At 44.1% G+C, this 67,596-nt stretch overlaps 4 protein-coding genes and 1 non-coding gene across 5 annotated transcripts; 3 read left to right on the plus strand and 2 right to left on the minus strand.

The window, feature by feature from the left end:
- The first annotated feature begins 16,400 nt into the window (after nucleotides 1-16,400).
- LOC124689344 (protein Abitram-like) lies at nucleotides 16,401-19,188 on the plus strand. The gene is made up of 7 exons (XM_047222893.1): nucleotides 16,401-16,572; nucleotides 17,021-17,069; nucleotides 17,395-17,521; nucleotides 17,599-17,669; nucleotides 17,757-17,829; nucleotides 18,518-18,640; nucleotides 18,742-19,188. The coding sequence occupies exons 1-6, from the start codon at nucleotides 16,401-16,403 to the stop codon at nucleotides 18,629-18,631; spliced, it is 606 nt and encodes a 201-aa protein (XP_047078849.1). The 3' UTR covers nucleotides 18,632-18,640; nucleotides 18,742-19,188.
- A 9,267-nt stretch (nucleotides 19,189-28,455) lies between these two features.
- Nucleotides 28,456-28,956, plus strand: LOC124689345 (probable ADP-ribosylation factor GTPase-activating protein AGD6). Its single transcript, XM_047222894.1, has one exon. It carries the CDS (start codon nucleotides 28,456-28,458, stop codon nucleotides 28,954-28,956), a length of 501 nt encoding a protein of 166 aa, XP_047078850.1.
- Nucleotides 28,957-34,601: 5,645 nt separating this feature from the next.
- On the minus strand, nucleotides 34,602-47,356 carry LOC124689346 (probable histidine kinase 2). The gene is made up of 8 exons (XM_047222895.1): nucleotides 47,216-47,356; nucleotides 41,673-41,888; nucleotides 40,590-40,705; nucleotides 37,887-38,260; nucleotides 36,740-37,320; nucleotides 35,257-36,063; nucleotides 34,912-35,205; nucleotides 34,602-34,817 (listed from the first exon to the last, which is right to left on the minus strand). The coding sequence occupies exons 1-8, from the start codon at nucleotides 47,354-47,356 to the stop codon at nucleotides 34,602-34,604; spliced, it is 2,745 nt and encodes a 914-aa protein (XP_047078851.1).
- Nucleotides 47,357-52,354: 4,998 nt separating this feature from the next.
- On the minus strand, nucleotides 52,355-54,172 carry LOC124686085 (probable methyltransferase-like protein 23). The gene is made up of 8 exons (XM_047220087.1): nucleotides 54,066-54,172; nucleotides 53,664-53,768; nucleotides 53,342-53,428; nucleotides 53,179-53,229; nucleotides 53,002-53,095; nucleotides 52,824-52,908; nucleotides 52,556-52,719; nucleotides 52,355-52,463 (listed from the first exon to the last, which is right to left on the minus strand). Exons 1-7 carry the CDS (start codon nucleotides 54,141-54,143, stop codon nucleotides 52,563-52,565), a joined length of 657 nt encoding a protein of 218 aa, XP_047076043.1. The 5' UTR covers nucleotides 54,144-54,172; the 3' UTR covers nucleotides 52,355-52,463; nucleotides 52,556-52,562.
- Nucleotides 54,173-54,315: 143 nt separating this feature from the next.
- Nucleotides 54,316-54,388, plus strand: TRNAA-AGC. Its single transcript has one exon. It is a non-coding gene; the product is annotated as a tRNA-Ala (tRNA).
- Nucleotides 54,389-67,596: the final 13,208 nt, after the last annotated feature.

Below are 67,596 nucleotides of genomic sequence, written 5' to 3' on the forward strand. Positions count from 1 at the left end.
GAGGGGGATAACGACCGCCGGAGCACCGGAACCCCACCAAACCTTGCATGTGGACCTATGATATGTGTCAAAGTGTGGTGCAAGGTCTAATGGTGCAAAAGTAGCTCCCCTAAACCCTAAACCCTAAGCTCGGGGAGTCTTCGAGCCCTAAACCCCTCTAAATCCCTAAACCACGGCCGTGGAGCTGCAGAACCATGCATCATAAACCCTAACCCTAACCCTAAACCCTAAACCTATACCTAACCATAAATACTTACCCTTTAACCTAAACCCTAGCCCTAGCCCCTAAACCCTAGCCCTAACCCTACACCTAACCCTAACCAGTAGATCAGGCACACCGTCGATCGTGTGATAATGGCTCTAGCTGCGGGTATATGTTCCAAAGGGTGCCACACATGGTTTTCCATGTGTATATGGACTAAACAAACCTAAACCTATGAAAAGTTACATTGGTGCACCCTCGCGCGGAGAAATCTAGGGGGGTAGACCCGCCGGGGCACGCGTTCCGCTGTTTTGGGGGAGGAGGGGGATAACGACCGCCGGAGCACCGGAACCCCACCAAACCTTGCATGTGGACCTATGATATGTGTCAAAGTGTGGTGCAAGGTCTAATGGTGCAAAAGTAGCTCCCCTAAACCCTAAACCCTAAACTCGGGGAGGCTTGAGCCCTAAACCCCTCTAAATCCCTAAACCACGACGCGGAGTCGCAGAACCATGCATCATAAACCCTAACCCTAACCCTAAACCCTAAACCTATACCTAACCATGAATACTTACCTTTAAACTAAACCCTAGCCCTAGCCCCTAAACCCTAGCCCTAACCCTACACCTAACCCTAACCAGTAGATCAGGCACACCGTCGATCGTGTGATAATGGCTCTAGGCTGCGGGTATATGTGCCAAAGGGTCCCAATCTTGGTTCTCCATGTGTATATGTACTAAACAAACCTAAAAGAATGAAAAGTTACATTGGTGCACCCTGCGCGGAGAAATCTAGGGGGGTAGACCCGCCGGGGCACACGTTCCGCTGTTTTGGGGGGGAGGAGGGGGAGAACGACCGCCGGAGCACCGGAACCCCACCAAACCTTGCATGTGGACCTATGATATGTGTCAAAGTGTGGTGCAAGGTGTAATGGTGCAAAAGTAGCTCCCCTAAACCCTAAACCCTAAGCTCGGGAGGCTTGAGCCCTAAACCCCTCTAAATCCCTAAACCACGACGCGGAGCTGCAGAACCATGCATCATAAACCCTAACCCTAACCCTAAACCCTAAACCTATACCTAACCATGAATACTTACCCTTTAAACTAAACCCTAGCCCTAGCCCCTAAACCCTAGCCCTAACCCTACACCTAACCCTAACCGATAGATCGAGCACACCGTCGATCGTGTGATAATGGCTCTAGCTGCGGGTATATGTGCCAAAGGGTCCCAATCTTGGTTCTCCATGTGTATATGTACTAAACAAACCTAAAAGAATGAAAAGTTACATTGGTGCACCCTCGCGCGGAGAAATCTAGGGGGGTAGACCCGCCGGGGCACGCGTTCCGCTGTTTTGGGGAGGAGGAGGGGAGAACGACCGCCGGAGCACCGGAACCCCACCAAACCTTGCATGTGGACCTATGATATGTGTCAAAGTGTGGTGCAAGGTGTAATGGTGCAAAGTAGCTCCTAAACCCTAAACCCTAAACGGGAGGCTTCGAGCCCTAAACCCCCTGAAATCCCTAAACCACGACGCGAGTCGTGAACCATGCATCATAAACCCTAACCCTAACCCTAAACCTAAACCTATACCTAACCATAAATACTTACCCTTTAACCTAAACCCTAGCCCTAGCCCTAAACCCTAGCCCTAACCCTACACCTAACCTAACCGAGTAGATCACCGCACCGTCGATCGTGTGATAATGGCTCTAGCTGCGGGTATATGTGCCAAAGGGTGCCACATCTTTGGTTCTCCATGTGTATATGGACTAAACAAACCTAAAAGAATGAAAAGTTACATTGGTGCAACCTGCGCGGAGAAATCTAGGGGGTAGACCCGCGGGCACGCGTTCCGCTGTTTTGGGGGAGGAGGGGAGAACGACCGCCGAGCACCGAACCCCACCAAACCTTGCATGTGGACCTATGATATGTGTCAAAGTGTGATGCAAGGTGTGATTCACCAAATGGTGCATGGCATGGATCCCGTCGACATACCACCTTCGGGCGATAACACTAATGATTCCCGGACGTGTACGCTGAAGTGTCCCGCCGCGGGTATATCGGGGGCTGACTGTGCCAAGGGTGCCACACATGGTTTTCCATATGTCCATGGACTAAACAAACCTAAACCTATGAAAAGGTATATTGTGAACCTCGCGCGAGAAATCTAGGGAGTAGACCATCGGGGCCCACGACACCGTTTTAGGGGGAATGACCCCGGAGCACCGAAATGCAACCAAAACTTGCAACTGGACCTAAAACCTACCCTAACAAACCTAAGAGAATGAAAAAGTACATTGTGCACCCTCGCGCGAGAAATCAACGGGGTAGACCCGCCGTCCCGCCGTTTTGGGGGAAGGAGGGGGACGGTCCCGGAGCACCGGAACCCTGATATTTGTGGGGGATGAGCATGGAGACTAATTTTGTATTGCACATTGTCATAAGTAACACTAATAAATAGTCATCAAAAAGTAAAACTAATAAAAAAATATAAGTATTAGATGAAATAAAATAGAAAACAAATAAAATGAATGACGGCGCACGGCAAAGAAGAAATCGCACGGCAAAGGAGGCTTTGCCGTGCACTTTTGCCCGGCCTCACGGCAAAGGGAGGCCCACGGCAACGTCCCAGCCCCTTTGCCGACCAGGTTTTCTTTGCCGTGAGGCTCTTATGCTCTTTGCCGTGCTTGCTTCTTTGCCGTGGGCTTTCGAGGGACTTTGCCGTGCGATGATACTTTGCCGTGCGGCGCTGCTGACTTTGCCGTGAACCGAATCTTTGCCGTGCGCCGCGCTAAGACTTTGCCGTGCGTTTTTTCTTTGCCGTGGGTACAACTCGCGGCGCACGGCAAAGATTTCTTTGCCGTGCAGCACCTCACGGCAATGATGTGCTGCACGGCAACGCCTGTTTTTCCTGTAGTGCCCCCCTCCACTGCGCACAAAAGGTGTTCGATCGTTTGTCTGGTAGGCGACACCGGTCGCTGTTTGTTGCCTCCATTGCTACCGATGATTTCTAATCCTTTTTTTTTTTGCCTCTAGACATGGATAGCGATAAGGAAATGATCCAACAAATCATGGACGACGATGCAGCCTACGTTGACGACGTTCGGGAGCAGTTCGTGATCATCACTTGCCTTCAAAAAATGTTTGATGACGCCGAGGATAAGAAGAAGAGGTCGCACCATGGAGGTTCAAGGCCGGGAAGAAGTAAGTCGAAGCTCCGACAGAGGTTGGAGGGTCATATGATGTTGTACTACGACTACTTCTCTGATACTGCAACACACGCCAACAGTTTTTTGCGGCGATGTAGGATGAGCGAGGGCTTGCTCATGGAAATCCTTCATGGCGTGAGAGAGTTCAACCCCTGCTTCCGGCTGAAGCACGATTGCTGGTTTTTGAGATTCCTCCTTCAGCGGTGGGGCAGATGTTGATGGTGTTTTAGGAATAATGGTTTTTCAGTCCATGCCCCTACTTGGCGGAGGTGTTGCTGATCCCGACGAGAGCCTTGTGGAGTCCAAGCTATTGGAATGACTTCGATCTAACGTTGTATCGTGGCGTGGCAGCAGAGACGGGTTGTTCTTGCAGTGCGGCGGTCTTGACTATTGCGTGTCTGAGAATAATGGTGAGGATCCGGCCGCCTGAAGGGCGGGGTGGCGCTGGCCATGGATCCGGTGCCGAAGAGGCTCGGGGGCTCCTTCGGTCGATGTTCCTTATCGGGCTAGATCCAGTCTTACGGGACTGGTGGCTATCGCGGCTCATTAACACATTATGGCTAGGGGTTTGTTCAACGTCAATGAATGTACCAACTGTTGGTGCTCTTCTTCTCCGGCGACAGAGAAGGATGTGTGTGCTTGGTAGTTGTGGCGATGGTCGTTTGCAGCAGCACAACCGTTTGTATTTTCCTTGTGTTTTGTTACTTGTATGTGTACCAACTTTATATTATTATGTTTATGAATACAGATAATGTATGCCTACGGCCTGAATTCGCTAGAGAAGGAATTTCTTAAAGAGAAGTTGGACCAGCGGCTGGATGACACATGCTAGAGGCCACGTACTCCCTTCTGCCTAAAAAATGTTGCATATAAGGTTTGGTCAAAGTTAAGCTTCGTAAAGTTTTATCATCCATATTAATAACAAAAGAATCATATTTTTAGAATTGTCATGAAATGTATTTTCATATTATATGCATTTGTCATAGTATATCTTTGTATTATTATCTATATTTTTAGTTAAAAATTGCACAACTTAACTTGCACAAAAAATTATGAGCAATATAAAATAGGCAGGAGAGAGTTCCTGCCAACCTGCGCGGCGCGCCGTCGCATGCATCCATCCCTCCTAGCTAACTCTAGCACATGTATCTAAAGGTATAATAGATGCCTCCTATAGGGGGCCTCACAACGATTTGAGCACGTGGACCGTCAGATCTTTTCATCGGTGCATCTCGGCCGTTCGTTTTGTGCACTCCTCTCACTAGCTAACCCCATGCAATGACCGATTGTTACCCGCCTCCGGCTACATATGGGTCCCACCTTTGCCGGCCCCACATGCTAGCCACTGCGGCTGAAATCTCTGTCGGTGCGCACTGGAGTTGGGCAGTGGATCTCCACCCGTAGGGGTATTTTCGACCTTTCGCACCTACCATATAAAAACGAGATCGACTGACGGAAACCCTAGCCGCCTTGCCCAATCGATGTGCGCTCTCACAATCCCCTCACTCCTCTGCGATTCTCTCGCCTCGGAGCTCGGTCGCCAATGAGCGCTTGAGGCGGAGGCCGCCGATGTCGTGCACGACAAGGAGGCGAGCGGGGAGGGCGCCTCGCTCTCCTCTCACTAGCTAACCCCATGCAATGGCCGATTGTTGCCCGCCTCCGGCTAGATATGGGCCCCACCTTTGCCGGCCCCGCATGTTAGCCACTGCGGCTGGAATCTCTGTCGGTGCGCACTAGAGTTGGGCAGTGGATCTCCACCCGTAGGGGTATTTTCAGTCTTTCGCACCTGCCATATAAAAATGAGATCGACTGATGGAAACCCTAGCCGCCTTGGCCAATCGATGTGCGCTCTCACAATCCCCTCACTCCTCTGCGATTCTCTCGCCTCGGAGCTCGGTCGCCAACGAGCGCTTGAGGCGAAGGCCACCGCTGTCGTGCACGACAAGGAGGCGAGCGGGGAGGGCGCCTCGCTCTCCTCTCACTAGCTAACCCCATGCAATGGCCGATTGTTACCCGCCTCCGGCTACATATGGGCCCCACCTTTGCCTTCCCCACATGTTAGCCATTGCGGCTGGAATCTCTGTCGGTGCGCACTGGAGTTGGGCAGTGGATCTCCACCCGTAGGGGTATTTTCAGTCTTTCGCACCTGCCAAATAAAAACGAGATCGACTGACGGAAACCCTAGCCGCCTTGCCCAATCGATGTGCGCTCTCACAATCCCCTCACTCCTCTCGCGATTCTCTTGCCTCGGAGCTCGGTTGCCAACGAGCGCTTGAGGCGGAGGCCGCCGCTGTCGTGCACGACAAGGAGGCGAGCGGGGAGGGCGCCTCGCTCTCCTCTCACTAGCTAACCCCATGCAATGGCCGATTGTTACCCGCCTCCGGCTACATATGGGCCCCACCTTTGCTGGCCCCGCATGTTAGCCACTGCGGCTGGAATCTCTGTCGGTGCGCACTGGAGTTGGGCAATGGATCTCCACCCGTAGGGGTATTTTCAGTCTTTCGCACCTGCCATATAAAAACGAGATCGACTGACGGAAACCCTAGCCGCCTTGCCCAATCGAAGTGCGCTCTCACAATCCCCTCACTCCTCTCGCGATTCTCTCGCCTCGGAGCTCTGGTCGCCAACGAGCGCTTGAGGCGGAGGCCGCCGCCGTCGTACACGACAAGGAGGCGAGCGGGGAGGGCGCCTCGCCCGGAGCTCGGTCGCCAGCGAGCTCTTGAGGCGGAGGCCGCCGTTGCCGCGCACATCCTCCTCTCCCAATCGTCGGTGTCCCTAGCCCAGAGCTCGGCGTTGTCCCCGTCTTCTTCGGCAAACGAGGTCGGGCTGCAGACCTTTCGCTCGTGCTGCTCCGCGCGAGCAGGAATGGCGCGAGAAGAGGCCCAGCCACAGGCACACCCCAGCGGTGGCGCGGGTAGGCCCCTCCTTTTTCGTGCTTCCTCTTCCTCGCCATTCTTCCTCCCTCCGTCCTCTGTGATTTCTCCCCTAAGTCGTCCCTCCCCTGCAGCTCCCAAATCCTAGACATGAAGTGTTTGAATTTGAATCATGTCTGATGTGTGTAGACATGAAACTGTTTTCAATGGCTTCTCGGTTCTAAAATCAGGTCCACTTTTGATCTATTGTTATGATATTTTTGTTGTGTTGTGAACATTTTGAGTAGCTCTCACGGAACAACTTATCTCATACTTTACACTGTTGGGCCCTCTCTCATGATGACTTTAAAAGTAATTATGTTAGACGGCTGCCTCTTGAGAGTGCTATTAAATTATTGTTTAGATAAAAAGGATTAGAGGTACATTATATTTTCATATGGTTTGTATTGTAAAGACATGTCGTGATACTACTAATACACATAATATTTTACCCAGTGATTGACTATGTGAAAGTTTGGGTGGTGTGTGGATTGATAAGACTTACTTCTCACTATTACACCATCAGTTCATATAAATGTTTAATACATTCCTCTATTTTTGTGGTAGTATATAAGAGTTTGCTACTTCGTGATTTTGTTATCTCAATTTCACCTTGATTGATTTTGTTTTGTAAAAGTTAAAAATATATTATCATTTAGCTACGTAATTTTTATCATTATTATACTACCTGTAATTTGGCCCTAATTTCACAGGATCGTACGCCAAGGCGCACATTTAAATCTAGTATATGCAATCGATCGGCGCTATCGCTAATAATCGTCAGCTTTACCACATGGTCTTCCTTAGTAGGCAGTTCTAAGACTACTAAAAAGAAGTACTACGATCATTGCACATCTGCCTATCTACTCCGAGCACTAATACGTCCTTAATAAATCCGAGTATACTAAAATCCAAAGTACCCTGCAGTACAATTGTGTACAATAGCCGAGTGTAGTTACAAATACATCCGAGTATTACGAAGTACGAGTATAACTCGGTGATATAAAAAAATACAATTGCACCGAAGTAGGAGTACAACTCAGTGAAAACCAAGTACAGTTACATACAAAACATAAATACAGTTACATACAAATTCAAGTACACCGAATAACGAGTATAACTCAATGAAAAACCAAAAAAACCGAAGTACAAGTAACCTCCTAGTGAAACCCTTAGAGTATAATGAAGTATGAGTACAACTTAGTGAAAATCCAAATACAATTACGTATAAACCCCGAGTACAACCATACTAGTTTTAGAGTTAAAAAAAAGTTTCTTCAAATCTATTGTGGAATTGCATAAATCTGATCTGATGAAAGAGACTAGGCAATTATATTTAACACCTCCCCTCTCGTCTAGGCCGGTGAGCTTTTTTTAAGATCTCGCCCAGGTCTTTGACATGTATCGTTGGATTTTTTTTAGAGAGGCCGCAAATATTTATTTTAAATACTGCGTTGGCTAGAATTTGAACCTAGACCTTGTAGATCTGATGCCATGTGAAATTGAATGCTCCAGCCAGTTCAACCATAAGACCGATATGATGAAAGAGACTAGGCAATAGGATTATTTTCATCGCGAGATCTTTTACTTCTTTTTATCATGTGGGAGATAGAATTAATTCCTGTTTACTTACTTTTGTCTGTGTGTGTGTGGGGGGGGGGGGAGGCGTCTATATTCAGCTACAAAGTTCCATCTTTTTCTTAATCAGAGTTCTGGGTATGACCGACATTCTCGCTTCCGCTTCGTCGACCCCCGCTTTCGCGGTTGCTTCCCTCTAAGGAGGAACGCTCCCCTTCCGATGCCTTGAGTTTCTCGCCCCTTTGCTTTAGGATTCATTAATTATCTTTCTCGGTGGGACGAGAAAGGGATATAACTCATTCTTTCTCAACAATTATTCAAATTGGAATAGTTTTATTACTTCAATGAAATCTATTTTTCTTTTTAAAAAAGAAAATACCTCGCCCGTGAAGTAAATCATCGCCCCCTACGATCCAACCAATTGGAAGAGAATCAATAGACTCCTTTTCGGGAGCGATTCATCCTTCCCGAGGCCATACCCAATCGAAAAAGGATATTATCCAAACACATTTCAAGAATTGTAATAAAACCTGGCACGTTGACCATTTTGTTTTTCCAGCTATATGTACATATCTAAGTAATTGTCGTTCTGTCCGACCATAATGAAAACGTAATTTCTGTTTTTCTTGAAGACGAATACGATATTGCCCGTAAAGAAATAAATAAATCTAAATAACCTTTAGATTCATCTAAGATTCCGATTCCCAGTAAAAAAATATAGAATGGAAAAATATGGGACAAAAAATAAATCCATTCGGTTTCAGACTTGGTACAACCCAAAAACACTTTCCTTTCCACTATCACCTTGACCCATCTAAAAACCACAGTTGTCATATCTCTAGATAAGAACTAGAGGTAGTCATTTGACTACAAGCAAGGTAGTGATAACTATGTCCTAAAAGTAAAATCCTAAATGCAAATGCTCATCTGTAAAATAGCTCACCTCAAGTAGTCACTGCCACTTCTAGCTAGCAGACCCTAGGGAGGAAGTAGGAAAAGATGTTTTCTATTAACCATTAACCGGCGGAGTCACCGTTTATCCGAGTGATCCACAAACGACGAAAATCTCTTTTTTGCCTACCTCTATCTCTTTGAGAGGAAACAAAAGCTCTTTTTACCTGTTGGGTAATCATTCGATTAAAAGAGCAATTGGCTTGCAAAAATAAAAAAATTGTTATGTTCTCTTTTGTAATTTTGAACAAACATAAACTAATTGGTTTCTGTTTTCTTTTTCGGGATCTTGCTTTTCATGGCTCTCATCGTCGCGAAACCCTCTGTACCGAGAGCCACGATACGGAAAACCTTACTGAGACGCCGCCGCCGCGAATCCCATCTCGGGGGATTCAGGAGATCGCCTCCGGCACCCTGCCGGAGAGGGGAATCATCTCCCGGAGGACTCTTCATCGACATGATCGCCTCCGGAGTGATGAGTGAGTAGTTCACCCCTGGACTATGGGTCCATAGCAGTAGCTAGATGGTCGTCTTCTCCTTATGTGCTTCATTGTCGGATCTTGTGAGCTGCCTAACATGATCAAGATCATCTATACTGTAATACTATATGTTGTGTTTGTCGGGATCCGATGGATAGAGAATACTATGTTATGGTGATTATCAATCTATTACTTATGTGTTGTTTATGATCTTGCATGCTCTCCGTTATTAGTAGAGGCTCCGGCCAAGTTTTTGCTCTTAACTCCAAGAGGGAGTATTTATGCTCGATAGTGGGTTCATGCCTCCATTAAATGCGGGACGAGTGACGAGAAAGTTCTAAGGTTGTGGATGTGCTGTTGCCACTAGGGATAAAACATTGATGCTATGTCTAAGGATGTATTTGTTGATTACATTACGCACCATACTTAATGCAATTGTCCTGTTGCTTGCAACTTAATACTCGGAAGGGGTTCGGATGATAACCTGAAGGTGGACTTTTAGGCATAGATGCATGCTGGATGGCGGTCTATGTACTTTGTCGTAATGCCCAATTAAATCTCACTATATTTATCATATCATGTATATGCATTGTTATGCCCTTTTCTATTTGTCAATTGCCCGACTGTAATTTGTTCACCCAACATGCTTTAATCTTATGGGAGAGACACCTCTAGTGAACTGTGGACCCCGGTCCTATTCTTTACATCGCATACAATCTACTGCAATATTTGTTTTACTGTTTACTTCGCAAACAATCATCTTCCACACAATACGGTTAATCCTTTGTTACAGCAAGCCGGTGAGATTGACAACCTCGCTGTTTCGTTGGGGCAAAGTACTTTGGTTGTGTTGTGCAGGTTCCACGTTGGCGCCGAATCCCCGGTGTTGCGCCGCATCACATTTCGCCACCATCAACCTTCAACGTGCTTCTTGGCTCCTCCTGGTTCGATAAACCTTGGTTTCTTTCTGAGGGAAAACTTGCTGCTGTGCGCATCATACCTTCCTCTCGGGGTTCCCAACGAACGTGTGAGTTACACGCCATCAAGCTCTTGAATTAGGAAAACAACAAAAAAATTAGAGATCTTTATGAAATTTATCTTGAATTAGGACATGATGTGTTTGAAGAGAAAATTAAAAAACCCATGAAACTTTGTTTGCAAAATAGTTGTAGCAAGGTTATTAGCATGAACTCTTTGAACACCATTATTGCTAAAGCTATGGAAGAATTTAATCTTGGGGAAGCTGGTTGTGATATTTTTAGTCCCCCAAGCATGGAGGAGAAAATTTACTTTGATGATACTTTACCTCCTATATATGATGCTTGCAATGATGAATATGATATTTTCAGCCCACCTACTATTGAGGAGAAAATTAATTATGATTACAATATGCCTCCTATGTATGATGATTATGGTGATGAGAATAATAATGATAGCTATTTTATTGAATTTGCTCCCACTACAACTAATAAAATTGATTATGCTTATGTGGAGAGTAATAATTTTATGCATGTAGCTCATGACAAGAATGTTGTATGTGATAGTTATATTGTTGAGTTTGTTCATGATGCTACTGAAAGTTATTATGAGAGAGGGAAACATGGTTATATGCATCTTAATAATATTAAGTTTCCCCTCTTTATGTTGAGAATCTTTAAATTGCACTTGTGTTGCTTTTCTATGCTTGCCACTTTGTTCTTCATGAATCTATTTGTGTACAAGATTCCTTTTCATAGGAAGTGGGTTAGGCTTAAATGTGTTTTGAATTTGCTTCTTGATGCTCTCTTTTGCATCAACTCTTATTACTGAGCCCATCTTAATGGCTATAAAGAAAGAACTTCTTGGAAGATAACCCATGTGTTTATTTTACTACAGAAATTTTTGTTTTGTTGAGTCTTGGAAGTTGTTTACTACTGTAGCAACCTCTCCTTCTCATATTTTTGTGCCAAGTAAAGTTTCTATGCTAAAGTTGATGTTATATTTGGGATCGCTGCGCAGAATCAGCATTGCTGTCTGTCACGAATTCTGGCATAAGTCTCTGTAGAAAATTCAAACAAATCTGCAAAATTACGAGCGTGATCCTCAGATATGTACGCAACTTTCATTAGTTTTGAGTTTTTCCATTTGAGCAAGTCTAGTGCCCCTTTCAGGTTCGTCTTTACGGACCGTTCTGTTTTTGACAGATTCTGCCTTTTATTTCGCATTGCCGTATTTGCTATGTTGGATGAATTCCTTTGATCCATTAATGTCCGAGTAGCTTTGTGCAATGTCCAGAAGTGTTAAGAATGATTGTGTCACCTCTGAATATGTGAATTTTTAATTGTGCACTAACCCTCTAATGAGTTTGCTTGAAGTTTGGTGTGAAGGAAATTTTCAAGGGTCAAGAGAGGAGTATGATATACTATGATCAAGAGGAGTGAAAGCTCTAAGCTTGGGGATGCCCCCGTGGTTCATCCCTGCATATTTTAAGAAGACTCAAGCGTCTAAGCTTGGGGATGCCCAAGGCATCCCCTTCTTCATCGACAACATCATCAGGTTCCTCCCCTAAAACTATATTTTTATTCAGTCACATCTTATGTTCTTTACTTGGAGCGTCGGTTTGTTTTGTTTTTGTTTTTGTTTGAATAAAATGGTTCCTAGCATTCACTATGTGGGAGAGAGACACGCTCCGCTGTTGCATATGGACAAATATGTCCTTAGGCTTTACTCATAATGTTCAAGGCGAAGGTTGAAACTTCTTCGTTAAATTGTTATACGGTTGGAATCGGGAAACACTACATGTAGTAATTCTAAAATGTCTTGGGTAATGTGATACTTGGCAATTGTTGTGCTCATGTTTAAGCTCTTGCATCATATACTTTGCACCCATTAATGAAGAAATACATAGAGCTTGCTAAAATTTGGTTTGCATATTTGGTCTCTCTAAGGTCTAGATAATTTCTAGTATTGAGTTTTGAACAACAAGGAAGACGGTGTAGAGTCTTATAATGTTTACAATATGTCTTTTATGTGAGTTTTGCTGCACCGGTTCATCCTTGAGTTTGCTTCAAATAACCTTGCTAGCCTAAACCTTGTATCGAGAGGGAATACTTCTCATGCATCCAAAATCCTTGAGCCAACCACTATGCCATTTGTGTCCACCATACCTACCTACTACATGGTATTTCTCCGCCATTCCAAAGTAAATTTCTTGAGTGCTACCTTTAAAATTCCATCATTCACCTTTGCAATATATAGCTCATGGGACAAAATAGCCTTAAAAACTATTGTGGTATTGAATATGTATTTATGCACTTTATCTCTTATTAAGTTGCTTGTTGTGCGATAACCATGCTTCGGGGACGCCATCAACTACTCTTTGTTGAATATCATGTGAGTTGCTATGCATGTCCGTCTTGTCCGAAGTAAGAGAGATCTACCACCTTAATGGTTGGAGCATGCATATTGTTAGAGAAGAACATTGGGCCGCTAACTAAAGCCATGAATCATGGTGGAAGTTTCAGTTTTGGACATATATCCTCAATTCATATGAGAACACTAATTGTTGCCACATGCTTATGCATTAAAGAGGAGTCCATTATCTGTTGTCCATGTTGTCCCGGTATGGATGTCTAAGTTGAGAATAATCAAAAGCGAGAAATCCAAAATGCGAGCTTTCTCCTTAGACCTTTGTACAGGCGGCATGGAGGTACCCCTTTGTGACACTTGGTTGAAACATGTGTATTGCGATGATCCGGTAGTCCAAGCTGATTAGGACAAGATGCGGGCACTATTAGTATACTATGCATGAGGCTTGCAACTTGTAAGATATAATTTACATAACTCATATGCTTTATTACTACCGTTGACAAAATTGTTTCATGTTTTCAAAATAAAAGCTCTAGCACAAATATAGCAATCGATGCTTTCCTCTTTGAAGGACCTTTCTTTTACTTTTATGTTGAGTCAGTTTTTCCTATCTCTCTCCACCTTAAGAAGCAAACACTTGTGTGAACTGTGCATTGATTCCTACATACTTGCATATTGCACTTGTTATATTACTTTATATTGACACTATCCATGAGATATACATGTTATAAGTTGAAAGCAACCTGCTTGAAACTTAATCTTCCTTTGTGTTGCTTCAATACCTTTACTTTGATTTATTGCTTTATGAGTTAACTCTTATGCAAGACTTATTGATGCTTGTCTTGAAGTACTATTCATGAAAAGTCTTTGCTTTATGATTCATTTGTTTACTCATGTCATTACCATTGTTTTGATCGCTGCATTCATTACATATGTTGACAATAGTATGATCAAGATTATGATGGCATGTCACTCCAGAAATTATCCTTGTTATCGTTTACCTCGCTCGGGACGAGCGTAACTAAGCTTGGGGATGCTGATACGTCTCCGACGTATCGATAATTTCTTATGTTCCATGCTACATTATTGATGATATCTACATGTTTTATACACATTATATGTCGTATTTACGCATTTTCCGGCACTAACCTATTAACAAGATGCCGAAGAGCCGATTCTTGTTTTCTGCTGTTTTTGGTTTCAGAAATCCTAGTAAGGAAATATTCTCGGAATTGGACGAAATCAACGCCCAGGGTCCTATTTTTGCACGAAGCTTCCAGAAGACCGGAGGGGAAAGGAAGTGGGGCCACGAGGCGCCGCCACACTAGGGCGGCACGGCCTGGCCTTGGCCCGCGCGGCCCTGGTGTGTGGGGCCCTCGTGTGGCCCCCCGCGTTGCCCTTCCGCCTACTTAAAGTCTTCGTCGCGAAACCCTCTGTATCGAGAGCCACGATACGGAAAACCTTACTGAGACGCTGCCGCCGCGAATCCCATCTCGGGGGATTCAGGAGATCGCCTCCGGCACCCTGCCGGAGAGGGGAATCATCTCCCGGAGGACTCTTCATCGCCATGATCGCCTCCGGAGTGATGAGTGAGTAGTTCACCCCTGGACTATGGGTCCATAGCGAGTAGCTAGATGGTCGTCTTCTCCTTATGTGCTTCATTGTCGGATCTTGTGAGCTGCCTAACATGATCAAGATCATCTATCCGTAATACTATATGTTGTGTTTGTCGGGATCCGATGGATAGAGAATACTATGTTATGGTGATTATCAATCTATTACTTATGTGTTGTTTATGATCTTGCATGCTCTCCGTTATTAGTAGAGGCTCGGCCAAGTTTTTGCTCTTAACTCCAAGAGGGAGTATTTATGCTCGATAGTGGGTTCATGCCTCCATTAAATGCAGGACAGTGTGACGAAAGTTCTAAGGTTGTGGATGTGTTGTTGCCACTAGGGATAAAACATTGATGCTATGTCTAAGGATGTAGTTGTTGATTACATTATGCACCATACTTAATGCAATTGTATGTTGCTTGCAACTTAATACTGGAAGGGGTTCGGATGATAACCTGAAGGTGGACTTTTTAGGCATAGATGCATGCTGGATGGCGGTCTATGTACTTTGTCGTAATGCCCAATTAAATCTCACTATATTTATCATATCATGTATATGCATTGTTATGCCCTTTTCTATTTGTCAATTGCCCGACTGTAATTTGTTCACCCAACATGCTTTAATCTTATGGGAGAGACACCTCTAGTGAACTGTGGACCCCGGTCCTATTCTTTACATCGCATACAATCTATCGCAATATTTGTTTTACTCGTTTACTTCGCAAACAATCATCTTCCACACAATACGGTTAATCCTTTGTTACAGACAAGCCGGTGAGATTGACAACCTCACTCGTTTCGTTGGGGCAAAGTACTTTGGTTGTGTTGTGCAGGTTCCACGTTGGCGCCGGAATCCCTGGTGTTGCGCCGCATCACATTTCGCCACCATCAACCTTCAACGTGCTTCTTGGCTCCTCCTGGTTCGATAAACCTTGGTTTCTTTCTGAGGGAAAACTTGCTGCTGTGCGCATCATACCTTCCTCTTGGGGTTCCCAACGAACGTGTGAGTTACACGCCATCAGCCAGGAATAGGTTTACATAGTTATGATTCGTTTATATTAACATCTAAATGATTAGGAAACTTGGGCATTTTTTACTTTGACCATATTTGCAATTTATTTACATAGTAGAACAAATCTAAATTGGAAGGGTACGAATTCTGCACTTGTAGCTTCGATAGGAGTTTGGCATATGCCAGCTCTGACCGAAATCTTTGGGGATGATTCTGTATTACAATTTGGTGGAGGAACTTTAGGACATCCTTGGGGAAACGCACCTGGTGCAGCAGCTAATCGAGTGGCTTTAGAAGCCTGTGTACAAGCTCGTAACGAAGGGCGTGATCTTACTCGTGGAGATAATGAAATTATCCGAGCAGCTTGCAAATGGTATATTCGACACCATTAACATGGTATTCAGTTTTAAATATCTCGACGCGGTGATCTAAAAAGTGAAATGGTTCGATCCTCGAAATATTTTTGGAAAAACGAATTTTAGAAAAGAAAAAAAGTGAGACAACTCACCCTTCTCTTCCGTGTCATTATCTCTCATCTCTCATTTCCACTTTTGCTTTTATTTTAAATACTGCGTCGGCTAGGATTTAAACCCATACCATGTGAAATTGCATGTTCTAGCCAGTTCAACCATAAGATCGATATGATGGAAGAGACTGGTCAATTATATTTGACACTATTAACATGGTATTCAGTTTTAAATATATCGACGCGGTGATCTGAAAAGTGAAATGGTTCGTAATTTGGACGATTGGTCCTCAAAATAATTTTGGAAAAACGAATTTTAGAAAAATAAAAAGTGAGACAACTCACCCTTCCCTTCCGTGTCATTCTCTCTCATCTCTCATTTCCACTTTTGCTTTTTTTTTCTTCTTTGCGCCAAGTGATGAGCAGAATACTTTATTTAAAGGAATTCGTCCAGCTTCAAAGCCCATGCCTTAGGACCGGTCCAGATCAGCCCACCTGTCGCTGACACGAACGCCCGGCCTACAAACCCAAGCCCACCAGATCACGTCGACTACTCCAGCAGCCACCCACGCGCGCACAAACCGCGCCGCCGCCTGCCACCGGACTACATCTCCTCCACCGCAGCTCGAATGGAGGGACAAGACGCAGCGGTATGCGCGACCCCGGTCAACGATCTGGCGCCACGGGAGGCAGCCTCGTTCGACGAGGAGACGCGGGCCCTCATCGCCCCGGACGCCGGGAGCCTCCCTGCGACTCCGCCCTCCGCCGTCGAGGCCAACTTCGCGCGCTACTTTGTCGCCGGTAAAAGAGAACACTCTCAACTTCACTACTCTTCCAAATGATAAACCTACAACTATTGGGCTCTGGGTAGCATTTGATCTCTGGAAGATGTGTTTGCTTTAGTCTCTCTGTAGTGTGTATTGCCTAACTGTTTATGCATATGTTGAACTATTGGGCATGGACTGGTTACATGTTTGATACAGTTGTTTGTGAAAATTATCAGCTACCTTGTTATTTAACCAAGGAATTTATTCATCTCCACCTAATGTATGATGTTCTTTCCTTCTTAAATAAAGCTTGACAGGATATTTCGTGTTTCTCTGTAGAGAGTATGCACTTTGCACTCTGGTGCTGTTTAACAAATTATTGGAAAAACTAACCTAATGCACAATTTAACTATCATGTTCGAACTGGTTTCAAGAACTCTTCTTCAAGTCGTCAAATTCATCTCTGTTTATTTTCTTGGCAGATTATCTCAACCCAGGACACGATCAGTACGTTTACCGCCATCCAAACGGGTAGGTTTTCAACAAGTCAATGCTGGCTTTCTCAGAATTATAGGCAATAAATGGTCTTTTGACGAACTTTGCATATTCACTAGTTGGATCTGATGCTAGTGATTATTTCCAGGTAGTAGACAAAGATGAGTCTATGTATGCATGAATAATATCGCTGTAGTTATATTTAATCTTTGACAGATTACATTGTTCTACTGTCACTTATTTCTGATGCAAGTCTAGTGGCCAAGGGCCAATCATTATTCTTATACTCGGCGCATGTTGACATTGGTGAACAGGCAGGACCTTTACTCTCTCTGGTTTCTTTTTTTCCTCAAAATTTTAGGTTGTGTGTGGTTGGTTTAGCTCCAGCCCATGCTGCACTGAAAGAGGAAGGGGGAATAACCGCTGTTGACTTCAATGTTGGGAAGACAGATCGTAGTGAGATAAAAGTCACTGGGAAACGAAAAAGGGTAATTGCACTAGACATATGTTCTCTGTTTGATTAATTAATTAGCAGAATTATTTGATGTATGTTTTCCTGCTACAGAATGCACAACATTTGCAAGAAAATTCAGTGTTATGTAAAGTCGCCGCAACTGATAAATCTTTTGTGGTGAGGTTGGTCCGCTATATCTCCCAATTGATTATGCTCGATGACATTTTTTTGTTTTACACTGAAGTGTTGTTCATGTAAAACTTTCACAGGTGTTGCGTGAAAGGTTCACTTTTGGAGGTCAATGACAGATTGATCAAACAACCCAATCTGCTTAATACCTCTGTAAGTAACTCAATGAGAAGGATGATTTGGCTGCTTTGCTATTGGTGTGGCTTGTCTGTAGCAATATTGTAATAATGGTCGGGCCTACATACACAAATCGAACCACCTATATATTTTTAGTTGGTACCAATTCTCTCTTACTGAAGATAGTTATCTGGTGCAAACTTCTTGTCCTTGCACACCTGAAATGTTCAACTTATTTCTATTCTAAACTCAATGTTGGTATCGTTCCCTGGCACCGAAAAAGAGTTCAAACTTGAGAATTTTGGTTTAGCATGGAAAAACTTGCACTTTTGCATATATGTATATTATATTACATTACTAATGTTGAAGCATGTCATGTTTTGCCCATAAGTGCGCACGAAACCTTGCATGTGAATCAAAGTCTGTGGATTATGAGATGTTTGCCTTTATTTATATAACATTCTGATTGTGCACATTAGTTTGCTTTGTTTACTGTATTCCTTTTATTTTCTGAAACGAGGCGAAAGACATGATTTGTTTTGTAGGCAAGGAGAAAATTTAGGACAAATTGCCGGGGCCACAGCCCATGCATGTTACAGCCAAATCTCTCATAATGATATGCTGAAATGTTTTGCCCACACATTTGCCAAAATTTTCAGTTTCTTCCTTGGCTTATTGATGTTTACCGTAGTTTGACCAGCACCCTTTTCCTTTCCACTTATAGGCTGACAGAGAAGGATACATAGCAATTTTCATGCCGAAACCAGCTGACTGGCTCAAAATTAAGGATAAATTTCTTAGTTTCGAGGACTACAAGAACTTGAGAGGAATCTCCTGACACCAAAAGGTATTCATGCAATTTTAGACCCTTTTGATTTCCTGACAAGCGACAGCAATGGCCTTGGACGAGCGTGTGTCTGGACTTCTGATTCATTTTTATGCTTGCAGAGCATGACTGCCAATTGTGTATTGTTTTCTCAATATGGAGCTGGTGCTCAGATCTCAAGACCATTGGCCTGATCTCGTGATGCCATTTATTTTCTTCGGAATTTGAGAGCCAAATCCAGATAAATGAATCTTTACCAGCGATGATATTCAAGTGCAGTTGAAGCCTCATATAGTTACCAGGGAGGGAGTCTGTGGGCTTTTTCTAGACTATTTTGATAGTACCTTAATTAGTTACTGATACTCACAAACACTTCATATTCTGTCCAAGTGCAAAGCTAGCTTTGAATTCGCAATCATTTGAAACTCATAAAAGCTTATGCATTTGACTCCTTACTGTACAACTTTATCGCCTCCCCACAGGCAATGCTTGTGAAATGGATGTTAGTGTTTTTTTTGAGAGAGAAATGAATATTAGTTTGATACAAATATTGAAAAGAGGTTCATTAAGTTTGTGTGGGAATTTGGAGGCTCAATAGTTTGCAACTTTAGCAAGTTATTTTTTCTTCTTTTCTGTTTTCATTGATTGCTTCTTATATGAGAGAATAGCCACAATACCACTAGTTAGAACCGAAAGTTCCAAAATACCACTAGTGAGAACCGAAGTGCCAAAATACCATCAAGTTTCAGTTTTTGTATGCCAAAATAGCACTCCCGTTAATAGTCAAACGGAATCTGTCGGTCAACATAGGGAAGCTGTCATTTTTTTCGCCTTGCCAAAATTACCCTTCAGTCAACATAGGCGAGGAGTATCTTTTATCTCTGTCACAGAACAGCCACTGCCGTGCTGCCTCCCATCCCATTGCTCCACCGTGGCGCCATGCTCCGCTCCGCCATACCCGCCGCCGGTGATGCCCCACTCGACCTGCCAACCCCCAGCCACAACGGCCCCACCTACTCGTGATGCGTGACGTCTGCCGCGGCCTCACCTGCGCCTGCGCCGACGCCTCCATCTGCTCGCACCGCGCCGCCTCCTATGCTCCCTGCCTCCCGCGTTCTCCCCTGCTGCAAGACAAAGACGAGGGCGTCGTGACCTCCCCTTGCTGAAAGGCGAAGACGAGAGCGCTGCGACCTTCACCTGCAGTGTGGCAGTGCCCGCTGTTCGCTCCGCGCCCGCTCCACGGCTCCAGTGTATCCTTCTACACACAGCACACCAAACCTCTTGTTCCTCTTCTGTAGCAATCGATTTATTTTTGTGTGCTATGTTTTGTGTTGGAGGGCATTTGCGTCTATGTTTGAGAATGTTTGATTCAGTTACAGACTAGTGGTATTGTGGCATGAGAAACTGAAATTGAGTGTTATTTTGGCACTATGGTTCTCAATAGTGGTATTTTGGAACTTCCGGTTCTAACTAGTGGTATTGTGGCTATTCTCTTCTCTTCTTATATACATTCTCTGACATCACTATACTTCCATTGGAAATGTGATAACTTATCTATGGTCTATCAAAACAACAACACGATTTTACATTCGATTGGTGTACTAATCAAGAGGAACTACATAGAAATAAAAATATGAAAATGAAGTGGTTCTCACTTCTCACATTTGGAATTCAATAAGGCAGTGTTGCAACCACATTGTCATTATGGCTAATTGGGTATGAATTTATGATTGTGTTTTTTTACGAGTATGAAAGATAAAAGAAACACTAAAAGATCAATGCCAAATATTCGAGAATAGATCGTGTAGACATATCATACTGTGAATAAATCCTTATGTACATACACCTTAGTGGACAATCATGTACCATCAACTTTTACTCTTACTCGCACTTAAGACGAGCAACCATATGATTCATGTAAGTGTCACAAATTAAAGAGGGAGTCCCACTGGAGCAAGCAGTTCAAGCTGAGACGCTACGGTCACAAATCGAATCAACAAGCACAAACAAGGGCGGGGAGGCTCATGCTGCACCTAGCCGATCAACGAGCAAGTCAGGAGCGGCAAATTAGCAGAGGATCTCGCCGCCTCTGCCGCTGCCTCCACCGGTGGTCTAATGCTCGACCGTCAAGGGGCCACGAAGTGTGCATCCCTACTCCTACTCCGACAGTAGCACCACTTATTGGGCAGCATTGTCATCTCCATAGACGAGGAGCACCCCATTTGAGGTGATAAATGCTATACTGAAAGGTCTGGATCTTTGCTTATGACGGCAAGACCCATGCCGACTTGGGAGACGTTGATCTCCCACCGCAAGGTCTTGGTGGCTCGCTTATGAGAAGTGGGTGGTCCCTCCGCGCCTTGTGAAGCAGCTCCTACGTCCGGAGCGCTCAGTGCTTGAAAATCTCAAGGCGGGCCTGCACAATTGTCGCTGGGATGCTTTCACGTCAAGAACAACCGCCCATATATGGACCAGCGTCTTGCTGACCTCCCGTCTCTTCGTACCAAGTAGGACTTTGCTACAATCCACGAGGAGATGACAACGCACGGCAGGGCCCATTTTGATCTCCTCGTGTATTGTATAGCAATCTCTTTCTACCTGGCGCGGAAAGTTTTGTACTAGACACAATATAGTTCACCTATCATTAATATGAACCCAATGTTTTTGTCTTCCCTGAAGTGAATCAACCTTGCACGAGTGAAGGAAACAGAAGCCATCCCAAAGTTACAACTATTCAAAAATCCAACATTGAGCTCCCTAATACTCAAGAAATTGACTCTTGTGGAACTTAGTCATCACCACATCTTTTTTAAGTTGTCTTGAGAAAACAGTGTGCATATACTTATACGAGAAAACCATATTATAATGGAATAAAATTTAAAACAAATTATAATGCATTCAACTTTCAAACTCATAACCATTCATAAAATAGTGTTTGTGTAACTTATGACTTATTTGTCCAATTCATAATAAAGCGCTCTTTATCGAAAAAAATCTGTCCAGTTCATTGAAGTTATCGAGACAATTTATCATTATCTAGCAGCAATATACTAATGCAATCCCTCCCCCTACTTGCAAGCGTGTCGTAAAAAAACTGTAAAAAAACCCAAACAATTGGCATGACTCTATGATTTATAAAATCTAAAATTGCACCGTCATATACTCTAAGCATAGTAGAGAGGTCTTGAACGTGCTTGAGTTACTTGATCAAAGACGTTTCAGCTATGCGATGCGAGATTTAATTACCTAAGAAATCATTACTAGCATGATGCTAACCAATCTATTACAATATGATAATAAACGAACCCAATATTTTCAAAACATAACATACGAACTTCAGGTTGTTGCACTCATTGTAACATATCAGTCAATGAAAATAGATCATGATTCAAGGCAAAATGACTAAGATATAATATATTACAAATTTCCAGGTGAGGCCAAAGGTCTCACCCCCGCCCCCTAGTATGCATTCATGGATGGACGATGCCCACTGCTTAGGAAGAACTTTTTTTTAAGATTTTAGTCGGTTCTATAGGCGTAATTAGTATAAAATTATGTATCCATCGATTTTAATTGGACAAGTGGGTTTCCAAATCAACACATGAGTATATATGTTCTGGTGACTTGAGTTGGTTTTGAGCCAGCTAGGATGAAGTCGTTATTATTTTCTAGGTTGTATTGTATAGTTTATGCAAATTACATATCAAACAATAAATATTAAATACACAATGTTAAAATCTTATTATTTTTTCATTCTCATGTGTATGTTATATTTAGTTCTATTTGATACTAGCTAGGTATACAGAACACATGCATTACCTTTTAATTGTGGAAACCACACAAATATGAAAGATATATTTGACAAAGATAGAAACATTAAAAGATTAACGCCAAATATCCGAGAATAGATCATGTAGACATATCATATTGTGTATAAATTCTTATGTACATGCACCTTAGTGGAAATCATGTGACAGTCAGAAGTTTACTTACACCTAAGGCGGACAACCATATAGTCTAGAACCCTCCAATTAAGATAGGTGTTAGATGACAAGCTTAAGAGACGTTAGCAGTATATTTAAGGATACTAAAATGAATCAAAGTGCATTGTGATGTATTTATAAGTGTCACAAAATATTATGCAAAGTCATGTTTTTGTAAAAAAAAAAATCTTGAATCCCAAAGGGCTCAACTTAATGAAATATTTTTGAAGTTACAACGCATCAAAATAAAAAAAAGCAATGTAACATTTGATGTAAGATGTAATTTCATTTGGAATTGTATTTGTTATGAAACAATACGATTTATGACCAATGACATTGTAACTTAATATTTAGCATTAATTTTTTGGTTAATTTTGTTAAGTGTGATTGAAAATTTTAGTTGTTAATATATTATGTTGTTAAAAACAACTAAAAACACCAATATATTCGTCTGAAAGCCTACCAATCCCAAGAAGCTTGTTGGCTTAAATTATAATAATGTCAAAATGTAACATTTTAGAATGATATAAGTTAAGCAGAATTCCAATAATATAGTTGACTCCTTAAGGTTGCATGTCCCACCACCGGCTTGGGCGATTAATGTTAGTTTTATGCAAAAATTTAAAAAATCACTTACTTTTATATTTTGTTGGAAATTGGAGCCGCAACGGTTCATTTGCTTGTAACTTCCCTTACTTTATGACTTACTTTTTTTATTTTTGACTGATGTATTTTTGTACATGACCTAGGTGTTTTATTTTGGGATATTCCCAAGTACCAGAAATAAAAAATAAGTCATCTGGCCATAGGTACATGCATAGACTGCGTGTAGTCGTGATCAAGAAGGGATGGTCTGGTAGATGTGGAAGCAACCCAACTAGCCAGGCACCACCACATCAGGTGAGTATGGCGTCACTTCGCACGTCTCCCTCTGACTCCAAACTTTGAGCTTCTACACCAAAAACGAGGCATATAGAAGTCGAGCTACTTGAGGTCTTGGAAGCCGTCTCTCCCCGCAAAGTATAATATTATTAAATTAAAAGCATCGAACTTAACTTAGTGATTTTCTTAACGAATCTCCATATCTTTCCTTTTACGGCGCCTTTGTTCCATCTTGGGGAGAGCAGGTAAACATATCACATCAATTGCCACTTTTCATGCTCAATACTTGGACCATGACTCCACGAGCGCGACCTGGTTGGTGGCCGGCAATGTCTGCTTGGTGTTTTCTTTGTAGTTCACGGGCATTGGGAGCAGGATGAAGACTAGATCATCTATCTGCACGGTTGATTAGTCATGTAACCGTGTAACTTTCTTTTCATCGTTATTAAGGTCCCTCAGATGTGTAGTTCTGTTCATACACTTAAGATTACCTTAGTTTGCCTATACGTAGGACAAACTTGACGATGTCCTGCCACACGTGAAAGTGAGAAGTAGTGTGGAGCAGCTAGTACAAGAGGTGTTGGAGGACACCGCGAGTGGTACTCCGGCAGTGCAGTCAAGCCTACACCCCCTGCAGCGCCAAACGTAGACGTGCACGCTCCGTTGCCCATCCTTGCGGACAAGAAACGGCCATGCCGACACCGGTAACTGTGACGATGTGGTGATTCACAAGAACCCCAACTTTTGCCTCCTCGTCGCATGCACTATTTCGGATTTTGTTTTTCATTTGGTTTAGAGCATCTTATCAATCCTCTGTTTTTTTTCTTCTTCAGGCACATCAAGTTATGTGTCCAATATCCAAATCTACTACTCTGTCGAGGCAAACAAGCTCATGACTTCCATTAAGAAGTACCAAAAGGTCATTTCTGAATAGAGCGGAGAAGCTCAGTCTAGTTCAGGTGGTGAAGCCTCCAAACCCTCAATACTAGTCCGACCGCTCGGGAAGAACGTGAAGGAACCACATGCGATGAACCACTTCCCCTCATAGACGAGGCGCATAGACGAGGCGCACCCTATCTGAGGGGCATAGTGAAAGGTGTGGATCCTTGCTTATGACGTCAAGCCCCATGCCGAGTTGGAGGCGTCGACCTCCCACTGGAAGGTCACAAGCAGCTCCTACGTCATAGTAGGAGCACTCAGTTCTTGAAAAGCTCAAGGCAGCCTGGAAAAATGCTGCTGGGGTGCTTGATCGCCTCAAAGAACAACCGCCCATGTATGTACCAACATCTTGCTGACCTCGTGACTCTCCTATCAAGTAGAAAGACACTGCTCCATACATGGGGGTTCGTCTTGAGGAGGTCAAGTCACCCAACGACATGTGTGAAGGCTGCCTCGAGCTTCTCAAGCAGCTGACACACCTCCTCTAACGTGGGATTCTCCAAGTCAGATGGGAACTCTCGTAGTAAAAGAAGGGGCCCACACCTACACCGTGACCTATATGGCTATATCAGCTCAATAGTGTGCTCTTCGTCTATGGGTTGCATCCTCAACGCCTCTTGTATCTTCTCGAGATCTGAGAGGAAGTGATGAATCATACTTGTTCTCTCCAGGCGAAAGGATGAGGCTGGGTGATGTGGAGGCCTCGGCACGAGAAAGATGGTTGATCTTTTCAAGTGGAGCTTCACAGAAGACATTTTGGTATTTCTGGATGGAAGGCACGAGCTCCTTTGCCACGGGAGAGTAGTAGTTTTGAGTCCACATCACTTGCTGTGCCTCAAGAAGTACACAAAGAATTTTTTTTTTTTGATAAGATACATAATCAAATGGACAGAAAAAACAGTAGTGTGTACCATGAGGAAACAACCTGGGCTTCTTGTGAACGATTGCAAACAATGTCACGATTAATAGGTGTTCCAATGGGTTCTCTCTTGAACCCAATCATCTCACCTACTATAGGCATATCTGCGTCCGTTGGGGCTGGCGCTGCCAGGAGTGCAGGCCTGTCATCCATCATCTCACCTATTAGCTGCTCCTCACTGTTGCTTACCTTCACATGTGGCAGGACCACCATCATGCATGCAAAACGCTGATGGAAGGCAACGAATATAACCACACCGATTAAATTGGAGGTGCCTTGTGGTGTAATCCGCATGAGTAATTAACCGATAGCCTTTCAAGGCACTGGAATCTCAGAGACCGCAATCGCCAGTAAGTCTAGCTGAGAACTAACAGGTCACAGAGCACAAAACATCGGGAATTGTTTTATCTATAAGATAAACGAAAATACCTTTCACAAATCTTTTGTTTTCCTTGTATATTACGGTACACTGGCAGAAACACATACTTTTTCCCAGTGCACTAGAGAAACACGTGCTTCCATCACTTCTCCCCGAGTAGTATGTTTTTTCGTGTTAAACACTCCCCTATTTGTCTATGCAAGCTATGACATCATAATACTTCTAGATATAACTACTAGCACAGTTTCTATGGTCTACCAAAGCAGCAATCCAGATTAAAAGCATAGAAAGTTGACATAATATTAATGTACTATCCGAGAAGAACTATGCTAAAAACAAAAAGATGAAGATCAAATTGATTGATGTTTGAAACTTCAAGAAGGCAATGGTGCAATCAATGAACCAACAAGCAATGCACATCTGTCATTATAACTGGATCAGAGTTTACACAAAAGATTGTATGTTCACTTGCCTAAGCTATAGCATGTTTCAATTCCTGATGAAATCCAAATAGGGAGAATGTTTCCTTCCTTCCAAACAAATCGTTCCAGACTAAGGTTATGGTGGATGACTCCATCCATGAATGGAGGATTCGCCGGGTCTCGTCCCCATGGACTAGGAGGACACATTGCCCACCCTTGAAGCAGCCAGGCTCCCTGAACAGGGACGGCACCGCCCTCCCGTGCTCGATGTGCTATTCAGCGTCGCTGATCTTGAGGAAGACGTTTAATCCGAAGCATGTTCCCGCTTCTCCCGGCTCTTTGTCCTTGATGCTTATTTCGCCACCCATCAAATGTACCTTATCAAAACAAGAACAACAAATAAGTAACAACATTGTAAGAAATACAAAGTAAATAAAAAAACATCACCGCCAGCAAAGTTATACATAGCCTGCAAACCAAAAAGTACACTAATACACAGTTGTCTCTAGTTTTTAAACCTAGTGAAAAATAGCTTTTTCGATCAATATATAGCCATCATAATTCACAAACCAAAAAAATATACCGTTATTTTTACAAAAGTTGCAAAAGGACAAAGAGTATAAATTTTACTAGTCTATAATTTATGCGTTCAGTCATACAACTATTTGATTGGATCACAATAAAAAGCAAAGGATTTTCTGGATCTAAAACGCAATACTGCAATTCCATGCCCATTTAAATACGATGTGATTTTTATTTCTTTGATTGCATCACAAAGAAAACAAAGGGTTTTCTAAAGAAATCAAAGGATCATTTCCAAGAAGGTTGAGTGGATATAAAATTTATCATCAATATAGTGCAAACGAATCCTTAGAAATATGAAAGCAGGAACATTTTAGTTTTCACCAGAAATTCAGGATTTTATATATTTCTTATTTTTTTAAATTTAAATTAATAATTCCTTCCCGCATAAAGATTACTATTAATTAACCATAAAGGTTAGTAAATTTTTAGATTTACAAATTTTCAGGTTTTAGATTTTGCAAAAACAAATTAAAATTTAAAATATATTTAAAACGTAAAAATAAATACAAATTTATTGTTTATTTATTTATTCAATATTATTTTATCTTTACTTTTGTTTATTAAAATAATCATGTGGAATTCAAACAATAAAGAAGTGTGATATCGTGACCAACATATTAATAGGATTGATATGATACTACTATCAATAACATGCGCGCGAAGCACTTGGACGTGAGATGGGAAGGAACTCGGAAGTTAAGCGTGCTAGTGCTGGAGTAGTGGGATGATGGGTGACCGAGCGGGAAGTTTGATCATTTGAATAGAGATAAGTGTAGTTAGAGACTAAACTTGTCAAATAACTAAAATATTAGAAATTCTAAAAAATAGATAAAAAGAGGGAGTGGAAAATAATTCCAAAAAATATATAAAAAGAGGGAGTGAAAAAATAGATCAAAAAATTTGATATAAGAAATGGCACCGGTATCCTTTAGTACCGGTTCGTGTTACGAAAGGCCTCTAGCCCCGCGGGCTCCTCCGTGTCCACGTGGAGGCACCTTTAGTACCGATTCGTAAGGAACCGGTACCAAAGGGGAGGCTTTAGTCCCGAATCTTTAGTACCGGTTTCAAAATCGGTACTAAAGGCCCTCTGGAACCGGTACTAAATGGGGGTTTTCTACTAGTGAGTCAAAGGTACCTTGATTGCTTTGCCTGATTCATAATATGCAAAAGTTGAATTTCACTAGTCTAACTTATCTTGAGTGATTGTCCTGATTTGTAGTATGCAAAGGTGCCTAGTCTAATTGATCAGGGAACTTGAAATGTTCTTTGTTCAGACTGCTCATCTAGTGTCATGGTAAAACTTGTTGTAATAATACATTTCACCAAACTCACCTGAATACATACTGTTATGATAGAGAGGTATGGTCTCTCTGGAGCAGTCTTAACTCGAGAAATTAATCTCTTATCATCATTATTTGTACTGCACGTGAAGTTGAACCACCTTTCTTTTCATAGTTCATACTTCACACTTCCTTGATTGAGCATACCTTGTCACATTCATTTCTCAATGGGAACAATATTACTCCCTCAGTCCACAAAAGGATGTCTCAAATTTGTCTAAATTTGTATGTACATCTACGCACTAAAACATGTCTAGATGCATGCATATTTTGACAAAGTTAAGACATCCTCTTGTGTATGGAGGGAGTAATACATTTATATCATTTGTCTAAGTGTTTTATCTTTTGTTGCATTATTATTTATGTTTGGAAATGGTGATTATCTGAATGCAGATGAGCGAAGGGGGCTACGATCAGAAGTTGAATGAAACTATGAATGTTGTCACGAGTAAAACTGGAGAGATTGGAAGCAGAACCTGGGGGATTGTGAAAGGAGTGATGACATTGGCCTCGCAGAAGGTGGAGGGGTATGCCAATGAAGGAGTTGTGGGCGGTGGCTGGGGAGACGATTGGCAACAACAAAGGACGCAGAACAACAGTGAGCCGTACCATAGGTATGAGCATGAGACCAGCAACGACAGAAACACCTGGAATTCTCCTCAAGATGGATCATCGAAGAATCATAATTCCATTTCTTGGGATGATTGGGATGAACAAGACAAAAAGGCCGAGCCTGCACAACCAAGCCAAAGCAGCGACTCATGGGCTTGCTGGGATCATGCGAAGGATGATGGCTTTGATAGTTACAACAGTCATAGCCCCAGCAACAAGGGGAGCAACCAGAATGGGACCTCTGGTGGGTCATATTGGAATGGCGGCTTCCGCTGATGTTGGTGTTGGTGTCTTTGTGAGAGCTATATATACTTTGAGAGTTGTTATAGGCCAGAAAATGTGGTTATCATTATTCAGGATACCAAAATGTGGGACTAAAAGAGTTTGTTTTTTTGTAAGTTGTCAAAGATTGTTGTGTAGTGGTGGCATGTTCCTATGGTCAAAGTTCATTTGAAACTGCCATCCCAGATCCTAAGAAATTTCTCGAATTTAAATTGTAATCTACAGATACCTCCTTGCAAATTCTTTATTCATTGTACTGATTTGTTGTAGTTCCTAGTCTGGCAAGTGGCAAAGTTGGGGTGCACATGCACTCTCAGTTGTTCTGTATTATGGGTGGGGTGTAATAGTAATTGCTTTTGTTTGGCGCCGATCCACCAATTGATATCCGGTGCTGCTCTTGTTTTTAATGATTTGCCTTTGGTTAGCTGATTCCAAGAAGAGGAGCTGACTGGGTTCCCACTTTTGGAAGTTGGTAATGGTACCGTCGAAGCTTGGAAACTGCAGAGTGGATCCAAGAGTCGGCACAACAACCCTATAGCCTTACTGGAAGGATCAGTCAACTCGCCCTATTTTGTAGATGTATGGCCAGAGAGGGGACATCAATGACGCACAATTGATGTGGCTCTTGCTTAGTTGGAGCATGCATGTGCATGCCAACCTTACATCCAGAACTCGATTATGTTTGTCCTCCGGGTGGAGCATTAGCTTGAAATTCACTTTTTTGCATATGGACGACATATTTTCTACCATTGGATCCAATATAAACTATTCTCTGTAACTATTTAGAATATGCAGGATTGATCAAGTGTCGGTGTAGAATCTGAACTCACACCAGGATGAAGTGGACAACCAGGTTTGTGCTACTCGAAATTCCTCAGTTTTTGTTTTCTCATTGGTAGACTTAGCTAGTTAGTTATGTCTTTTGTTTGCTCAAGATTCGGCAGTTGAGAGCGGATTGAAGACATCGGACATATCTTGCGAGGCCCCACTCTATATCTTCTGTAGTCTCATTTTGTGTAGTTCACTCTGGTAAGATGTTGTAGGCTTGTAGCACCAAGCAAACACATAAACAATATAACCTCTGCTGCATGTTGCACTAAATATTTTATTCTCTGGAAATTCTAATTACCTGCTAAAGGTTACACTCCACTTCAGTTTGGATCCTAAAATATCATTATTAACTACATAACAGTTACCGGATACATGCCACAATCATCATCCTAATCTTCTATATCTAAATAGCTAGCCCCCACTACTAGATTTCTCTAAAATTCTATGCAGCCACATCACCCCAAATGCCAAATACTATGTGCGGTACCTCTATAGTTCCTCCACAAACGTTTCGGTTTTCTATCTCCTAATTATAACCAAAAACTGAAAGCCATAAATCTCCCATAAGCCCTCTTTGGTTACCCAACAATCAAGATTGCACTTCACCTCCCCACCACCATATGGATGTCCCGGCAGCTCCCCTCCTTTGTCTCCCATCGTCATTGCACTTAACCATTATTTATCCCCCTCTTCATCCTTCTCTTCTCTCTCACAACATCATCTAACTCAACGATTTGAGGTTGTAACCTGCTGGAGCTCTTCAATGTAAAGAACATGGAATATTCATGATGAGTGGCTCTGCCCAAGGCCCATCCCTGGAGACCATCCATGCAGGTTTGGGATCCAAGACAACCCTGATGACTTGAATATAACAAAGTTCAGTACTTCTGCTTTCTTGTGTTTTCTATTTCTTGATGTTTTGGTTCTTCAAGATTATTTTCTTCATTTGTTTCTTAGGGACCCATTTGTTTTATTTGTGCCCTCATACTCGGTGAACTGTTTACAGTTAATATAAGAGACGAACTTAAGTTTTTTAGCTGTCAAGGGATGAAGGATTGAAGATTCTCTTGACATCAACTGATGAATGAAGGTAGTCAGGTATACAAACGACCTATTCTACTGAGATTTCCCATTCCACATCAATGAAGCATCACCTTTCTTGATATCTTCTCTGATTTTCTATTACAGGGGGCAGTAATAATTTTTTTTTTTGCGAAATGGGGGCAGAACTGTTCACCAAAGCCATATTTGTTAGATACCGTAGTAGACGTGTGATAAACTTATTACTGGCCATTATACTATATAGGGTCTGTTTTACTCATTTCCCAGCAGATGTACCTGTATGGTTATGTGGAAATTAGGCATTGCGTTAATTATTGAATTCTGTTGTAAATTCAGGGGCATACGTTTCAACAACTTCTCTCGTCAAACTCTTGCAGAATTTGGAAGAATGGTGGCACAACAATTTCTGCAAATTTATTTCCTGGGACATAATAATGTTTATAGTCTAACCTATTGTTATTTTTCTAAAATAGTATATTATGTAACTTTCTCACCAGTACTATGTTTCAGCATGCATTTTCCAAAACCCAAATGTCATAATAGTATATTATGACACCCTAATGTTTATGGTCTAACCTACCTGTCTCCTTTGTATTTAGGCACACACTTTCGCCTTCTTTGAGCTCATCGCCGCCGTTATCGTCACAGCTGCATATACACGGTGGATTGCCCGGTTCGGTCGGCTAACTAGAAACCCATGGGTGGTTGTCTTAGGTGGTGTCATGCCACGGGTGATGCTGGTGGTTTCTCTTCATGATGTGGGTGTGATGTGTCGTTGGATGAGTATCAAGGTTGTGTTTTTAGGGGTGGTGGCTGGGCTAGGGCGAATGCTCGGCAAGGCTTCAGCCATTGCGGGTGATGACGACCCCCTTGGGCGCTGTTCTCCTCCATGGAGATGTCTCCTTTTAGCCGTCCTCCTTTGGTTTCTCGAGGCAGGAAGACTACTTCGCCTCTTCGGTAATATGTGTGCTATGATGTTGCAAGGGAGATTTGTTTGTTTTGGTATGTTCCAGCTCCGCGCCCTCCCAACAGTTGTCTGGGCCTTCTCGACAAGTTCAAGCCTCTAGCTAGTGATTAGGCCTAGTTAGTCTTGCTTGTCTTTTGCTCGTTTGTTGTTTTGATGTGCTATTTTTATAAGCTGGTATCTCCAGCAGCTGTTGCAAGTGTCAGCGACAACTGGGCTTTATTAATTTAAAGTTGGGCTCTTTGAGCCTTCTGGGAGATTTGCCTGCTTGGATGTGCAATGCGGTACTTTTTTCTGTAAATACAATGCTTATAGGTCACTTAGTAACTTTGTAGGGCAATAAGGAATGATTTGCATTACTAATTCTCTCCTTTTTGTTCTGTAATTTATTCGTCCATGACAATGACAAATGCCTTGCAGGAACGTGTGGTATAAGGGCATCTCCAACGGGGCGACGCAAACGGACGCTGAACGACCGGTTGCGTCCGCGGTGACCGAAAATACATCTGGGCCCTCCTCTAGCGGGGTGACGCAAAGTGACCAGGCCATCCGCAGTGACGCAAACCAGGCTCAAATATGCGCCAGGTTTGCGTCTCCACGGATGCTGTGTGGTCGCGGAAAGTGTCCGCGTTCGTTGCATCCGAGCCCGGTCGGCAGTGACTAGGTAACCATAATATTTCTTCATTACTATTGATTGGCCAAAAGGATCATTTTTACAGAGATGGTTAGTCAAGATAACCTAAAACTAAGAAGGCCATAACTACTCACCGTCACGCGGCCTACCACGGGTAGGGTTACTCGCAGTCGCGCGGCCTACTACTGGCCGCTGGAGGGGCCAGCGCTGTCGTCGAAGCGGGAGCGCTTGACGCACTCCGTGCGTCGCGCACACCGCACATTGGACACCCCGTCCTGCCGCCTGCAGCGTTCGAGCGCCTCGACCAGAGAGGAGTCCCACATGACTCTCCTGGCCTCTGCCTTCGCTGCCTCCGCCTGGGCCGCCGCCGCCTAGGCCGCCTCCGCGGCCGCCGCCTGCAACCCTGCCAGCTGGGCGTGGAAGCGGGGCATGTCCCTAGCCGCCTCCGCGACCACTTCGTCCCTGGCGGTGATGGCGCCCGCCAGCTCCCGGTTCTCCTGCTTGACACGCGCGGAAGAAGGGCACATGTACCCCCGAGCGATAGCGACCGCATAGCAGGGGGCTTCCTCCTCCGCTGCCCAAGCCTGACGGCGCAGGGCGTCCCCAGCCAGTGTCTCGAGGAGGCGAGCAGAATCCGCTGGTCGCCGGCGCACTCGAAGTGGCCGGGTACGGCGTCGTCGTCGATGGCTATGTCGTGAATGACGGCGTCCGCAGGAGGGGCCGCCGGAGGGGCCGCCATCGCCGCCCGTGCCTCCGCGAGCGCTGCCCTGGCATCGGCGATTTCCGCCCTGGTAGCCGCGAGGCGCAATTCCGCGCGCTCTGCCACCTCCGCCTCCGCAACCTCCGCCTTTGTCGCCTCCAGGTCCAGCTGGTCGGCCTAAACGGCGGCAACGACTAGCTCCTCGTGCTCCTCTGGGTGGGCGTGGCGGCACATCTGAACTACCTGATCCTAGCTAAGGTTGTGCTCGGCCATGGATGGATGCTAGGGTTTAGCCCATCACCCCCGCCGGTGTCCAGCATATATAGCCACGGCGGGGCGGGAAACGCCGGCGAAACTTACCAATGTATTGGGCACGCGCAGGAACGACCGTCGTCGTGCCGGAACAGTTAATCGCCAGCGGCAGTTCTCGACGGGACGTAAAACGCTATTAACGACCTTGACGCTGTCTCCGCTAAAAAAAATGCGTCCGCACCGCTGGAGGTACCTCCGACGCAAACGGTCGCCCTGGGCCGCATAGCGTCCGCGGGCCGACGCAAACGGACATAATCAGGCATTTCGGATGTCTGAAAGACGTCGGCCCGTTGGAGATGCCCTAATGACTTCACGGGCACCCCAGCCGACTGTCAGCAACCAAATGTGTATGTTGCACATTTAGAGATCTAAGCACCAGTTAACTTTGGTTCCCATGGTGCTGACACGCCTTGCATATTATAATTGCAGAAATATGGTGGAAAGCTTTTAAGTTTTATAGGACAGTTTGTAAGATTATGTACTTAAATGTCCAGATGATAAAAAAAATCTTATGATACTTCATTGTAAGAAAAAGGTCTTGCGTCTGTACTTATTTGTTCCTTCCGTGCATGGCAAACCACAATATAAATTTACTTGCACTGGAGATGAAGCGATAGTCCGTCTAAAACTTTTATAATATCTAACGGCATCTGAAAATTGTTTCAAATACCCCGAGATTCCTCCCTGTTCATTACTATAGTGGCAAAAGTGTTTTGATAGATAGGAATGTAATATGAGGATGACTCATCATATATTGGAACATCAACTTTTGTGTATTAGCTGACAATACGAAATGGGCTTAGTAATAGAGGTGTTTTTGCAGTATTGAACGGAACCACCTGAGCGTACCAAATACTACTAGAATCCAATTCTGGAACGTGCACTCTTGCATTTAAGTGGACCCCCATCTTCCTAGGATCAGATTTTGTACCATAATTATATGTACTAATTATGTGTCCGCATTATGGAGTACTTGAGACTGATTTTATACTAATTGATCATTCTCTGCATTCAATCTTCAATTTTTTGACTGCTTTCTGCAACATAGATTTTCCAGTCAACACGCGGGGTATTATATAATTACTGGAAAACTACACACGCCTCGATGCCACCAGAGAAACAAATATCATCATTCATCAGTTATGTTCCTTCCACACCTGATGAACAACCTCCACAAGTTGCTCCTTCTGTATTGGCTTAGTCAGGTGAAGATCCATCCCTGCTTGGATGGTCTTCTGCAGGTACTCCTCCTCAGAGTGCGCGGTCAGCGCGATGATTGGGGTGTGGATCCCGTAACGGCTTTCTTCCCTACGGATGCCCTTTGTCGCTTCATAACCGTCCATCACCGGCATCTGGAAACAAAGAAGATTGAGCGCAATGTCAAAACCGTCATCAGAAACAAAAGATTAAATTGACTTGCTTGGCATAAAAAAATAGAAAATGTACCTGGCAATCCATGAATATCACGTCGTAGGGCAAAACCAACCGTTCCTCTGAAGAAGCACCACCACTTGCAATCTCAAGAGCATTGATGAACATTGCCACAGCCTCGGATCCATCCGCTGCTACCATAACAGTTGCACCTAGAGTGCTCAGCATTTTCTTTTGGATAAACTGCAGCACCCTCGTGTCTTCCACCAGCAGGACACGCTTTCCTTCTAGAGGCCTGTCATCTTCAAGCTTGGGAAGCTCCTGGGGCACTGCCGCCGCAGACGTGGTTTCAGATGACGCGGCAGTGGCCTCCAGAGGCTTGTCGTCTCCAAGCCTGGGCGGCTCCTGGGGCACTGTCACCGCAGATGTGATTTCAGATGACGCTGCAGTGGCCTGATCCGCGGTTGGCAGCTCATTGATGGTGACCCCAACCTGATGCGGAAGTTGTTGCGGAAACGGAGAGGCTTGGAGCTCTCTCATGACCTGGAGGAGCTGGCGCAGCCGAGAGCCGTGGATCGGCTTGCGCAGGTCCATGTCGCAGCTCGCCGCCTCCTTGAGCCTCCTCAAATCCTCGGAGGAGGTCTTGAGGTCAGTAATGCAAGCCACCCTGCACGGAACTTGGTGCTTGATCCTCGCGAGGCTCGGCGCCTCCTGGAGGATCTCATTGAGCCTCCCACCGGAGATGTCGACAACAACGAGTAGGCCAAAGGGGTGGAGGTGCCCCACGTGGCTGCCGCTGCTGTTCCGTAGGACCTGGGTGACCATCTCTTTGGAGCTGAAGCACCGGTCAGCTACACCGTCCAAGTCATCACCACCTCCCTGCGACGAAGAGATCGATGCTGGCCTAGACGGTGAGGCACCCACGGCGGCGCGTGCCTTTTCCATTGTCTGGGCGAGGAGCTCGGCACGCGGGACGGGCCAGACCTTCATCCCGACGTTCTCCATCCATGAATGGAGGATTCGCCGGGTCTCGTCCCCATGGACTAGGAGGACGCACTGCCCACCCTTGAAGCAGCCAGGCTCCCTGAACAGGGACGGCACCGCCCTCCCGTGCTCGATGTGCTCTTCAGCGTCGCTGATCTTGAGGAAGACGTTTAATCCGAAGCACGTTCCCGCTTCTCCTGGCTCTTTGTCCTTGATGCTTATTTCGCCACCCATCAAACGTACCTTATCAAAACAAGAACAACAAATAAGTAACAACATTGTAAAAAATACAAAGTAAATTAAAAAAAACATCACAACTAGCAAAGTTATACATAGCCTGCAAACCAAAAAGTACACTAATACACAGTTGTCTCTAGCTTTTAAACCTAGTGAAAATAGCTTTTGGATCAATATGTAGCCATTCTAATTTACAAACCAAAAAAATATACCATTATTTTTACAAAAGTTGCAAAAGGACAAAAAGTATAAATTTTACTAGTCTATAATTTATGCATCCAGTCATACAACTATTTGATTGGATCACAATAAAAAGCAAAGGATTTTCAGGATCTAAAACGCAATATTGCAATTTCATGCCCAGTTGAATCCGGTGGGATTTTTATTTCTTTGATTGCATCACAAAGAAAACAAAGGGTTTTCTAAAGAAATCAAAGGATCATTTCCAAGAAGGTTGAGTGGATATAAAATTTATCATCAATATAGTGCAAACGAATCCTTAGAAAAAAATTCTTTATGTAATTAAGTCCTACGATCAAGCAGCAAACATAGAAAATTTTCTATGAATTACAATCCTCCAAATTTCCTATGAAAATCCTTTTAATAAAATAGATCTTTAGAATCACTATTCTAATTGTGGTAGTTAACATGAATAAATAATATAAGGACGGAAGCCACTTACAATGGATTGAACGATGCCTAGGCCTAGGCCGGTGCCACCATGCCCTTCCTTTACCTGAACATAGTTTTCAAACACAGATTCCCTTTTTTCCTTTGGGATACCAACACCTGTATCAACTACCTCAAAGTAAAACTCAATAGCGTTAGGATCATTCTGAAGAAGTGATCGGCGAGCATTCTGCTCGGCACCTTCTTCCCTTGTTCCTAGCAGCCACCGATAGAACACGCTCGCACACCAGCGGGGGGCGAACCTAGATGGGGTGTTGATCATGGAAGTCCTTGCGATAGGGCGGTTGGCCCAGGCGCGGAGCACGATGTGGCCGTCGTGCGTGAACTTGATGGCATTTCCAAGAAGGTTGTCGAGGATCTGTTTGAAGCGCTTGCAGTCACCGATGACAACATCGCATCGAAGAACAGAGAAGTCACAGGGGTCCCAAATCACCTCAATGCCTCTAGACATACCGACGACGTTCGCCATGTCCATGGATTCTTCAAGGACGTCGGCCATGCTAAACTGCACCTCCTCCAATTGCATCTTCCCGGACTCCACCTTGCCCATGTCTAGTATGGTATTAAGTATATCTGCAACACACATGTTACATATATGGGTTGAATCAACATATGCTGAACAAAGAAACTTATTGCGCATCCGAGTACGCACATAACTAAGATGGAGCCTCAATGTGCTCTTACATCCGAAAACGTACACAGCCAAGATGAATCGTACATTTGATAAGATATTAGCCTAACTCTTTAATATACAAAGACTACACACATGGTGTGGCTAACATGAATGCGACCATCTATGTGAAATTGTGAACTACTCAAAACATTATATATATTCTTTCTTGGGAACTAAATGAATGTTAACTCGTCAAAAAATAGAACTGCACGCTGTAGAAACTGTGGACTACATTTTTTCTACTGGAAAAAAGATACAACTGAACTGTTGCACATTTTACAAATAAAAATTGTGAACTCATTATTTGTGCAACCTCACTTTATATGACGTGCAAATCTGTAGTGACGTGATTACATTAATTATCTAAATTACCATGGACGAATCACATCTTGCAAAAAAAAAGTGGCAAGTATACATGGCATGCATGGTACGTAGCTAGGGAGATATATGGATGTATGGAACTAACCAAAGAGCTTGTTGGTGCCAATCTTCATCTGGTCGAGGTAGTAGGTGAGGTTGGGGTTTGCTCGCGCCTCCGTTCGGGAGACATCGATGAGTCCGGCGACGGCGGCAAGCGAGGAGCGGATGTCGTGGATGGCGGACGCGAATGCGTTGCTCTTATTCATGCTCTTGCGCTCTGCCTGCTGGAGCGCTTCCTTCTGCCTCATGAGCTCACCCTGGAGCGCTGCCTCCCGCGACCCCGACCGCCACAACGCCCGTGCCATGAAGAAGCACGCCACAACCACCATGAGCGCGAGCAAGCACACTACAGAGACCACTGCCACCCCTATCTCGGGAAACATAGCCTCCTTTTGCCACACCAGCCGGAGTCCCTGAAGAAAAAGGAGATAATTATCTCTGTAGATGTTAATACTTGTAACAACGTAAATAAGGGATTGTTTGTATAGCTGCTTTGTAGAGAATCAGTTATGGATAAATGCAATTTTGAGGCTACCGACAGCCTAAAACTTTGTTTGGGTGCACCAACTAATACGTGGATAATCAAACTCGGTTTCCGTAACATCCAAAATATGCGTTTTTGAAAAAACGGGTCAGAGACATTTTTGTGAAAACGTGTTTTACCTAAGGAAACTCGATTTTCACGATGAGAAGGCCGGCGACTGTCCGGCGTCCGCGCGCGAGTCCCCGATGATGCGTCAGCACTGGCTTAAGAGGCGACAGCCACGTTCCTGTTGGCTGCAGACTAGGCTTAGCGGGCGGTGGTGTGCCGGACTGGCGGCCGACGACGCAGCTGAGGCTGGGGCCTTGCTTATGGGTGCCGCCGTACTCCACGGTGTGAGGGAAGATCCTGTCGCCGCTAGCTAGCCCTGTTGCCGGCTTGAGCGTCACCGCACGAATCCAACAATTCGATCGGATTACTATCAAAAAAAAAAAACAATTCGATCGGATGATTCCTTTTGTGCCTGCATGTGGAATTGATTGATTTGCTTCTAATTAAGGAGCACAGCCAGAAGGTTCCACAAATTAAGCCTGGTGTTCGGTGTCTTTCGCTTGGAAAATAATTCCAAATACAGAAAATCTCTTCCTCCCCGTAATACTCGTACTCAACTAATATTGACGCCGTAGTAATGGTCCTGCTACAGCAGCCGGTGTCCTCCGGCGAAGTGGCCACGCGCGCCGTCCACCGCCACCACACGCTTCACAGCTTGGGCCTCACGGCCATCACCGCCATATAAAAAGGAAGAACGCCGCCAAGACGACGGCCTGTCTTTTCACCGGTGGAGGCACATCAGCCACGAACAATTACGCCGAAGAATAGGGCCGAGTTATAGCCGCCGTCTCGTCGGACACGCCGCCGACGGCAAGAAGTCGGGAGAGCTCGCGCTGAAACCGGGAACAAGGCGGCGCTCCAGCAGGACCACAAGTTCTAGGCTGTTGTCTCGCCAGAACGTCGGTCGGCAAGATGGCTCCTCCGGTCCCTCCCCATTCGTTAAAAATGGTCACGCCAGCCAAACATGATTTTTCATCAGCTTGGCTCTGGTGGTTAGGTCCCTTGTGGTGGAACCAGCCCACCCAGGTTCAAGTCCTAGACTTGGCATGGGTGTTTGCATTTACCTGGATTTATTCCAGGATTTAACCTGACGCTATGCTTTCGGTGGTAGGTGACGTGCCCGTCAACGGCGAGCGCCGGTGGTGACTTCGTCAACCTCAAGATATGCCGGCTCAGTCCCTCGGAGGTGCTCATAGGGGTAGGGTGTGCGTGCGTGCGTTCATAGGGGTGTTTGTACGTGCGTGTTTGTGAGCGTCTGCGTTGTACTGTGTTCTCAAAAAAAAAATGATTTTTCATCAGCTTATTCTTAGACAAGATGTTAGTAAAACCGGTTATCCTAAATATTCTACTCCGTATTAAAACTCATTTTCTATAAACTGAACCATAAACCACGTTACCAAAACAACCACTAAATGTATGAGTGTATGTCGCAGTTCTACATCTCAAAAAGATGTGATGCGATGCGTGTGCTACCGGTCGGTACGTGCCCGGGCCATAGTATGCTAGATCCACCCCTGTTAGATATGTTGTGTAGTACGTGTGTATCCCCTAAAAAAAATAAAGTAGGTTGGGATGCTGCATGCTCCCCTAATAAACAAAATGAATGTTACATACACACGTACCAGGTGTACTCCTATGGAGAGGTCGAAGCTCGTGCACGCGACTGTGTACTCCCTTTGGTGGGACCCGATCCGAACGTCATGGAGCTCTAGCTTGGGAGCTTCAAAGGTGGACGCGGTGCATTTGATATCTGAGAACAGATCCTCCATCTTCTTTTTCGCGTCAGAACCAACGACCAAAGGTTTATAACCTGTAGATGTGTTGTGCTTAGTGTCGATGATCGAGTAGTATGCGTCCACGGAGCCGAAGCCTACAGCGGCCCGATCGACGATCGGTAGAACGTCCCTAATAGGGACGGAGGCGAAGACCACGCCGGCGTCACCGACTGGTGCGGATAAAACCACCATCTGGATGCTTGGGCGGGCCAACCCGGCCCCGAGGGCCACCAGTGAGCTGCTCTTGGCGTCCGCTAGAGCCCGTGCGGCGTTTGGCAGGCGCTTCGGCGGTGGCATTGCCGTGACGGATCCGACGGGGCCGCCGGTCACCGGATCAACGACCTGCTTGTACCACTTGCCGCGGCTGCTGATGAACATCTTTCTGGGCCGGCTGTCCTTGCCACGGTAGTAGGTGAAGGAGGAGCCGTCGATGCTGGTGTATGACATCTCAGCCACGTGCGGCTGCATTGCGAACGCCATGAACAAGTTTTGTTCCACCTGACATATCAACACGTACAAGATTATACATGAGTAATTCGGAGTAGAGTACATTTGAACTAATTTAGCCGTACATAGGTGTGTACATCTTTTTTTTTTTGAGAACTGTGTACATCTTGTTTTGGGAGTGTTCATAATTACCAAATTAACATGGTACGAACAGGCCATATTTTTCCAACTAAGAATTTTTTTTTTTGCATATACACATAATGTTTACTCAATATTTCAAAATATCTTCTTAAATGCCCAATTTTATTACAGTATTTTTTATTTGGCACCTAACATGTCAACATATACCGGAATATACATGAGTAATTCATGAGAGTAGAAAATTAACTCTTCGTACAACATATATACCGGAATATACATGAGTATTTTTTTTGCCACCTAACATGTCAACCCATGCGATGGGTGTAATAAATCCACTCTCATAGTAGAATTAAACTAATTTAGCTCTTCGTACATGTTTACATCTACTTTTTGGACGTGTTCATAATTATCAAATTAACATTGTATGAAGAGGTCATATTTTTCATTCTAACAAAATATTTATGGATAATAATTACTCAATATTTCAAAATATCTGCATAAATGCCTAAATTTATCACAGTATATTACATTGTACAGTACAGTGATTAGTACATATTACGTTTCCATCTAAAGATTGTGTTTGGAAAGGAAAGTGGAAAGTGCATAAAAATTACTAATTAGTCGTGCATGCATTGCAAAATATTTTTACAACTAAGAAAAAAATATGGTTTGCGTACACATATAAGATCAATATTACAAAATATATTCATTAATGCTCAAATTTATATCACTGTATATCAAAACATATACCAGAGTGATTAATACGTATTATATTTTTTAAAGTTTTATAAGATTGTGTTTGGAAAGGAAAGTGCATCAACATTAGTCATGCATGCATATTGCCAAAAAAAAGGCATAACAAAATCAAGGCACTTACGCGAGATAAGCGATTCATGTTGCTCGTAGCCGCTAGATTGTCTGCAACTACGAAGGCGGAATGGTTGGCTGCCAGGATAGCCTGCATGCCGATGGCGACGTGGTCCAGCGACGCGTACATGTTGCTGGACACAGCAGCACTAGTGGCTTCTTTTACATGCCTAGAGATGGAAATGTAGGCCAGAGCTACCACGAGAATGGTCGCTCCATGGGCAACCTGCATATGCATATACAGTTGGCGCCTTTTAATATAAACATCAAATAGCAATACATGTATATATAATTAAGTGTTTCCAGTAGATAGTATCCAAAAGCAATGTCCATACTAAATAATTTATAAATATCATCGCCAAACCTAAACATACTTTACGAATGGGTTTACTTGTCAGCAGGGTCTGCCCGGTTTGCAATGTTGCATCAGGGCATAAAGTGTGTTGTGCTACCTGCTAATTCGTGGAGATATCGTGCTTGCATTTTTTTTTTGTTTAGTCTACCGTATGTACTGAGTCATTCGTGGAGATATTGTGCTTACATCTTTTTGTTTTGCTTAAAGTTATTCATGGAGAATGATGCCACATTCTCCTCTTTCGCATATCATTTTCATTTATTTTCACACCTCATTAATGTATATATGATATATAGGTCTCTTTTGAAATATTCAAAAGATTGCGAAATAATAAATGGTTTTCCGGCTCACTAGGACGTGACAAAGGGATGTTGCCACGTGTCTCCACTCATGTAACGCTAACATTTTTCATGACTTTCGATCTGTAGTTGCAAGTAGTAAGGCAGAACATCAAGTGTTTAAACTCGTCTAACGGTAACTTTTGTCGCGACATTCGATAGAAGATGCAACTATTAAGTCGAGATTTCGAGCGTTCTACTCATCTAGAGGTAATGTTTGCCATGACATTCCATGTCTGTAGATTCAAGTGTTTTCATGTATCTAAGGGAACGATGTGGTGACATTCCATCAGTAAGTGTAAGTACATAAAAGTGAATTTCAAAATGATGACAGGTTACATTGTTATTTTGATGGACCGAATCTACTCAAGAATATGTAGGTTTGAAAAATAATGTCACTTTTCTACGTATCATTTGTATTTATTTTGTTTTTTTATGATACGCAAAATACTTGCATGTCATTTCCTTTAAGATTGGGAGAAGTTATATATTCCGGGATTGAAGCAAAAAATGAAAACAAGATAGATCCACCAAATGGAAGAATCAGAACTACTGACAGGGGAAGAAAAAACTATAATCTACATCATTAATACTTAAAATATTGCAAAATAAATATGCAGAAAGTGACATCAATTTTCATATATACTATTTATTAAAATATTAATATCACTAGTGTATATTTTGATATATGAGTGGAAACGGTTATTTTCTTGTCTCATTAATGTATATGATATCAAAATCTTTATCAAATATTTAAAAGAATGCACAACCATAATTTTTTTTGTTTACGGGGCGTGACAAGGGATGCTGCCACATGTCTCCACTCATCCAATGGTAATAATTTTCATGAGTCACGATTTGTAGTTGCAAGTAGTAAGGCAGGCCACCAAGTGTTTTTGCTCGTCTAACGGTAATTTTTGTCGCAACATTCGATAGAAGATGGAAGTATTAAGTTGAGGTTTTGAGCGCTCTACTCATAAAGAGGTATCATTTGCATTGACATTCTAAGTCAAGATTAAAATTGTATCCACTCATCTAACGGTTTTATTTGTCACGACATTACATCGGTAAGTGCAAGTACGTAAAACGTAAAGTTCGAAGTGTATCAATCATCTTGGAATCTCATCAATAGGTGAGATACTTGCACTTACGACAAAGTGTGTCCCCCTACTTGCGACAAGCACAGGCTGGCTCGCCACCGCCTCATGAAATTGGAAGGATACAACATATTTAGTAGGGCATTCGACATATGTAGGTTTGACACATTTAGTAGTACATCACAATATAAAGAAAACATTAGTAGAGCATACAAGAAAGTATGTTCCCCTAGTTGCGACAAGCCCGGGCTAGCTTGCCACCCCTCATGAACTTGGAAGGATATTCGTGTTGCATGTAGTGGAAGCTTACGGGATAAAAACTATATGGGTCAAACTTCTCTAGCCCATACACATAACACACATGGGAGGATATCATTGTCATCTTGTATGGTAAAATTGTCTCTAACTTAAGAGCTTATGTCTCACCTAAGTATGAGGATATCCCTAAAGGCGGAATGTTGCAACATAAAAACTATAGTTTACAGGTCGGGTTAATAATGCCTCACATGAGCGGGGAGGGCAAAGACTCAAGTTTACAGGCCCAAATTATAGATCAAATTATTCAAAAAGTCATCAGCCAGGGAAGCTGAGACATCCCACGCAACGTCCATATGGTCTCCTACCAACTAGGACTAAAGCAACGGCCAAAGAACAAGTGATCTCTAGTCTGTAAGTGGTTTGATCTGCAAAGGAGACACAAAAACTCTTCCGTGATTTTAAAGTGGCGTCTACGAAGCACGTCACTCGTGTTTAATCTGTCAATTAAGAAGAGCCAAGAGAAGACCCAATGCATTATATTGCATCCGGATTTTCATATAGCGGGATGGCAGACTGGCCGGGCTCTGGACAAGATGATGAAAACAATGAACTATCTAGTCTAGATATATATCTTAAGGCCACGCAACACACCACGTGGGAGGATATAATGGACCAGATCTTACAAAATGTGAAAAAATACGCATATACTTTCAGCTGAAAAATAAGCCATTAGCCATGACTTCAATAAAAAAATTTAAAAAAACTATGGGACAGATAGACCTGTGTCCTCTACGTACCGGAGGATAAAGGCCAGGAAGTGCTTGAAGCGAGTACCACACTTTCGAATCCCTTCAGCCATCCCGTTGGGTGTCGCAAATTGCAAACTACTGTATAGAAATTGATATTTCTTAGTTTACGTATTTCATAGAATACATGCCCTCCTTTTATAATGTCTGGAGGGAAACCTAGAATACATGGTATTTCGAAACTGTGGCCTCGAAACTACCATACACTCAGCCGCTTGTTTTGAATTAAACCGTGTATGTGTATAGTGCTATTTATTTTCCTTTAATTTGCTTTTATTATTCCTTCTATATCAGTTCTTCACAGTAGTAGTGGAAAAAAGATATTTTACGTAATCTACAAGATCCTCTCCCATGATAGATTTTTATTTGAAAGATCATGGTAGATTACTACCAGCCACGTGATGTCAATAACAAAGTATCATTCTCTCGTGGAAGCTAGTGATATAATATCGTGATATAATAGGAAAAATCTTCCAATTAGGGATCATTAACTCACTACAATTCTTTTGTAATCTTGACGCTATTTCTTTGCGAAAAGGACTCTATTGACTAAAACAACGGTGCACACCCTGAAAAATAAAAAAAATGCATCGTGGTCCCTATGGCTGAATGCATTCTTCCTCATGAACGAACCGATTGTGTGCCGCCGATGCTCCTCCATCATAGAGGCAGCCTGCCATTGTTGATTGTGTATGGGAAGTCATCAAGGTGATGACCTGGCATAAAAAAAATGCTCGGAGAAGATACCGTCGAAGTCATCGTTGTTGAAAGATCCAAATATTCAAGATCTTAATCTCCAAAAATATTCATACGCCTTATGTTGGTACCGGAGGCCGCACCAACAAGGCGGAGAGGAGGGAAGAAAAAACTACAAAGGGAATCCTCCGCCACCGCGCCGAAAAACATTGCAAACCCTAACCTCAACGACAAGAGAGGCCGATGGGAATCTAGGCCAATAAGCCATCGACGTCGTCGCAGCCGACACTGTCGAGATCAAGAAGCTCGGGGGGGGGGGGGGATTATTTGCCATCGCGGCACCGTCGCCACCATCAGCGAAGTGTCAACCGAGATCCCTACTAAAAGCCTCGAGCCAGGGGAAAACCATGACTCTAGCCAGTAGATCAGGGCCTCCCCGCACTCCCACATCGGTCGAGCTAGCGGAGGAGGAGGGGGTGACGGTCTATTGACAAGGGAGGAGTGGCGGCATGGAGCGCCCACAAGATGAGCTCTCTAGGGTTTTCTCTACCTCACGCGACGGAGGTCCTATGTTGATGCTATATATAGAGCGTGTATTCGTCCCGGTGTCTCACATTGAGCTATCTCAGATATTAAAACGACAATTCAGGTTGTGTCCCTCATTAAAACTCCATCAAAAAGTTGCGTGCCTATCAAATTCAATTCATTATTAGATAAAAAAATATCTCGAATTAAGCACGGAAATTGGAAAATTCCATTTGTTGATATTTACTGTCAAACTTTGGATTAGAATATAAGACTAAGTTGGTATCTGGATCAAACATATTGTGCAGTTGTTCATACATGTTTACAACTTTACATGTTATTATTTTGGGCATGTTCATAACTATCAGCTTTGTATGAAACATGCCATATTTCTATCAAGTACTCCCTCCGTCCCACAAAAAATTTGTCAACTTTATCAAAATTTAGATATATCTACCTACTAGATAGTGTTTAGACACATCCAAATTTTGACAAAGTTCCAACACTTTTGGTGGGATGGGGGAGTACATTCCTTTAATATATGCCAAAATTTGGTTGTATAGATATACAAATGCTCAGTTTTTTGAACAATCTTTATAAATGCTCATACTTTTACAACGCAGATCAAAACAAATCAAAGTAATTAAAGATTCTAGTTTAAAAGTTGGAAAATGTTATTGTTTGTAAGGAAAGTATATGATGGAGAAATTGTACGAAAACCTGGCCTAATTATTAGTCAAAGTTTTCCTTAAAAAGAAAAGTGGCATCCTAGTATTCTAGGACGGATGGAGTAGCGAACCATGGAGTGTTCATGCGTAACTTATAGGTGATGTTTTCTTGTAAAAAGGAAAATCAAGGAGCGTGCATGTATGCATTTTACATTAAAGGTTAACAGCATTGCTACGCGACAATAACAACAGTGTGCTGGTCAAGTGGTCATCCCTCCCCGGCAAGTTTATCAGTTTTACACAGCTGATGAGCATATGCTTGTGTGAGAGAAGCATCGTTGTACATGTCTTCGAAGTCGCCCTCCAGCACATAAGGCTCTCGAGAAGTTCATTAATTCATTGATAACCATACCATCTTCCTGGGAAGTTGTCTATCCTCACCGAATATATTTTGCAACATCGTCTTCATCCCCAAAAGCCCGGAAGGACCAAAAGATACAACACATGCTAAGCAAGTGTGCTAAGCTCTTAGACTTCTCTATGCAGTCTTCATGAAAACATAAGGATTCAGATAACTATATAATAGTGTTTAGTTTGGTTGCTTGTGATCTTCAAAGAGTCCACAACACCATGAAATTGTGTGCTAGCAACACATCCAGGACGATCACAGCAGTGCCACTTGTGGCTTCTTTCGTGTGTGTGGAGAAGAAAACAGTTGGGCCGCGTCGAGTGCAGCTATAGTGTTCAATAAAGTCCCCAAACGACTTGCGTCCCAAGATCCGTCTTAGGTAGGAAGCAACAGATCCTTACCACTAGACTGTGGTTGCAGTCGATGAAGCATGCCAAAGCAGTGCAGTCCTTGTACTTCCCGTCTGCATGAGCGGCTCCAACTCTGGCCAGCTTGTCGAAGAAGCCTCTGTCTGAGCACCTCAAGCAATATTCATTTGTCATTATCCACACATACAAGGTAGACCGACGCTGGTGATATGCTAGTATCGGCTTCAACACTGAGAGACGGTATGAGCAAGCACGCTAGGGTTGATAACCATTGAGGTCTCCCATTTTTCTATCGCGCCTCATGCTTGCCTATTTAGGCGAGGGGGCGTGGGCCCACTCACTTGTGGCCCAAGTGACAAGGGATTAACTTGTCAATGCCTATAAATCGTAGACTTAGGGTTTCGTAAGAAGTAGAGGGCAGGTAGATATCGAAGGTTCAGCCGAACAAAGGTGTTCAACTCAATAGTACGGTGGCTCAGGTTACAATGACTTGATCCCCTCTTTCTGCCTCGGCTTCCCCTTTATATAGGAGGTGAAGCCGAGGTTCTTTCGTATCATACAAGTTATAAATTGTCGGGCCATGTTAGGTCTTTCCTATATTGATACAAGTTTCCTATTACAATTATATTTTCTTAACCCGAAAACCTCTAACCTTCTGGACCTCCAAAGCTTCGAGTCCATGGGATTTCTTCTTTCCCGTAGACCAAGGGTACTTTATTCGGCATGCCTAGCAGGTATACCTATGTCAGTAGCCCCCGAGATTTTGCTTGAATCGTGGAGTCGAGTAAAATCTCCATCATACATCTGTTTAATAAAACTTTCAAGTTACATTCATGTTTCATTCAATGTCTATTTTGTACAGGGATAATGGTAAATGAGGATGGTTCTTCTGATGGATCAGGGATAATGGTAAATGAGGATGGTTCTTCTGATGGATCAGGTAACAGTTAATTGCTCTCGTGGCAAACCCTCGTAAACCTACTTCAAGCTCAAGTCCCTGGACTCAAACCAGGAATACTGGTGTAATTCGACACGTGCCATTTCAGGAGTCAACGAAGTCCCTAGTCAACAAGGAGGCGATGCGGATGCCAGGGGATAAAAATACTCCTTGTCCTCCGTCAGATTTTCTGGTAACCTTCGTTGACTTCCTCATTCGCGGATTATCTATTCCTATCCACGAGTTTCTTCGTGGTCTTCTCTTCATCTATGTGATTCAGCTCCATCAGCTGACCCCTAATTCTATTCTCCATATCTCCATCTTCATCACCTTATGCGAGTGTTTCCTGGGCATCCACCCTCACTGGGGCCTATGGAAACGTATTTTCTATCTCCGCCGCAACAACTCGAAAAACACCATCTACAATGTAGGTGGTGTCTGTGTTTGCGTGCGTCCAGAAGCCGGTTATTTTGAAGTGAAGTTTGCCGACTCCGTCCAAGGCTGGCGCAAGAAGTCACTACTAGGAAAAGTCTTATAGCCGCACTCCTTACCGCTGGGGAGTACGATTTGAAGATGCCGACGGTAAGGCCTTCCAGGGTGGCCTAACCCTACCACCGGCGAGGTTGAATGGAGGACGCCGGGGGTGCGTGCATTACCGCCGGCGAGTTCGGCAGGTAGGTGCCGGCGATATAATGGGCCGCGGGGCCACCATCGAGACTGGCCTTACCGCCGGCGATTTCAGCCCAATAGCACCGGGGGTAGCGGGCCTTACCGCTGGCGAACCCAAACCGAAGATGCCGGGGGGCTCTATGTTAAGGATGAATCATCTGATACTCAAGAGTATGGTCTTGCTCCTTTCGATCTTCAGAGGACATTTAGAGGCGCAAATCCTGGGATGCAGAAGCTACAACCGAAGAAATAGAGGCCACCCAGTCTCTAATTGCTCGTATCCAGGAACTACAAAATACTGAAGGCGAAGAACTGTCAGGTGTGCAGATCATCGCCCACTTTCTATGGATTTGAATCCAGCCTCTCCAGGCTCGCAAGAATTCCCTTTGGTTACACTCGGGTGTTGAAGATGCAGATAGGGTTTCTAAAGATCTTCCTCTGAAGGATTTGGAAAAACTAGTACGCCGCTTCACCTCTTTGAGTAAGAAGAGAGAGGTTCCTTCCTCCTGTCACGTGGAACCATTCAGTGGTGCCCATGCGCTTCCAGCTGTAAGTGCTTTTCTTTGAGTTATACTTTTTATTTCGACTGTGATTGTGTTTTTCTTCGAATTTGATAATTTTATGATATCAACTTGCTCTTTTGCCTGCAGGATCACCAAGTTCTTTCCTCTCTTTCCCCACTTTCTGAAGGTGGGGATGAGTCTGAGCGAGCAGTCATTACTGATGACTTGCAAGAGACTTCTGTCCACGAGAGTGAACCCGCAGAATCTGAAAAGAGTGCGGGTTCCTCTGACAAAATATTAGAGTTAGAACAAGTTTCTGGCTCTTCATGCAAAAATTCTTCTCCTCCTGCGGCCTCTCCATATAATCGTAAGAGGAAAAGAGAACATGGCGAGGAGGATTCTAGCGCTTCTAAAATGTCTGAACCAGCCGCCGAAGAATCGTCTTCCAAAGAACAAGAAACTTTCGACCCCTTCACTGCTACTGGCAACGTCAGCTCGTAAGTTGTTCCTTCTTTAGTTTCAACTATCTTGTTTTTTTGGTTTCCCTATACTGATATTGCTACTGTATGAACAGAGATCATGAAGAAGAATTGGAACCCGAAGGTTCTAGGCTGGCAAACACGAGTACTTCCCATACGCTAGTCCTCTCCGAGGAACTTCATGTTGCGCCGGAAGCTTCGCCTCCTTCATATGTTGCTCCAGAAGCGTCGGCTCTAGTGCGCAGCCCCCGGGCGCCCAAGAACAAGAGGGCTAGGACGAGTGCTGCTGGTAAGCAGGAGATTGCCACCAGGAGTTTACTAACTCCTCTCCTTGATAATGTAAGATTTTCTCTCTTGTTTATCGCGTTCTTTGTTTACTCGAAGAATTTTCAACTTGCTGATGTTATATTTTTGTCTGTTGACCACTTTGCAACCCCTAATGAAGGAGATGGTTGACAGAGGCTTCCGTATTATCGGGTTCCGCGACGAGGCTGAATCTCTGCGAGGTAAAGTCGCTCAATGCCTTTAATATTTCTCTCTTGTTTTGAATCCTCATCCATTCTCTCTCAGAGGCGCTACGTTGCCGAGGAACGAGCCAACGAGAAAAAACTTAGGGCCAGCGACAAAGCTTGCAAAAAGGCTGAAAATGATGCTACGGGTATCGAAGATCTTCGCCAAAGACTTCAAGCCGCCAAGGATGCCTTGAGCGATAAAGAAGCCAATCTCATCGAGCGCGAGAACGACCTAATTGCGTGCTTCGAGATGCAATCCTCCAGATTTCCAGTAATACTACCTCTCCCTTTTCTTCTTTTACTTGCGTTCTCCTGTTGACGTTGTATCTATATTGATAAGATCTTTCCTTTCTTCAGCAGAGAAAATTGGTGAGCATTACACTAGGAACCAAGACCTAGATGAAGATCGTCTCCTGGACACTCTCACCGTCCTCGAGTTGGACTGCTCTCTGGCACGCGAGAGCTTGGAGTCTGCGCGGACGATGTTTGAGCGGATCTTCCATCATTTTTTCCCGAAAACCGCCCAGCCTGAGAAGTTTGAGCAACTCGCCAAGCACTTCCTTGGAAAAGAAGATCCAGCCCTGACGCATCGTCAAGCAAGCTTGAAGATTGGAGTCGAAGGAACTCTTGCTCTTGTGGCAGCTAGTGGCCAAAAAGTCGACTAGGCTAAAGTTGTTGTTGTCAGGGGCTTCAATAACGAGAAGTGGAAGGTTCTGGTGAAGGATGCCAAACTCTTCACGGAGAAACTCATCGCCATCCTAGATCCGAGATCTTCCGCTTCCACCAGCTGCCCACACGGAGGTCAAGTAGACAAACTTGTACTCTTTTTTCCTTTGTAGATATTTTTCACCTTTTGCTGCTCCCGACCATTTATGTAAGCGCCTTATGAGCCGTATATCATGAAAAACTCTTTTATGTAATATATTATGGCATTTAATGGGAAATCTACCTTGCCGAACGATTGATTTCGATAATTTTTTCCTTCCAGATGATTTTTGACAACTATACTAGGGCTGGATATTCTAACACATCCCCTGCTACGTCGCACTCTACGAAAATACCTGACAGTGCTTCCTTGGATGTTTCGTCGTGTCCTGTCTTGATCAAAAAGGAGATGGCCGATTTGCGACAACAACTTCAATTGATGAAGAAACAAACCATGACTTCTTTGGAGCAAGCGCGAAAATCTTTGGATCGCGAACATTCTGCTCTTCGTCAAGCGCAAGAATCTCTTGAGCTGGAGAAAACTGCGACTTCAAATGCCACTCGACACTAGTAGGAAAAGCCTTATAGATGAGATCTTATTTCTGTGGCCCAGACTAGGGCTTGTATAGTCGCCCCAAGTCGCCTGCAGTAAACGACCAAAAATACTCTCATTTGCAAAGCCCATTAAGGCTACATGAGCAAAATTGGCCCGGTCATCTATCCCAACCAGGCTGACCAGGCCCAGCACGGCCCAGCTAACAACTCCCAGCCTCACCTCTCGCTTAACCTAGCAGTTACATGAATCCTCCAAAGCGCCGCCAGCCGCACTTAGGCACGCAAGCTCGCTCGAGTCTCTCCCCTCTCCCCTCTTCTTCCTCTGCGACGCCAGCGAGGACCGGCGGCCGACGGCGGCGGCTCGAGCCTCTCGTCCTGAGCTCTGCCCTTTCTTTCCCATCCCATCCCCTTCTCTCTGAAATACCGACACAAGGAGAGATCCCCCACAAAAAAATTCTGGCTGACAAACAGGGACGACCGGCGACTATTCCCCGCCGCCGTATAGTCGCTGTATAGTCGCCGACTCAAAAATCATGCGCATATGCGCCACAGAAACAATTTATGTGGCGCACCGGACACGGTGCACCACAAAAATAGCTTATTTTGTGGCGCACCACAAGCCAATGCGCCAGAGAAATAAGGTGGGGCCCACACCTTGCCAGCCCCAATCATTGGTTTCCTTATTTTTGTGGTGCACCAGACCCAGTGCGCCACAGAAATATTCTGTGGCGTATTCTGTGGCGCACGGGGCCTGGGCGCCACAGAACTAGTGAACCAGATCTACTAAAGTGCCCACCTCACACCTACCACACACTCTGCAAGCTGCTGGAATTACCTAATGTACACGGTTGCATGTCGTCATTGCCCAAACATTTTATTGTCATGTCCTTGTTGGTTATTCTGTCAGCCAAGTCCCTAAGACTAGAGCACATGAAGAAAAAAAGAACCATTCTGAATATTACATGCAATTTTTTAATCTAATCAAATACATGAAGCTAGTGTACTCCCATTACCTGAAGATCATTTAGGTTTTGCCTTCTCAAGTGTGATCTCAACAATCTGAATGTTTCCTTGTAGTGAATCAGCCTTGCATGAGGGAAGGAATGAGAACCCATCCAGGAGTTTGAGACATTTCAAACCCCACTTCACCATCAAGAATTCAATCAAATGATGACCACTGCGCAGAAGAATCAAAGTGATATATTAGGGAACACTCCCAGAAGCTTTCTTTGAAGAAACCACAACATATCAACTTAATAAGGATGAATGATTTCTTCGAACCTCCGGTTGTGGTATGTGGTAATGAACACTGCCTCAGGAGAATTTTCCAAGAGAAAGGTAACCGTCGCGAACAGATCATCAAATTCTTACCAAAATAGATGAAGCGCATGTTACTTAATGTAGGTCAGCCAGAGTGACAAGAATGCAAAATAAGCGGAGTAATAAATAAGTATCTTACTGGCTGAATCATAAAGCACATCAGCTCCGAGAATAATATCAGGGTGCAGATCAAATACAGGTTCATCCCATTCTCCCCAAGTAAGTCCTACCACCTGCATCGTTAAGTAATGTCTTACTAGTAAATCTAGTTTCAAAGGATGCAACCTGTAACAAATAACTTCAAATCAAAGCATACCTTACAGTTGGCATCATTGAGACTGCATATTTGTCTGATGTTGTTCAGTACCTAGTCATTGACAACAAAAGCAAAAAGCGGTCAGTATTGAGAGATCAACAACTGAATAAGATGGCACCAGTTGCATTTTAGGTCTCGCCAAGATGGGTTTGAGCTTACTGACTTCTGTATTATGTGCAATGTCTGTCAGCGTGACATCTGCTCCAACTTTTGCAGCTACTAAACCGGGTAGCGAGGTTCCGGCACCAAGCTGTAAGCCATAGACGTGAATCAAAAAAGTGCAAAATAAGAACAATGACACCCAGTTTCAGAGAAATATTTTATCTGTAAAACTGAAAAGTAGTTCTTCTACCAAAACAAAAGTTTCACAACACGGGACTCAAGACCTACAACACTGCATCAAGAATACAAAGAGGCCATAACAGGCATGCAGTTCGGTTCATGGTTGACATAAAAATCAGGATTGACATAACGATGATAAGTACCTCGACAACTCTTGAGTGGGAGAACCGCGACCTCTGCTGCCAGACGTATTCCGCGAGGATGACGCTGCACGGCCAGACGAACATCCCGTAATCCTCTTCAATATTCTGCGGACCCAGAAGTCATGCAGCTTCAGCTTGTCAGGGCAACACAGTATGAACATAGAATAGCATCAGCACTGGAGGATAAGACAGCCGAGCACTAGCCCTGGACTCCTGGTGGCAGCAGCATTTCGCCGAGCGGCTGGGCTGCACCCACTGAGTCCGTCCAGCCTACCGACCAGCCGTCGCTGGTCGGTTCGGCACTCCTATGAACGAGATCGAGTGCTGTGGCGGAACATGACATTAACGAGCACCATCCACCGGTGAAGCGGGTGTGCGAGAGGGAGGTGAGACGAGACGGACCTCGACGATGTCGACGCGGAGGGCATGGTCGTGCTCGGAGGAGGCACCGCCGAAGTAGTGGCGCGAAACCGTGGTCATACGCGCCGGTGGAGCAAGGCCGGGCTCGTCCTCCTCCGCCTCCGGCGAGGACGCAGACGCTGAAGCAGAGTCCATTGCGTTTGGGAGGCGCGGAGACGTAAGCCGCTGATCGGTTAAAAGGCAGCGAGTAGATTAGCTGATATAAAGATTCAAGCTGCTTCTGTAGCATCAAGGGGATGTAGCTCAGATGGTAGAGCGCTCGCTTAGCATGCGAGAGGCACGGGGATCGATACCCCGCATCTCCACTTTATTTTTCCTTTCTTGTAATTTGTTCCATTTTCTTTGATGCTTGGAAACAAATTTTCTCTCCATTTTTTTCCCTTTCACGTTGTCCCTCGATAAATCAGTCTGCGTGCAGAAGGAAATTAAATTACAGTACTGTAAAAAAGAAAGTACTGTATTTTCTTTCACCTCTTATTTTTTTGAAATGATTTTCTTGCATCTCTAATCCTAGTTGAAGTGCGGCTTGGATATAATCCGATTGTGCTTCCCATGATTTGTGTCATTTGCTTGGTAACGTGTTCTCCTTCTTAGGACAAACGAAACGTTTTTCTAGGGTTAGCTCTTAGGAGAGGCCATCTACATGTCTTACCCTCGGCTGATGGAACTGGCACCGGTTCACTTGCGGCAAGAGGATGGGGGAGCCACGGACTAGATGTCTGGTCCCCGTAGGGTTCTCAAGTTCTTGGTCTCCGGTGTAGGGGAATTGGCGGCGATAAAAATAAAAGTCCTTCACCCCACCCAGATCGGTGTTTTTCCACAGAGGATTGTCGACGGGCTAGAGTTTGGAGTCGATCGTCTGGCATTAGGTTTAGCGTGATAAGTGCATGTCCATGGCGGTGGCAATCCTTGGGGGATGATATCGCAGCATATTGGTGTCCTCAAGTTCCGCCTGATGAAGCTCATCCAGGTACGACGTCGTCGAGAAACTTGTGAATTTGGAGCCCCCATATCCTAATGGTCGGGGCTAGGATTATATATCGGCCTTTCTCAGTACGAGCTTCTTCGGGACGATATATTTTGATATCGCGGTCGCCAACATCTTCTAGTCTACGTCGACAACTTACCGACCGCTGCTTCTTCAAGCGCCTAGGTTTTTTTCAAGCTTTCTCCGACATGAGCTTTGCTACGCCGGAGACCTAGTGGCGGCTTCGAGTTCGGCTCATAATGCACCATCGAGGGATGCGAAAGGAAGATGGTGCTGAAATCTTCAAGGACTGCTTTATTTCTTTTGCTTGTATGGGTGTTCTTGTAAGGGCTGGTTTGGGATAATATATTCTAGCTTTTCGCAACAAAAAAGTGCTCATATTTTTTCATAACCAAATATATGTCGTATATAATGTTTCACATGTTCAAATGTCATAACATAATTGCCATCAATATATTGTAATGGAACAACATGTGAATGCATCTTAGCCGGTGAATTGGGTTGGATTTGAGCCGCTTAGGGGTGGTGCAAGTCACGATTATTCTTAGTTGAGGTCCACACTTATATAGAACCTACATCTCAAACAAGAAACAACAACAAAATGCATAGCAATAGAATCGTAGATATTTCCGATATCTCCCATGTGTGTAATCACATTAGATATAAAATTCCGTTACTCTTTTTTTTAGCAAATCAAGTCTTATTAGCACAACAATATGCTCACGGTTGATTGTTGAACTCCAGAAAATAAGAATCAACTAAGCCCAAAAGAACCAATAAACGACTTGAAACGACTTGCCAAATCAAGTTCCGAGAACTTATCCTTGTAGACATTCCGTACACTTTGTAACTTTATATGTACTTCACCTCAATAGACAATCATATATCCTAGAATTTTCTACTTGCCTTGAATAGGCAACTATACTATACATTCTAGAAATCTGTAAGCTATATATAAGTTAGAAGGCACATACATGTACACAAGTCATATACGCTAAACTTCTAAAGAGTGCCAAAAATTAGCATATGTGAGGTGATTTTGTAATTTTTTTTCCTCAGATCAAAGAGGACTCAATTTTGTGAGTATTTTCAAAAGGCAATGTATACATGGAAAAACAACTGATATATTTTTTATTGCAAGTTAAACTTAGTGAAAATATGTTTGCAATGATAAGCATTGACGTCGTACGGCAAATGATATTGTATGTTGATATTTATGAGTAATGATATTCGGTTAATTTTGTTAAGTGTGATAAACAAACTATGGTTCATGGTTTTTATGAAAATGAACACAACACGTCAAAATACCTATAAGAAATATAGTTATAGTTGATTTACTCATCATTGTAGAAAAAACTCATTGAGTATCCAAATGAAGTGCTTGGCATCAAAATACATGAAAAGGTGGCAACGATTGAGCACTCCAACAAATAAATCAAAAGCTCTTTTGTATATATGTTTGTATGTCAATGTGAAAACATCCCTGATTCACCCAACCTTTGTAGGAGTACAAAGTCAAAGTCAATGGTGTCCTTACATCGGGGTTTAAACCATCAAGGGGAATTAGGCAGGGAGACGCGCTCTCACCCTACCTATTCCTGTTCGTCGCTGAGGGTCTGAAAAAAGTATTGCAGCATGCTGCGGACCTTGAGGAGTTATGAGATCTGAAGATTTGTAGGCAGGCGGCGGGAGTTTCACACTTACTCTTTGCTGATGATTGCCTACTCTTCTTTGAAGCAAATGGTACCCAAGCGGGAGTCATTAGAGCCGCAATCAGTATTTTTGAGGTTGGGTCAGGACAACTTATAAACCCCAACAAATGTTCTACTTTGTTCAATGAAGCATGCCCAGAAGAAACCCAAGATATTGTCAAGGCGATTCTTGAAGTGGAACATAGCTCTTTCGAGGAAAAATACCTTGGTATGCCCACCCCGGAAGGAAGAATGAAGGCTTCAAGGTTCCAACCTATAAAAGAAAGGTACAGGAAAAGGCTAACCGATAGTACATGTCGATGGCCGCAAAAGAAACACTAACCAAATCAGTGGCCCAAGCGCTCTCAATCTATGCCATCAGAGTTTTCAAATTACCTGCAAGTTTCCACGATGATTATATGAAGATGATTAGAAAGTTTTGGTGGGGAGAAGAAGAAGATAAAAGGAAAGTTCATTGGGCTGCTTGGGATTCACTCACGAGCCCAAAGTGCATGTGTAGTATGGGCTTTAGGGATTCAAAATGCTTCAACCAAGCCCTCCTTGCACGAACAAGCCTGGAGACTACTGCACAAGCCAAATTCTTTGTGTGCACCTTTGTTGAAAGCCAAATATTATCCAAATGGTAACATGTTGGATACTGTGTTCCCAAAGGATACATCTTAAAGCTGGAAAGGTGTGGAGCATGGACTAGAATTGATCAAAAAAGGAATCATATGGCGGGTCGGCAACGGTGAAAAGATACATATTTGGAGAGACAACTGGATTAGGAGAAATGGAAATCTGAAGATATCTGGAAGAAAAAAGAACACAATGCTAAAGAGAGTGAAGGCATTATTTGGTAATGGGTCAAATGGTTGGCATGTGCAACTCGTAAATTCACTTTTTCTCCCACACGATGCTGAAGAAGTGTTGAAGATCAGAGTTGGATCAAATGATTTGGAAGATACTGTGGCTTGGCACCTTGAAAAGAATAGCCTCCTCACTATCAAAAGCGCCTACAAGCTGGCGACCACCATCAACACTGAAGCTCCAAATGCCTCAAGCAGTGCTCCAGATGGTAAGCGTATATTGTGGCAAAATATCTGGAAGGCGCCGGTTCCAAAAGGTTCGCATTTTCAATTGGCGTCTGGCTGCTGATAATTTGCCTACACAGAAAAACAAATGGCGTAGGAAGCTTGAATTGCAGAACACGTGCACTATTTGCGGGAATGGGATCGAGGACAGCTTCCATGCCGCCGTCGAATGTACCAAAGCAAGAGGGATGTGTCATCGTATGCGAGACTTTTGGATACTACCAAAAGAGGATAGTTTCAAAAGAACGGGTAAGGACTGACTGTTGATCATGCTCAATAACTCCAACAAGGATCTGCACCAGGCCATACTTCTCACCCTCTGGAGATCATGGCATTTGAGCAATGATATCTACCATGCAAAATGAGATGCAACTATCGAACAATCAGCTAGGTTCCTTCTTTCTTATGCTGACACTTTGAATTCTAATACTGCTGGTACTGTCGACTCTGTGTATACAGATGAGAAACGTAAGAAACCCGCAAATGACATGCAGCCCCCCCCCCCCCTCCCCCCACCCAAGTTCATCGCTTCTTCTTGTAACTGAAGATCAACCTCAGTTATTTGTAAAAATAAAATGAAAAAAAAAAAAGAATAAAGAATCGAATCATAGAGTTCTGATTTCTACCGAAAGGGAGAAGTAGTGGGATCCTCCTCAGCTAGGATGGTTAAAGATGAATGTTGACGGCTCTTTTGTCCCTGAAAACGGCGGAGGGACAACGGGCGCTATCACCCGTGACCACCTGGGACAAGTTATCATCGCAGCTGGGACTATTATGCCTTGTTGCACTAGTGCTGAAGAAGCTGAAGCTGCAGCTCTCCTGGAGGGCGCCCGTCTGGCAAGGGATTGGACAACAATGCCAATTATTTTTTAGTCTGATTGCTCTTCAGTTATCCGTGATGCACACCAGGGCAAGTGCTCACGGTCGCACCTAAGGAGCTACTTTTCTGAGTTTGCTTTTTTTTTTTTGAGGACTGGAAGTGTCTCTTTGTTATGACATCTCAAAATAAAGCCGCTCATGAATGTGCTGCCTACGTGCCGCGAATAGGTTTTTCAACAGTCTGGAACAATGTCTTCTTAGACAAAGTAGACCAAGCTTTGGCTTATGACTGTAACCATATTGTTGCCTCTATATAAACGAAGTTTTTAGCCCTAAAAAAACATCCCCAAAACATGCATAATGTATCTTGCTACGACCCGATTTGTCCTTATCAAAGTCTTTGGTTGGTTATGTCGGTCGACGTAACAATATATGCAAAATCAGTATCCTCCTTTCTCATCTCACAACATATGACCAGAGTATTTTCGACGTCATCATACATCTACTCGTGAGTTAGCTGCTGACATAGAGAGTTCACATAGATTAAATGGAGATTGTCGTATGGTATGGTACATGCTACCCATAATGTTGTCCATCTTGCTCAATATGATATTGCTATCTCTTAAGTAATAATCATGTTTGTGGCGCACTCATATATCTTCTTGTGAGGCCCACATTACCTTATTACATCTTCTCGCCACAAGACTCTCACAAAGCGTGGTTATGTTGTTCAACCATCTTTGAAACTATAAGGATAACCCTGCACGCTGCAGGAGGAACCTCTTTGATCAATTGCGCGGCATTTACAATCAAACCTCTGGTTTTGTTCAACATTTGAGATTTGAGATTTTTCTTTCAAGTTCCACATAGCTTTAGAGTTCGGATCAACCGCAATTTCTTCTCATTTGATATTTCTTCTAGGTGAAAAAAAAATGTGGCAGTGTATTGGAAGAACTAATAATCAAAGAATTCACTTTCCTCTGTCTTCGCCGTCAAATCCAGCATGTGAACAACGGAAATTGGGGAAGACTGTATTTCCAAAACTAAGTTGGCATCTGCAAGGACGCCTATGCATAGCAAATTACCAAGATCTTCTAAGAGCATCTCCACCGGCTCGTTCCAAATAGTCGCCGGTAGAGGCGCCACCGTTCCCACACCGACGCTCCCAAACCGGCGGTCCCGATAGGAGTTATTTTAGACAAACTAAACATTTACTTGTAGTTTCATTTTCATGTCATTTAGGATCGAGGAATGAATAATATTTTAGGGCAAATCCGAGTAAAACATTATTCACTCCTCGACCCCGAATGACATGTGAAACCTGCTTCATCTCTAGCCTACTACTAACTGACCACCCGGCTCTATGGAGGTGAACAATCGCCCGCTGCTCTCTCCGATGCTCCTCCTTTGTCGATCCCTCGCTGCTCTCTCCGCCACGAACGTCAAGTAGGCGGCTCTATCTGCGGCCACCTCCTCTTGATGTAGCTGCTGCTCCAGCTCCTCCCGCCGCCGACGGTGATCCAACTCCTGCCTCCGTAGCCGGAGCTGCATCTCCGCCAAACGCCGCCGCTCGTAGACTTCATCCTGACGCTGCTGCTCCTCCCGCATCAACCGCCACAGCGCAAGCTGCTCCCACCCCTGCTGCTGGCGCACCTCCCACCGGCAATGCCTCTCCGCCTCCCGCTGCCACCGCGCCTCCTCCCGGTGCCGCCGCTCCGCCTCTTTGTCCTGCCGCTCGGTGATACGTCCATTTTGCATCACTATTTTATATCATAATTTACTGTTATTCATTGATATATTTCATATTTAGAGATGATACTTATGTTATTTCATCTATTTTGCATGTTTCATGATTATTGGAGAATCGCGCACCGGAGTCAGGATTCTGCTGGAAAAAGCACCGTCAGAATGCAATATTTCGGAAGATCAGCAATTGACGGAAATTATACGGAAAATCTTATTTTTCCAGAAGACGGAGGCAGTCAGAAGGAGGAGCCGAGAAGGGCCGCCATGGCCCCCCCATAGGCCGGCGCGGGCCCAGGCCTGGCCGCGCCGCCTTGTGGGGAGGGGGCCCACAGCCCCTCTCTGGCCTCCTCTCCTTCGCGTACTTCTTCGTCCCGAAAACCTAAGCTCCAGAGGATAGTCGCGAAGAGTCACAGCCGCCTCTGCGGGGCGGAAAACACCAGAGAGAAAAGAGCTCTCCGGCAGGCTGAAATCCGCCGGGGAAATTCCCTCCCGGAGGGGGAAATCGACGCCATCGTCACCGTCATCGAGCTGGACATCATTGGGATCATCATCACCATCATCTCCATCATCATCACCGCCATCTCCACCGCTGCACCTCGTCACCGCTGTAACAATTAGGGTTGGATCTTGATTGTTTGATAGGGAAAACTCTCCCGGTATTGATTTCTACTTGTTATTGATGCTATTGAGTGAAACCATTGAACCAAGGTTTATGTTCAGATTGTTATTCATCATCATATCACCTCTGATCATGTTCATATGATGTCTCGTGAGTAGTTCGTTTAGTTCTTGAGGACATGGGTGAAGTCTAAATGTTAGTAGTGAATTATGTTGGGTAATATTCAATGTTATGATATTTAAGTTGTGGTGTTATTCTTCTAGTGGTGTCATGTGAACGTCGACTACATGATACTTCACCTTTATGGGCCTAGGGGAATACATCTTGTATTTGTTTGCTAATTGTGGGGTTGCCGGAGTGACAAGCAACTCTGAACCCCGTTGGTATATCGATGCGGGAGGGATAGCAGGATCTCGAGTTTAAGGTCTGTGGTTAGATTTATCTTAATTACTTTCTTGTATTTGCGGATGCTTGCAAGGGGTATAATCACAAGTATGTATTAGTCCTAGGAAGGGCGGTGCATTAGCATAGGTTCACCCACACAACACTTATCAAAACAATGAAGATTAATCAGCTATATGAAGCGAAAGCACTAGACTAAATTCCCGTGTGTCCTCAAGAACGTTTGGTCATTATAAGTAAACAAACCGGCTTATCCTTTGTGCTAAGAAGGATTGGGCCACTCGCTGCAATTATTACTCTCGCATTTTATTTGCTTGTACTTTATTTATCTGCTATATCAAAACCCCCTGAATACTTGTCTGTGAGCATTTACAGTGAATCCTTCATCGAAACTGCTTGTCAACACCTTCTGCTCCTCGTTGGGTTCGACACTCTTATTTATCGAAAGTACTACGATACACCCCCTAAACTTGTGGGTCATCACTCGGCCACGACAAAGGCATCTACGGTCGCCTCTAGCGCCGCCTCCTCCCATGCCTCGTACTTTGCAAGCTGCGGGTCCTCCTCCACGGCTTCTACGGCCGCCTCTAGCTCCGCATCCTCCCACGAATCAAACATTGTGGTATTTTTTAGGGTTTAGATTTTTTGCACCAATGAGGCGGGGGAGGAGGGATAATATAGACCGGCGGCGAGGCGGGAAACCTCCCGCGCGGCGTCGTGGCGGGAGAGTTTCCAGCCCGGCGTCGTGGCGGTAAAATCTCCCGCGCGGCGCCCTGGCATCACTGACAGGCGGCTCCCACGCCCAAAAATTTTCATGCCGCAAGGCGCGCCCTTCGTGAAGGGGCCAGCACGGGGTTACCGGTGCTTCTATTGGGCTCGAAAAAGCGCCGACGCTATTTAGGACGCGCCGGTGTGAGCCCATTTTCGCCGCCGGCCTCCATAAGGCTATCGGGGCTGCTATAGGGCACGCCGGTGGAGATGCTCTAATCCCCGATGTTCAGATGAATGGGAGATAGAATGTGTAGAGAAAAAACAAACTGAACAAGGATCTATACCGCTGACTTAGAGCATCTCCACCGGCGTCTCTCAAATAGTCGCCGGCAGGGGTGTCGGCACTGTCGTATGGGGGATGCCGGCACATCATCCTCCATTTGGGGGTGCTGCTCCCACACCGGTGCGCCCCATACGACAGCCCCAATAGATGATTCGAATTTGAAAAATCAAACAAAAGCATAGAAATTCGAATAAGTTTACGAATTTAAAGTTTGAGCCAACACACGGCCACCAAATTCGAATCGGTTTTCGAATATGAAGTTTGGGCCAACATACGGCCACCAAATCGTCGTCTCCGGCGCAAAAAATGGCTTCCAAGCCAGCTGATCAGATGAACGAGGTCACGGGAGGCTCAACCTCGACGACTTCCTCATCGGCGGTGAGCCTCAGCGGCACCTCCGTCGCTGCAACAGGATCCACGGTCGCCGGGGGAGGCATGCATGTCGATGGTGCCTACGGAGAGATGAACGTGGAGGGTGCCGGCGGAGACATGAACATGGAGGGTGCCGGGGGAGACGCCGACGCAGCTCACGCTACCATCACCTCTTGGCCGATGCGCTCGCAGTACATCTCGTGCCACGTCCGCGCCAACGGGTCCATCTTCTCCATGTCGGCCATCAAGATCTTGGATTCTTGAGACATCTTGGCCAACGATAGATGCGTCACTTCATTGGTGGCCTTCATGGCAGCGGCGTGAGCTTCCATCTTCGCCGCCTCCACCTTCTCCCTCTCCAACTTGATCTTCATGTCTTGCTTGTCGAGGATTGCCTTCCACACGACGGCGGCCCTATCCGCCGCTTCCTTGTTCTCCACCGAGAATGAGGTGATCATCTTCTCGAGGGAGGCATCCATGGCTGCCAATACCGGCGCCGCATTCCTCTAGGCCTTGGCCTTCTTGTTGCCAATGGGGCGCCCGGTGGAGGCACCGGCTGGATCGACCGGCCCATCTTCCCCGTCCTTCATTAGAGTGTGGAGGAGGTCATCTCATTTATTGCAACCTTGTAGCTTGTTGTAGCAATGCATGAAGGGGAAGTCTTTGTCCTCATGTTGGTGCTTGTATATGTCGAGGGCTTGGAGCATCTAACAATACATGATGCAAAACAAGATATGGAACAAGTTGGATCATATACATGATGCAAAACAAGATATGGAACAAGATGGATCATCAAATAGATACACTATAATGCATTATGAACAAGATGGGCGTAGATCATACCCAATCCACAATCTTCTTGCCGCTCTCCTTCTCGGGCCTTAATCTTCTCATAGTAGCCATGGAACTTGCTACACGCCGCCTTGATCATGTTCCAACGGTGGGAGAGGGCGCCCTCGTTCCGGTTCATGTTGATGGTGGCGTAGTCACCATAGTTCTTCTTCTCGTTGAAGGAATCGAGGATGCGCTTGTAGTACTTGCCTCCGGTTTGGTTGGCGCCGGTGATGGGGCAAAATCTCACTTGCTTCCACACCTCGATGAGACATTCATCCTCCAAAGACCACCACCTCAGACCACGAGTGCCGCTGGAACGCCTGCGCGTCGTCGTCGTGGTCACGCCGGTGTCAGCGTCGATCAGCTCCTTGATACGTCTCAAACGTATCTATAATTTCTTATGTTCCATGCTACTTTTATGATGATACTCACATGTTTTATACACATTATATGTCATTATTATGCATTTTCCGGCACTAACCTATTGACGAGATGCCGAAGAGCCGCTTGTCGTTTTCTGCTGTTTTTGGTTTCGTAAATCCTACAAAGGAAATATTCTCGGAATTGGACGAAATCAACGCCCAGGGGCTTATTTTTCCACGAAGCTTCCAGAAGACCGAGGGAGAAATGAAGTGGGGCCACGGGGCGCCGCCACACTAAGGCGGCGCGGCCTAAGGGGGGCCCGTGCGGCCCTAGCGTGTGGGGCCCCCGTGACTCCTCCGACTCCGCCCTTCCGCCTACTTAAAGCCTTCGTCGCGAAACCCTCTGTACCGAGAGCCACGATACGGAAAACCTTCCAGAGACACCGCCGCCGCCAATCTCATCTCGAGGGATTCAGGAGATCGCCTCCGGCACCCTGCCGGAGAGGGGAATCATCTCCCGGAGGGCTCTTCATCGCCATGATCGCCTCCGGATCGATGTGTGAGTAGTTCACCCCTGGACTATGGGTCCATAGCAGTAGCTAGATGGTTGTCTTCTCCTCATTGTGCTATCATGTTAGATCTTGTGAGCTGCCTATCATGATCAAGATCATCTATCCGTAATGCTACATGTTGTGTTTGTTGGGATCCGATGAATATTGAATACTATGTCAAGTTGATTATCAATCTATCATATATGTTGTTTATGTTCTTGCATGCTCTCCGTTGCTAGTAGAGGCTCGGCCAAGTTGATACTTGTAACTCCAAGAGGGAGTATTTATGCTCGATAGTGGGTTCATGCCTCCATTGAATCTCGGGACAAGTGACGTAAAGTTCCGAGGTTGTGGATGTGCTCGTTGCCACTAGGGATAAAACATCGATGCTTTGTCTAAGGATATTTGTGTTGATTACATTACGCACCATACTTAATGCAATTGTCCGTTGTTTACAACTTAATACCGGAAGGGGTTCGGATGATAACCTCGAAAGTGGACTTTTAGGCATAGATGCATGCTCGGATAGCGGTCTATGTACTTTGTCGTAATGCCCCGATTAAATCTCATAGTACTCATCATGATATATGTATGTGCATTGTTATGCCTTCTTTATTTGTCAATTGCCCAACTGTAATTTGTTCACCCAACATGCTATTTATCTTATGGGAGAGACACCACTAGTGAACTGTGGACCCCGGTCCATTCTTTACATCTGAAATACAATCTACTGCAATTGTTCTTTACTGTTCTTCGCAAACAAACATCATCTTCCACACTATACAATTAATCCTTTGTTACAGCAAGCCGGTGAGATTGACAACCTCACTGTTACGTTGGGGCAAAGTACTTTGATTGTGTTGTGCAGGTTCCACGTTGGCGCCGGAATCTCTGGTGTTGCGCCGCACTACATTTCGCCGCCATCAACCTTCAACGTGCTTCTTGGCTCCTACTGGTTCGATAAACCATGGTTTCTTACTGAGGGAAAACTTGCTACTGTACGCATCACACCTTCCTCTTGGGGTTCCCAACGGATGTGTGTTAACTGCACGCATCAAGCTCTTTTTCTGGCGCCCTTGCCGGGGATCGAAGAAAAGTTACACCACAAAGATTTCTATCTCCCACGTCAACTGCACGCCAGTAGCTCTTTTTCTGGCGCCGTTGCCGGGGAGATCAAGACACGCTGCAAGGGGAGTCTCCACTTCAAATCTCTTTACTTTGTTTTTGTCTTGCTTTGCTTTATTTTATTTACTACTTTGTTTGCTGCACTAAAACAAAACACAAAAAAATTAGTTGCTAGCTTTATTTTATTTACTATCTTGTTTGCGTTCTCCATATTAAAAACAAAAAAAATTAGTTACTTGCATTTACTTTATTTACCTTTTGTTTATTTCATCATGTTTCCTCCTAAGTACACTCTAAAAGACATACCGGTAGGACGAGGGTCTATAATTGGAAGAGATAATATAGAAGATTTTTTCACTCATGTTAGTACAACTGAAGATTTTGAAGATAGACACTTGGTAGAACTTGCTCCTACTTATGAAATTGCTGCTGCCTCTTTAGTACACATGTTGGAAACTAAATTTGTTAATCTCAATCCTATAATTCAGCATATGTTTCTTACACTCTCTGATATGGAGGAAGGAGAAAAGAAAGATTTTGTCTTAGAAACCCTTCTTAAAGAATTTGGTGGTGTAGCAAGAGAGGCTAGAAAAGTCTTTATTAAATATAAGATGCTTGGCTCTTACACCAACTTTGCTAGTACCCTTGAAAAGATGGACATTGATAGAATAAAGTACACTAATAATGTTAATGATGGAGGGGAGATTAAGACATCAATACCGTGCAAGCTCCTAGGAATGCATGAAGCTCTAGAAAATAACTATGGTTGGCTTGTTCCTGAAAATTTGTTTGATGAGAATAGCAAGCCTAAGAGTAATGAAAAAGGAGCCTCTGAAACTTACATAGATAGGATACAATGAATAGTTGAGAAAACTCCAAACCCCTCTGTCGATGCTTCATCTCTTGATAATACTTGATTCACACTTTCTGCGCCTAGCTGAAAGGCGTTAAAGAAAAGCGCTTATGGGAGACAACCCATTATTTTACTTCTGCACTTTGTTTTATATTTGAGTCTTGGAAGTTGTTACTACTGTAGCAACCTCTCCTTATCTTTATTTTATTGCATTGTTGTGCCAAGTAAAGTCTTTGATAGTAAAGTCAATACTAGAATTGGATTACTGCGCAGAAACAGATTTCTTGCTGTCACGAATTTGGGCAGGGTTCTCTGTAGGTAACTCAGAAATATCTGCCAATTTACGTGCGTAATCCTCAGATATGTACGCAACTTTCATTCAATTTGAGCATTTTCATCTGAGCAAGTTAAGTTCCCCTGAAAAATTCGTTTTTACGGACTGTTCTGTTTTGACAGATTCTGCCTTTTATTTCGCATTGCCTGTTTTGCTATGTTTGATGGATTTCTTTGTTCCATTAACTTTCAGTAGCTTTGTGCAATGTCCAGAAGTGTTAAGAATGATTATGTCACCTCTGAATATATGAATTTTCAATTATGCACTAACCCTCTAATGAGTTTGTTTCGAGTTTGGTGTGGAGGAAGTTTTCAAGGGTCAAGAGAGGAGGATGATACAATATGATCAAGAAGAGTGAAAAGTCTAAGCTTGGGGATGCCCCCGTGGTTCATCCCTGCATATTTTAAGAAGACTCAAGCATCTAAGCTTGGGGATGCCCAAGGCATCCCCTTCTTCATCGACAACTTTGTTGGAGATATGCCCAAGAGGCAATAATAAAAGTGGTTATTATATATCTTTATGTTTATGATAAATGTTTATATACCATGCTATAATTGTATTAACCGAAACATTGATACATGTGTGATATGTAAACAACAAAGAGTCCCTAGTAAGCCTCTTAACTAGCTTGTTGATTAATAGATGATTAGTTTCATAATCATGAACATT

Source organism: Lolium rigidum, chromosome 2, assembly GCF_022539505.1.
Source record: "Lolium rigidum isolate FL_2022 chromosome 2, APGP_CSIRO_Lrig_0.1, whole genome shotgun sequence".
In the NCBI taxonomy this organism is placed as follows: domain Eukaryota; kingdom Viridiplantae; phylum Streptophyta; class Magnoliopsida; order Poales; family Poaceae; genus Lolium; species Lolium rigidum.

Excerpts from the sequence above, each read along its gene's own strand:
- LOC124689344 (XM_047222893.1), top strand. The coding sequence starts at position 16,401 with ATGGAGGGACAAGACGCAGCGGTATGCGCGACCCCGGTCAACGATCTG. Across the intron at positions 17,670-17,756 it reads GATAAATCTTTTGTGGTGAG|GTGTTGCGTGAAAGGTTCAC; the intron begins GTTGGTCCGCTA and ends AAACTTTCACAG. Across the intron at positions 17,830-18,517 it reads CCAATCTGCTTAATACCTCT|GCTGACAGAGAAGGATACAT; the intron begins GTAAGTAACTCA and ends TTCCACTTATAG.
- LOC124689345 (XM_047222894.1), top strand. The coding sequence starts at position 28,456 with ATGCAGATGAGCGAAGGGGGCTACGATCAGAAGTTGAATGAAACTATG.
- LOC124689346 (XM_047222895.1), bottom strand. The coding sequence starts at position 47,356 with ATGACAAATGAATATTGCTTGAGGTGCTCAGACAGAGGCTTCTTCGAC. Across the intron at positions 38,261-40,589 it reads GGCAAGGACAGCCGGCCCAG|TCTTCAGGGACTCCGGCTGG; the intron begins AAAGATGTTCAT and ends TTATCTCCTTTT. Across the intron at positions 35,206-35,256 it reads CATCTGAAATCACATCTGCG|GCCACTGCCGCGTCATCTGA; the intron begins GTGACAGTGCCC and ends AAGCCTCTGGAG.
- LOC124686085 (XM_047220087.1), bottom strand. The coding sequence starts at position 54,143 with ATGACCACGGTTTCGCGCCACTACTTCGGCGGTGCCTCCTCCGAGCAC. Across the intron at positions 53,230-53,341 it reads ACATTGCACATAATACAGAA|GTACTGAACAACATCAGACA; the intron begins GTCAGTAAGCTC and ends GTCAATGACTAG. Across the intron at positions 53,096-53,178 it reads TCAATGATGCCAACTGTAAG|GTGGTAGGACTTACTTGGGG; the intron begins GTATGCTTTGAT and ends TTAACGATGCAG.